Source organism: Pecten maximus, chromosome 14 (assembly GCF_902652985.1).
Source record: "Pecten maximus chromosome 14, xPecMax1.1, whole genome shotgun sequence".
Lineage (NCBI taxonomy): Eukaryota > Metazoa > Mollusca > Bivalvia > Pectinida > Pectinidae > Pecten > Pecten maximus.
The window spans coordinates 28,387,478-28,456,929 of NC_047028.1; the positions used below are offsets into that span (position 1 = coordinate 28,387,478).

A 69,452-nucleotide genomic window follows, 5' to 3' on the forward strand; every position below is an offset into this window, starting at 1 on the left:
ATTCAAAAACTTTTAAATAGAATCTCAATTTATATGTTTTTATTAAGTATAAGTTATTCAGCAGCAATTTAAGAAGTTAAGCTGCCGATCCTCCTTCTATTGAAGGATACACGTGTAATGACCAAAAGTATCTTTTCTCGTTTGAAACGAATGACAAGTCTTTTTATTATTTTACTCTGATGTTCTTGTAAATATTTTTGTATGTTTGTTACAAATAATAGAGCCAGTGTTACCCATACCAGTTCCAAGATTTTTTACTTCTGTCCCCTTGCCTTTCTCTGTACATGTGTCACAAATTTCAAGTTTACAATACATGTAGCAAAATGTGCATTGATTTAGTCTTGTACAGAATGGCAATCGGGACTTATTATTTTAAGGTGTATGGCAAATTATTTTTTGGTAATTATATTTGGTCACCGACTTACATCTTACTTTTTATCATTTTGTTATGTAGTATTCGAAAATTTCCTACACTATACCAGAAAACGATGTTGATTATCTTCTGTGCTCAGAAATGTATTTTAAACAATCCTAGTTTCATTATTGTTTTTATCTTACTCCTGTGTAATGACATAGAAACCAATCCCGGACCTGAACATGAACACAATGAACTGTCGTTTTTTCACCTTAATGCAAGGAGTGTACGCAACAAAATATCTGATATTGAATTATTGGCCCACGAATATTCAATTATTTTATTAACTGAAACACATTTAGATGAACATATTTTAAACTCTGAACTGATGATCGATGGATATTCTGAACCACTCAGACTTGATAGGAACTGTTTTGGGGGTGGTGTCATGGTGTATATATCAAACGATGTTCATTACAAACGCAGGATGGATTTAGAATTTGATGGTGGCGAAGTCATCTGGGTAGAATTAAAGTTTACTAACTGTTCATGTCTTATTTGTGCGGTTTATCGTCCTGAAGAATCAAATATACCATTTTGGGATAATTTCCAATCATGTATTGAGACTGCGCTAGGTATTAGTTCTAACATTATTATACTTGGTGACATTAATATTGATTTGCTTAGAATTCGAAATCATAGACTCAATGAACTAATACTTCTCTTTAATCTAACAAACGTAATACAAGAACCTACTCGTGTCACTGCTCGTTCTAGTACACCTATTGACCCTATACTTGTAAGTGATACTGTTAATATTTTAGAAGCCTCTGTTATCCCTGTCGAAAACGAAGTAAGTGATCACTCTGCCACACATATTGTTGTACAATTACCGGGTAAGATTTTCAAAACATATAAACGAGATGTTTGGATATATAAAAATGCTGATTATGAAAAGTTTAATAGTCTTATTAGAGAGTTTCCATGGCAAGATAGGATGGAAAACTGTACTGTAGACGAAGCATGTGAACTATTTACTAATTCTTTCCTCACCTTTGCTAACATGTGTATACCTAAGAAAACTGTAACTATAAGGAAATCTGACAAACCATGGTTTAATTCAGAACTACGCAAAGAGATCAGGAAAAGGGACAGATTCCATAAAAAAAAGCACGCAAATCTAATCGTCCGGTTGACATACTGAAATTCAAACAGCGAAACAGGGTAAATAACATGAAAAAAACTGCTAAATTATCGTTTTTCGAAAATATAAATGGTATTATAAACAATTTTGCCGTACATGATTCTAAGTCTTATTGGAAACTAATGCATCGTTTAATTGGAAAATCGGGTAAATCGGAATCAATTCCTTCACTATACGACAGTACTAAAGGTGAATTGGTATATGATAATAAGAAGAAATCTGATTTGTTGAACTCTTTCTTTTGCTCCATATCTGAAATTATTGATGAACCAATTGATATTCCTGAATTTACATCAAGAGGTAATAATACTATTGAAAATATTATTTTATCTGTTAGTGAAGTAAAGGATATTCTTTTGAATCTTAAATTAAACAAAGCTACTGGTAAAGATACTATTAGTCATGAAATGTTGAAAAAATACTGCTGAAACTGTATGCATTCCCTTACAGTTATTATTTAATTTATCCTTAACTCAATGTAAGTTTCCTAACCAATGGAAGACTGCTATGGTAATACCTCTATTCAAAAAAGGTGAACGTTTTTTATCCTCTAATTATAGACCCATTTCTCTGCTTAGCACTGTTAGTAAAGTTTTTGAGCGAGTTGTGTATAAACATCTATATAACTTTGTCTTTGATAACAACCTTTTATATAAGTATCAGTCTGGTTTTCTTCCGGGTCATTCTACTGTGTCACAATTAATTGAGATTTATCACAACATTTGCCTATCATTGGAAAATAAACTGCAAACTTGTATGTTTTTTTTCGATATTTCTAAGGCTTTTGATAGGGTTTGGCATCGTGGACTTTTGAAAAAACTTTATTAATATGGGTTCAAAGGTAATATGTATAACTGGTTAAAAGACTATATAACTGACAGAAATCAATTCGTTGTCATTGGTTACTCAAGCTCAGATACCGGATACTTGAAAGCTGGAGTTCCACAAGGGTCGGTGTTAGGGCCATTTCTATTTTTAATATTTATTAACGACATTTCTGAAAATTTATTTTCATTGTCGAGAATGTTTGCTGATGATACTTCTCTCTCATACTCTGGAAATAACAGAATGAATATAGAACGGTATTTGAATGATGATTTAACAGCTATAGATCATTGGTCAAAACTATGGAAAGTTAATTTTAATCCAAGCAAAACTGATGTTATAATCTTCAACGGCTCTCTTGAAAAAATTGATATCAATTTACAATTTAATAACACAACATTGACTTGCAGTAATATACACAAACACTTAGGAGTAACGTTGAACGAAAATGCTAAGTGGGAAACTCATATTTCAAACATCACTAATTCTGCCTCACGTCACTTATCTGTTTTACGTAAGTTGAAATTTACTTTGAAAAAGGAAATTTTGTCTAAATTATATACTGTATTTATAAGACCCTTGCTAGAATATGCGAGTGAATTATCGGATGGGTGTAACAACTCAGATACTGACAAGTTAGAGAAAATTCAGTTAGAAGCAGCTAGAATTGTCACAGGTTTAACCTCATTTACAAGTAGACAGTCGCAATATATAGAAACCGGGTGGGAAACACTATTAGAAAGGCGAAAGCAGAAAAAACTTTTATTATTCTATAAAATGCACTATAATATGGCGCCATCTTATTTGAACGACCTTTTGCCCAACAGAGTTAATGAAAATACTACTTACAACTTGAGAAATAACCAAGATTATGTACCACCTAGATGTCGTCTGTCTCTATATGAAAAATCATTTCTTCCCAGCACAGTAAAAACATGGAATTCTTTAGACATCACTGTAAGATCTTCAGAAACAATAGCAAAATTTAAAAGACAAATAAAACGAAAAATGCCTGTAGCAATAAGACTAGGAGTTGGTGACAGAAAACTTGATGTCATTCACACTAGACTTCGACATGGATGTAGCTCATTAAATTCAGACCTTTTTAAAGTTAATTTAACTCTGAACCCTTCTTGTAATTGTTCATTTCCCTTGGAAAATGCGCTACATTATTTTTTACAATGTCACCAATATAACGATCATCGTGTCATGTTTTTGAGGAAATTGTCTGTATTTAATGTCCATATACAGTAGATCTAAATCTGATACTTAATGGATCAGATAGACTTAGTCAAATTGACAATGACAATATACGGTTGATTGTTCAAGGATATATAAAAAAAATACTAATCGTTTTTATTAATCTGATGTAATTTATGTCATAATTGGTTTTTTGTTTTTTTTTTACTATAATAAGTAAGTCATGAACAATAGACTATACAACTCCTATATCAATTTGTGCAAAATAAATTATATATGATATATATATTATGCAAAATACTGATATATATAACATCGATAGACTATATATATCGAAACTATATTGTTGATAGTACATGTAAACCAACATTTTTATTACCATATTGTACATTTTGTTTTATGTTTACTTATTAATATTATGTCATGATCATTTACTTAATAGCCATAACACTATTGTAATTTTGGTAACTGGTATGGCACACGTCGTTGTTTCAACCAATAAATATTAATGTTGTGTTCTTTTATATCGATATGTGTAAAATATCAGTATATTGTATCGTAAATGCTGCCATTTGTTAATACCATTATATTCATGTTTATGGAAGAGGACAATTATAAGTTGTAAAACTTGTGTCCAATTCCTTTTGAAATGTTTTCAAATAAAATATGTTTAAACTAAGTGGTATAATAGATTTTGTCGGTATTTTACCTTTTTAGTTCTCTTCTCTTAAACATATTCGGTTGACGTTTTGTTGACGATGATCAAATAATGGACACTGACGTTTGTTTTGTTTTTAATCCATTTACATAAAACCATGTCGGCCGGTACTTGTGAGAATATGAGAACTGCAGACAATTACACCCAGAATGGTCTGGATCAGATGTCTTCAACTTAGTATCGACATTTTAAGTATCATAGGTTAATTTCAGTCCATTAATTAAAAAGGTCAAAGATCAAAGAACCTGATAACTTCGAAGTTAAATTGTCCGTTATTTATTAGTTTATGATAGCCGTACTATTTACGATTCTAATCCATTTGTGCTGGAGAGGTCTCTGTCTCAAAAATATCGAAATCAAAATTCAACTTTGCAAAAAACCTTAGGGACTGGTGACTAGTCGTGAGGTCAATATAAAAGTGGAAGTAATAGTAAGAGAAGACTAATTCTCTTGCTGAGTTTGTGGTTTCACAGACAGCCAGACCTGCTTATCTAATTACAAACTTCATCTGCATTTCACCATTCACTAGATCCAGACATGTCCTAGAGACCAGAATCATAAAGGTCAATTTTATATATAATTTTAATGTTCTAGAGACAGGGAGTCTTGTATGAAAGAGCCGTTAGGGTCAGGAAAAACACAAATATGTCATCGATATTAGGATGACCCTCTCAAGAACCTCAGCAACAGTGACTGGTACCCCCAGCCTCAAAGGGGTGACTCTAGAGAAGTGCCAGGAAGGTTCCATTTCAATGCATGATAGACTGGTATTTTTAAGTCATTGTCCGTCGTCGTGCGTAAGACTTTTTATTTCAAAACGCTACTCCTCCTTAATCCTTAGGTGGATAACATCCAAATTTGAAGTGCAACATCATCGGGGGAGGGCAATTATATTTCATATAAATGAGGCTGGTCTGACCCTTGGGGCCTGAGTGACGGGGCCCTAAAAGGGGAACTTTGCTGAACTTTTGCTTTAAAACCCTACTACTCCTTAACCTTTGGGTGGATTACATGTTAAACTTTATTGGGGGAGGGCAGTCATACTTTATATAAATGAGGCTGGTAGGACCCCTTTGGGACGAGGGACGGGCCCAAAAATGGGAACATTGGTGAATTTTAGGATTAAAACCCTATCGTACTCCTCCTAACCTTTGTGTGGATTACAACAAACTAATGTAGAAAATTATTGGAGGAGGACGATAATATTTGATGTAAATGAGGCTAGTATGACCCGTGTGTCCCGAGAGGTGGGGCCCAAAAGGGGGAACTTTGCTGTTAGTATGATTTAAAACCCTACTTCTCCTAATAGCTTTTGAGCGGCTTATAACCAGATTTGGTGTGAAACATCCTTGAGAGAGACCAATCACTTTTATATATATGAGGCTGGTGTGACCCCTGAGGACAGAGGGGTAAGGTCCAAAAATGGTGACTTAGCCAACATTTTGCTCTAAAACACTACTTCTCCTTGATGCCTTAATGAATTACAACCAAAGTATGCTTTAAAACATCATTAAGGGACGGTTATCATAAGTTATACGAATGAGCCTGGTCTGAACCCTGGGGAAAGAGGGGCGGGTCCCCCAAAATGATAACTAAGTTAAAGTATTACTTTAAAATGCTACTCCTCATTAATGTCTTAATTGAACAACAACCGTTTTAAGTATGAAACATCATTGTGGAAGGGTAATCCTAATTTATGTATATGAGATAGGTCCGACGGGGTACAAGGGGTGTACTACAAGTCCATGGCCCCAAAATGGGAACTTAACTGAAATTTTGCTTTAAGATGCTACTTCGCCTTTAAGCTAAAATGGATAAAAACCAAATTTGATATGAAACACAAAGACTACCAGCAGACAAATTATGGTGATGATGCTGGTTTGAGCCCTTCTAATTGAGGGGTTTGTCCCTGCTGTAAGTGTTTGTCAGATGACCGTTTAGGCTCATGGGCCTCTTGTTATATATATTACCTGGTATTTTCAATATAAATGTATTTTTGAAATGCAAATACATGCAATAAAAATGCTTAATAATAAACCGCTTTATCCGTCATACATAATGTAGCAGTGATGAAAGAACACACTTGGAAAGTTAACAAAATATGGTAAATACTGTAGGACTTTGACCAAAGGGAGACAATTCAAGCAAGTAATCAACAATATTTGGTTTGTTTTTGTTTAACGTCCTATTAACAGCCAGGGTCATTTAAGGACGTGCCAGGTTTTGGAGGTGGAGGAAAGCCGGAGTACCCGGAGAAAAACCACCGGCCTACGGTCAGTACCTGGCAACTGCCCCACGTAGGTTTCGAACTCGCAACCCAGTGGTGGAGGGCTTATGTTAATGTGTCGGTACACCTTAACCACTCGGCCACCGCGGCCCCTCTATCAGCTGAACAATAACTGTGGTATTACAGCATTAAACATACATAGATGTACGTCCCTGACACAAGGAATATATTTCGGTACCCAGTTTGATTATAAAGCAACTCGGTGATGGAAATAAAAAAAGAAAATACTTAGATTTATTCTAGATATTTGATAGATAATTCGGTCAGTCTTCGGTCAGTCAGCCAAGGGTCAGGGGATTGATCCATATTAATATTAAATAACATATATGACCCCTGTTAGATACCTCCATAATGCATCACCACATTTTCACTACTTTATGTAACCTCTACTAGGTCGAACTTAAACTTCTACACATATATTATAATTAGCATAATAGAAAGTCTTTCTAATATCAAACCAATTATATTCAAGTTTACAATTCAATACTTCAGATTCAAATCAATTGTTAAATAGAAACAAAAAAACAATTTCTTCAATTAATATCACTTTTTTTTTATTAAAATTAATCATTTTCCTTTACACAACACAAAACAGAATAATCGAAGAGGTATGCAAATTATGGCACTTAAATGATGCAGACAACCATATAATCATTGTGATTACTAACATATCCGAGCAAGATCATAATATTGATATCGCCATTTGTACAATCTTGCACATTTTTTTCTTATGGAGTACATGAAAGTAAATTATTTTTACTTATACACAACCTTGTTAACATGAATTGTATCTGGTAAAATGACTTCTGGTGTTTGCTTCGATATAATTTAACTGCAAACTGGATTCATTGTCCCTTGTCCATATACTTCTCTGATTTTTTTTAATGATGATTTCATTTACAAATTCTTTCATGGTTTTTTTTTCTTGGGACTGTTTTTCTCTGATTTAGCATTGATATCATTTCACTGAAGAATAAAATGATTTTTCCACATAATGCTCAATTTGGATTTCTTTTCCTCTTCCTGATTAATGACGTTGCCATCCACATATTGTTTTTTTTTATTGTTTTGTCCCTGGCGTAGCTTGGATATCATAAATACCACTGCAGACTAGAGTCTTTTTCCACATCAAGTTTTTTTTCTTTCTTCATTCACAAATTCTATGAATTCTGAATTTCTCTCCTTACAGATATTTTTTTATTATTTTTTTTTTTTCTGGTTTGTGACTTTGATATTATATAACTAAATACATACTGTATGAATATCTATAGAGTCCATTTTCGATATTGCTCATTTTAGTTTATCTAATTTTTTTCCCTTTTTGGTCACTGAATCAACACTTTCCTTCACAAATTCTATGAATTCAAGAATTCTTCTCGCTCTGTTTGTTTTCTCCTTTGATTTAGCTTGGATATAATATTCATGTCACTAGAATCACTTCATTTGATTTTTATTCTTTTGACTAGTGTTGACATTTTCATTCCCAAATTTTATGAATTCTTCTCCGGAATCATCATGGTAACCTGTGAATAGACACAAATTATTAAATATTAAACACTGATAACAGACCTACCACATCAAATTATAGAGCTGGATCTTTATCAAAGTTTTCTACACTTTAAAGGAATGTAACAAACAACCACATCAAATTATTAAGCTGGATTTTTATCAAAGTTTTCTACACTTTAAAGGAACGTAACAAACTACCACATCAAATTATAGAGCTGGTACTTTATCAAAGTTTTCTACACTTTAAAGGAACGTAACAAACTATCCACATAAAATAATAGAACTGGTACTTTATCAAAGTTTTCTACACTTTAAAGGAATGTAACAAACTACCACATCAAATTATAGAGCTGGTACTTTATCAAAGTTTTCTACACTTTAAAGGAGCATGTCTTGTCCAAGATTAGTTATTTGGTGATTGCCAGTCTACCGAGATATAGAATAGTACCAGAAACATTTAAAACAACCACACAACTCCAGGGGCTACATTCATTTCCGCTCTCTACATGCTTAGGATATGTCACGACAGAATCGTTGGCACACAATATGCTATTTTATAGGTGTCAGGAAAAAGAGCCTGCATGACTAATTGTCACACTGATGCATTTCCTTTGAAGATCACAGCTAGAGAAATGATAACTATATTCAAAAGCCAGTCAATCTAACGGTATATTGAACCTGGAGGTTCATTTGACGTGCATCAAAAGTGGCAATGACTGAGCCTTAAATTTTCAATAGAAAAGGTGTTCATTGTACAGTTTAGCTCACTCAAATTTAACTCTTTAGTCTTATACATTGAAATCCCACTTAGAATGAACCAATACACAATCCCTTGCCGCATTCCTACATAATCTATGTATCTATTTCCCGGTGACATTATCGTTACAAAGAAGGGAAGTTACTCTGTAAGCCAAACCGTAAACCTGTTATATTGAAACCTGGTTATTATGAACTAATTCTCAGGGCCCCCAGGATTTCATTATATCCAGCTTAGACTGTAATTAGCACAATCATAAGTTATCTCCCATGCTTCCAGCATAAAAACCATCAAAATAAGGTTACCACTAAAATATGAAAATAACAGTAACTAGTAATCGACAACATATATTCTTTTGAAAATGCAGTACACGTAATACAATAGTAAAAAGTCCGGATTCAACGTTGCACAGATTGATAAACTTAAAATTATTCAACTAAGTGTTTTGATTTAATTGGATTTTCACCAAGATTCCCCTCAGCAATAATTAACTTTAAGACTGTTGACAAATCATCATGTAATAGTGGACATTCCTGTGAGGATGTATCACTTTTTTTTTCTTAGAATGTAAGTTTTATAATGCAGCACGAACAACTTATTTCAAAACACAAGGTCGTTAAACAGTGAAACCTGTCTAATCAGACACCTGACATTTCCGACATCCTGTCAAATCCCCGACACTGTACCGTATTACCGTGATGCTAAGTGTAGTCAACAATAAATACCTGACTTTTCGGACACCCTGTCTAATCCAACCAAAACTGTCACTCCCACATGGTGTCCGATTAGACAGGTTTCACTGTACATGTATGTATATCCAGTTAATCTAGATTCTTATTTTTATACGGAAATGAAAATTTGTCCGTAGACATTAATACAGATGTTTTCAGACACATGCAAATTTTCATCTGCAAATCCAGCAACAGGTTTTAAAATGTATTAATTGTATATTATCATTTGTATGCCTTGTTAAATGTTATCATGTAAATATCAATATATGAACTATATTAGAGGAAAAAGCGTTGATAAGTTGAAAAAACTTGTTCCTAATCCTCCGTTCAACTTTGGGGCGATAAATATGTTTAAATCAAAATCAAGCAATAGTCACCTGAACTGCCTGTTAGGTATCAACATTAATGATATGTTAAGTTAAATATATTTTATCGTCATACTCACAGTTTTGACTTCTGTATATTCCTTTAAAGCATATTCTCCTCTGCAATCAATTGGAATAAAAAATATTAATTCACATAAAAAATTATATCTGTATTAATTAATCTATTAACTATAATCATTTAATATATTATGTCATGAGTGATTGAAGTTAGCGATTAATTAGCTAGTTGTTAGATGTTAACTTTTTTTAACAACAGTTAACAATATAAATGTTGTTAAATCTTAATGACTCGCTAACCATGGTTTCACGGCGTTGTTAGCTTAACGATAGTTTTGAACAACCGGGCCCTGATGGTACAAGGCCAGAGATGAAGTAAATGAATCATTTCAAAAGAACAATGCCTTTTATCTATGGAATTTGTTTGGATCAATCAGAATACACCATTCACACCTTGTAGATGTCAATTTCAATAATATTGAAATTTCTAAGAAAAATCTATTTTAAGGCAATATATTCAAACAATACTTATCCTTTTTCCCGGAAAAAAAACTTTTGGGTGTGTGCAATTAACTATAACAATATATTTGAGACATGTGAGATAGGACGATTTGTCCTAGGTAACAGACCTCGAAGACAAGAATATAAGAACAATAATATTTCACGTACAGTTCTCTCCCCTGTCCAGACTGCTTGAAGCCACCAAATGGAGTCTGAGGCGTGATCATGTCATAGCAGTTGATCCTGAAATAGAAAAGACAAACAAATATTTAGCCTATCGGTTCTAAAATAATTATTTAAAGACAAAGAAAACTTTAATTAGGACTAGAGATCAAGAAATGATGATTAAAATACAAAGAAATCTTTAATGAGGCCTAGCTTCTGAAATAATTATTTAAAGACAACCAAATCTTTAATGAGGCCTAGCGAACCAAAAATAATTATCAAAAACAAATAAAACTTAGTGAAAAAATACTGATCCTGAAATAATGATTAAAAGAAAAATCTTTGATGAGGTCCAGACATCCTGATAAAACTTTTAAAGACAAAGATAAATGAAAATGGTCCTGGACAACTGACATTATTAAGGGGTTATGTGACCTACCAGACGCTGCCAGCATCGACATTCTGGGCAAACATCATGGCCTTATTGATGTCTTTTGTAATGACCCCAGCGGCCAGTCCGTAGGGCGTGCTATTGGCCTTCCCTATGGCATCGTCTAGGTCCTTGAACTTAATGATCGTCTGGACTGGTCCGAAAATCTACAACACATACACCACAAAGACTTAATCCTACGGCGTGACCTTCTTTAATATATTACCACCTTTTATTTGAGACATTTTTTTTGGCACTATACGATGAGTGGTGATTATGTCAAACTAGCTAAAACATCAATTTTCTCTTACCATGGGCAGGGATATCTGCAGTTTTACCATTTCGAGATTTTCTTGTCCTGCTCTAGGTTAAGACAAGCTACAAAAATTGGATTCCATCAGGTCAACAATTCCTTGACCCCACGGCAACAATACGTGTACGATGACGTTGACAATTCAATCACGTCATGCAATATTTCCTTGCCTTGATGTAACATCCATATTAGATACATATAAGAGGGTAAACAGGCCTGGGTAAGAGAAAAATAATCATTCACACCCTTGGGAGTAAGGCAGGGGAATTTCACCCTTGGGGTAAGATACTTAAGCTGCCAAACACTCGGCAAGATCGTGTTTGGTAACTTAAGAATCTTCCCCTCGGGATGAGATTCCCCTAGGCGATGAAAAATTCTATTAATCTTCTACCCTCTGGTTGAGATATATCACTACTTACTTGCATACCGTATTTATTTTAATAAACGCCCTGGGGGCGTGAAATTTTTCTGGGGGGGGGGGGGGGGGCGTTTAATGGAGATCAAAATTTCAGAGTTGGTAAGTTGTGAGATCTGTTGTATGTACCCATTTCACACCATGGAACATGTGTATATGTATCCAAAACATTGTAAAACTAAGCGACAAACATTTTGACACCCGGGTATGAAATTGCAATTACATACCACGGTAAGTTCTTTTTCTCGAATTGAGGAATTTTTCTTTCCAAAAAAAGGGGGGGGGGGGGCGTTTTTTAGGGTGGGGGCGTTTATTAGAATAAATATGGTATATATGACAAACAGGTGATAGATTTAGACTGTAAATCTCAAGTACCAAGATAAGACTTTTAAGTAGCCATGCAAACACTTTCAAATTGGCAACTTAATATTAAATAATCTTCCCCCTCCGGTTGAGATCTCTCTGTCTCACCCCAAGGGAAGAGTCTATTTCTGTATCTCTAGTTACGGAATACCTAATAAAAATAACTGACAAAAGATGCTGTGCTGTTACTTCACTAAAGATTAATGCTACTTTTTATGAATCTTAGCAATGCCATTGGCCTATTTGATAAATCATACCTTCTATTTATGTATTGGAATGACCTATGTGGTTCCTCTCACCGTCTTATGCTTGTATAAATACATTAAACTTCCATACTTTACAATTATACTTCATCATCAAAAGAGGGAGCGTAACATCTTTCTGTCAGGTATAACCTGAAGTTTTTCTGGAAGAAGACTTATATAGGCTTGGCCTGTTGTCCGATTCTTTTAACAATGCTGTATTTGCATGCATTAATATCTGTATGTATTTTTTGTATATATTCTTTATAAAATATTTTGAAATTAAAAAAAAAACCTGACAAAACAAATTAAACTGTAAGGATTGTGTAATATATTGCACAAATACAAAAGCTCTATCAATATAATTAGGCCTTAAACAACACCAAACATAGATTTCGGCTAACTGCCAGAAAAAAAGTATTGGGTAGGTTTGTTCGAAAATCTTTTTTCAATATTTAGATAGTTTACTAGTATATGTACTAACTAAAGGTAATATAGACAAGAAATCTAGACTTTACAAGTCCTTCCTTGAAAATATAGGTTTGGTAGGGTTAGTGGAAACACATATTTTTTTTAGGCCTCACTTCTTTATTTCAATAATAGGGGTGATATTATATCCTAAACAAAAATGGAAAGAAACCCACATCTATAGTCATTTTTATATTTTTGTATTTGGAGGTGCAACAGCTCTGTTCTTTCCCTGACACTGAAGGGGAAGCCTCACCTCTTCTCTGGCAATCCTCATTTCATTAGTCACATTAGAAAAGACAGTTGGTTTGACGAAATATCCCTTGTCGCCATGACGTTCACCACCAAACTCCAGTTTAGCACCTTCGACCTTGCCTGCCTCCACGTAAGACAGTATCTTATTGAATTGCTCCTCATCAACCTGAATGTGTTAAATCATTTAAAAGCTTGTTCAAAGAAATAATCTTGAGAGGAAAATTTAGTCAAAATTCTGTAATGTAGCATTTGAAATTAACACAAGGGAGTGTAAGTGTCATATCTACCACAAACGGTGGGTGTTATTAAACTCCCAAGGCATGGAATAAGCATTTAAACTGTTTAATAACATTCAGTTTATACCACACGTGGAATAAACTCTAAAATGATTTGTGATTGGTTGACACGGTGATCTTTGACCGGGACTATTTTTTAATCACATGGTTCAATGCAATTTAATTGGCTAACAGTTGAAGTCCGCTTCACAAAGTCCTGGAAATGATAACGCTCAAGAAGTAGTTCACAGTTGATTTGTTATATTATTGAAAATATATAAAGATTTTTATCAATCTATTGCTTTGAAAGAATAAACCCACTTTTCATTTTGTTATGATTTGTAATGAATTGTAATAATTCCATGAATTTCAGAATTTGTCAGTTTTGCATAGATTAGCGGCATTTAAAATTAGGTTATATCCTTACACCACACCTGATGTTGTTAAAAGAACACACAATTTGTTGTGTAACCTCTATGTATATCAAAACTGGTTTTTTTCTTCTGAAATAAGAGGAATATTATTTCAAATAACTCTCAAGTCTATGTTCTACATTAACTTGTGTTTGCCGATGACCTATAAGATCTATGATGTCCATGTAGAGTGACAGCTTACTTGAGGCCCCTGTTGTGTCGACTCCTCAAATGGATCACCCACCGACCTGAATTCGGCCATCTGTTTCGATTTCTCAACGAACTCATCATATATACTCTCCTCTACTAAGGTACGAGAACCTGCGCAGCAGTTTTGGCCATGGTTGTTCATGATACCAGCGTGAGCCCAGTACACCGCAGCATCAACTGTTAACATCAATATCATCTCATAATATCATTCATAGTTGCTCATAGATGTTTATGGATGCAGCACAATGAATGATACTGATGTCTTCACACATTCTGTGTATGTGTCGGAGCGGAAGGGTGTCTAATCTTCCATCAATTTTGAGTGTATCAAAAATTTTCAAAAAATAAAAAAAATACAAGAAAATTATAATAATAATATCTTTCATTATAAAATTTAATTTGTATGAAAAACTAATAATTTTTAAAGTATATCAATGTATTTTGTTGATGATAAGACCCTTGTGGGATTAAGAAACTATAATACATAATAGTTGTCTTTGCACCTAAAGGACTTAATTATAAATTCTACATTTGTGCATCTACATGAAAAAAAATTGTTTTAAATTTAAATTAAATGTTCCAAGGGCATATTAACAAAGTACTACAAAATCTTATGAATGAGATCAAATATTTTGAAGGAAGTTTACATTACCGACTTACTGTCAGAGTCTGCAAAAATGATGAGCGGGCTTTTGCCTCCGAGCTCAAGACTGACCCTCTTCAGATTACTACGACCAGCTGCCTGCATCACCAGTTTACCGACCTGTAACACAAATTGATCAGTAAATTTTCTTACTGTATTCATCCAGTAATTATTAGCCTGAGGAATGTATTCATATATCAAGCCTGGGGTACTATATCCATCCTGTGATATATCTGTGTGACTGATTTTATCATGCTAATAAGTCTGGGGGATGTATTCATCCAGTGATAAGTCTGAAGACTGTATTCATCCAATAACAAGTCTGGGGACTGTATTCATGCAGTAATAAGTCTGAGGATTGTATTCATCCAGTAATAAGTCTGGGGACTGTATTCATCCAGTAATAAGCCTGGGGACTGTATTCATGCAGTAATAAGCCTGGGGACTGTATTCATCCAGTAATAAGTCTGGGGACTGTATTCATCCAGTGATAAGTCTGAAGACTGTATTCATCCAATAACAAGTCTGGGGACTGTATTCATGCAGTAATAAGTCTGAGGATTGTATTCATTCAGTAATAAGTCTGGGGACTGTATTCATCCAGTAATAAGCCTGGGGACTGTATTCATGCAGTAATAAGCCTGGGGACTGTATTCATCCAGTAATAAGTCTGGGGACTGTATTCATCCAGTGATAAGTCTGAAGACTGTATTCATCCAATAACAAGTCTGGGGACTGTATTCATGCAGTAATAAGTCTGAGGATTGTATTCATCCAGTAATAAGTCTGGGGACTGTATTCATCCAGTAATAAGCCTGGGGACCGTATTCATGCAGTAATAAGCCTGGGGACTGTATTCATCCAGTAATAAGTCTGGGGACTGTATTCATCCAGTGATAAGTCTGGGGACTGTATTGATCAAGTAATAAGTCTGGGGACTGTATTCATCCAGTAATAAGTCTGAAGATTGTATTCATGCAGTAATAAGTCTGGGGGCTGTATTCATGCAGTAATAAGTCTGGGGGCTGTATTCATCCAGTAATAAGTCTGGGGACTGTATTCATCCAGTAATAAGCCTGGGGACTGTATTAATCCAGTAATAAGCCTGGGGACTGTATTCATCCAATAATAAGTCTGGGGACTGTATTAATCCAGTAATAAGTCTGGGGACTGTATTCATCTAGTAATAAGCCTGGGGACTGTATTCATCCAGTGATAAGCCTGGGGACTGTATTCATCTAGTAATAAGCCTGGGGACTGTATTCATCCAGTAATAAGTCTGAGGACTGTATTCATCCAGTAATAAGTCTGGGGACTGTATTCATCCAGTGATAAGCCTGGGGACTGTATTCATCCAGTGATAAGCCTGGGGACTGTATTCATCTAGTAATAAGCCTGGGGACTGTTTTCATCTAGTAATAAGTCTGGGGACTGTATTCATCTAGTAATAAGCCTGAGGACTGTATTCATCCAGTAATAAGTCTGAGGACTGTATTCATCCAGTAATAAGTCTGGGGACTGTATTCATCCAGTGATAAGCCTGGGGACTGTATTCATCCAGTGATAAGCCTGGGGACTGTATTCATCCAGTGATAAGCCTGGGGACTGTATTCATGCAGTGATAAGCCTGAGGACTGTATTCATCTAGTAATAAGTCTGGGGACTGTATTCATCCAGTAATAAGTCTGGGGACTGTATTCATCCAGTAATAAGCCTTGGGACTGTATTCATCCAGTAATAAGTCTGGGGACTGTATTCATCCAGTAATAAGTCTGGGGACTGTATTCATCCAGTAATAAGTCTGGGGACTGTATTCATCCAGTAATAAGTCTGGGGACTGTATTCATCCAGTAATAAGTCTGGGGACTGTATTCGTCTAGTAATAAGCCTGGGGACTGTATTCGTCCAGTAATAAGTCTGGGGACTGTATTCATCCAATAATAAGTCTGGGGACTGTATTCATCCAGTAATCAGTCTGGGGACTGTATTCATCCAGTGATAAGCCTGGGGACTGTATTCATCCAGTGATAAGCCTAGGGACTGTATTCATGCAGTAATAAGCCTGAGGACTGTATTCATCGAGTAATATGCCTGAGGACTGTTTTCATCCAGTAATAAGTCTGGGGACTGTATTAATCCAGTAATAAGCCTGGGGACTGTATTCATCCAGTAATAAGTCTGGGGACTGTATTCATCCAGTAATAAGTCTGGGGACTGTATTCATCCAGTAATAAGCCTGGGGACTGTATTCATCCAGTGATAAGCCTGAGGACAGTATTCATCCAGTGATAAGTCTGGGGACTGTATTCATCCAGTAATAAGCCTGGGGACTGTATTCATCCAGTGATAAGCCTGAGGACTGTATTCATCCAGTGATAAGTCTGGGGACTGTATTCATCCAGTAATAAGCCTAGGGACTGTATTCATCCAGTGATAAGTCTGGGGACTGTATTCATCCAGTAATAAGCCTGGGGACTGTATTCATCCAGTGATAAGCCTGAGGACTGTATTAATCCAGTAATAAGCCTGAGGACTGTATTCATCCAGTGATAAGTCTGGGGACTGTATTCATCCAGTAATAAGTCTGGGGACTGTATTCATCCAGTAATAAGCCTGGGGACTGTATTCATGCAGTAATAAGCCTGGGGACTGTATTCATCCAGTAATAAGTCTGGGGACTGTATTCATCCAGTGATAAGTCTGGGGACTGTATTGATCCAGTAATAAGTCTGGGGACTGTATTCATCCAGTAATAAGTCTGAAGATTGTATTCATGCAGTAATAAGTCTGGGGGCTGTATTCATCCAGTAATAAGTCTGGGGGCTGTATTCATCCAGTAATAAGTCTGGGGACTGTATTCATCCAGTAATAAGCCTGGGGACTGTATTAATCCAGTAATAAGCCTGGGGACTGTATTCATCCAATAATAAGTCTGGGGACAGTATTAATCCAGTAATAAGTCTGGGGACTGTATTCATCTAGTAATAAGCCTGGGGACTGTATTCATCCAGTGATAAGCCTGGGGACTGTATTCATCTAGTAATAAGCCTGGGGACTGTATTCATCCAATAATAAGCCTGGGGACTGTATTCATCCAGTGATAAGCCTGGGGACTGTATTCATCCAGTGATAAGCCTGGGGACTGTATTCATGCAGTGATAAGCCTGGGGACTGTATTCATGCAGTGATAAGCCTGGGGACTGTATTCATCCAGTAATAAGTCTGGGGACTGTATTCATCCAGTAATAAGTCTGGGGACTGTATTCATCCAGTAATAAGCCTGGGGACTGTATTCATCCAGTAATAAGCCTGGGGACTGTATTCATCCAGTAATAAGTCTGGGGACTGTATTCATCCAATAATAAGTCTGGGGACTGTATTCATCCAGTGATAAGTCTGGGGACTGTATTCATCCAGTGATAAGCCTGGGGACTGTATTCATCCAGTGATAAGCCTGGGGACTGTATTCATGCAGTAATAAGCCTGAGGACTGTATTCATCCAGTAATATGCCTGAGGACTGTTTTCATCCAGTAATAAGTCTGGGGACTGTATTAATCCAGTAATAAGCCTGGGGACTGTATTCATCCAGTAATATGTCTGGGGACTGTATTCATCCAGTAATAAGCCTGGGGACTGTATTCATCCAGTGATAAGCCTGAGGACAGTATTCATCCAGTGATAAGTCTGGGGACTGTATTCATCCAGTAATAAGCCTGGGGACTATATTCATCCAGTAATAAGTCTTGGGACTATATTCATCCAGTGATAAGTCTGGGGACTGTATTCATCCAGTAATAAGCCTGGGGACTGTATTAATCCAGTGATAAGCCTGAGGACTGTATTCATCCAGTGATAAGTCTGGGGACTGTATTCATCCAGTAATAAGCCTGGGGACTGTATTCATCCAGTGATAAGTCTGGGGACTGTATTCATCCAGTAATAAGCCTGGGGACTGTATTCATCCAGTGATAAGCCTGAGGACTGTATTAATCCAGTAATAAGCCTGAGGACTGTATTCATCCAGTGATAAGTCTGGGGACTGTATTCATCCAGTAATAAGCCTGGGGACTGTATTCATCTAGTAATAAGCCTGGGGACTGTATTCATGCAGTAATAAGTCTGAAGATTGTATTAATCAAGTAATAAGTCTGAGGACTATATTCATCCAGTAATAAGCCTGGGGACTGTATTCATGCAGTAATAAGCCTGGGGACTGTATTCATCCAGTAATAAGTCTGGGGACTGTATTCATCCAGTGATAAGTCTGGGGACTGTATTGATCCAGTAATAAGTCTGGGGACTGTATTCATCCAGTAATAAGTCTGAAGATTGTATTCATGCAGTAATAAGTCTGGGGGCTGTATTCATCCAGTAATAAGTCTGGGGGCTGTATTCATCCAGTAATAAGTCTGGGGACTGTATTCATCCAGTAATAAGCCTGGGGACTGTATTAATCCAGTAATAAGCCTGGGGACTGTATTCATCCAATAATAAGTCTGGGGACAGTATTAATCCAGTAATAAGTCTGGGGACTGTATTCATCTAGTAATAAGCCTGGGGACTGTATTCATCCAGTGATAAGCCTGGGGACTGTATTCATCTAGTAATAAGCCTGGGGACTGTATTCATCCAATAATAAGCCTGGGGACTGTATTCATCCAGTGATAAGCCTGGGGACTGTATTCATCCAGTGATAAGCCTGGGGACTGTATTCATGCAGTGATAAGCCTGGGGACTGTATTCATGCAGTGATAAGCCTGGGGACTGTATTCATGCAGTGATAAGCCTGGGGACTGTATTCATCCAGTAATAAGTCTGGGGACTGTATTCATCCAGTAATAAGTCTGGGGACTGTATTCATCCAGTAATAAGTCTGGGGACTGTATTCATCCAGTAATAAGCCTGGGGACTGTATTCATCCAGTAATAAGCCTGGGGACTGTATTCATCCAGTAATAAGTCTGGGGACTGTATTCATCCAATAATAAGTCTGGGGACTGTATTCATCCAGTAATAAGTCTGGGGACTGTATTCATCCAGTGATAAGCCTGGGGACTGTATTCATCCAGTGATAAGCCTGGGGACTGTATTCATGCAGTAATAAGCCTGAGGACTGTATTCATCCAGTAATATGCCTGAGGACTGTTTTCATCCAGTAATAAGTCTGGGGACTGTATTAATCCAGTAATAAGCCTGGGGACTGTATTCATCCAGTAATATGTCTGGGGACTGTATTCATCCAGTAATAAGCCTGGGGACTGTATTCATCCAGTGATAAGCCTGAGGACAGTATTCATCCAGTGATAAGTCTGGGGACTGTATTCATCCAGTAATAAGCCTGGGGACTATATTCATCCAGTAATAAGTCTTGGGACTATATTCATCCAGTGATAAGTCTGGGGACTGTATTCATCCAGTAATAAGCCTGGGGACTGTATTAATCCAGTGATAAGCCTGAGGACTGTATTCATCCAGTGATAAGTCTGGGGACTGTATTCATCCAGTAATAAGCCTGGGGACTGTATTCATCCAGTGATAAGTCTGGGGACTGTATTCATCCAGTAATAAGCCTGGGGACTGTATTCATCCAGTGATAAGCCTGAGGACTGTATTAATCCAGTAATAAGCCTGAGGACTGTATTCATCCAGTGATAAGTCTGGGGACTGTATTCATCCAGTAATAAGCCTGGGGACTGTATTCATCTAGTAATAAGCCTGGGGACTGTATTCATGCAGTAATAAGTCTGAAGATTGTATTAATCAAGTAATAAGTCTGAGGACTATATTCATCCAGTAATAAGTCTGGGGACTGTATTCATCTAGTAATAAGCCTGGGGACTGTATTAATCCAGTAATAAGTCTGGGGACTGTATTCATCCAGTAATAAGCCTGGGGACTGTATTCTTCAAGTAATAAGTCTGGGGACTGTATTCATCCAGTAATAAGTCTGGGGACTGTATTCATCCAATAATAAGTCTGAGGACTGTATTAATCCAGTAATAAGCCTGGGGACTATATTCATCCAGTAATAAGTCTGGGGACTATATTCATCCAGTAATAAGTCTGGGGACTGTATTAATCCAGTAATAAGTCTGAGGACTGTATTCATCCAGTAATAAGTCTGGGGACTGTATTCATGCAGTAATAAGTCTTAAGATTGTATTAATCAAGTGATAAGCCTGGGGACTGTATTCATCCAGTAATAAGTCTGAGGATTGTATTCATCCAGTAATAAGTCTGAGGACTGTATTCATCCAGTGATAAGTCTGAGAATTGTATTAATCCAGTAATAGGTCTGGGGACTGTATTCATGCAGTAATAAGTCTGGGGACTGTATTCATCCAATAACAAGTCTGAGAATTGTATTAATCCAGTAATAGGTCTGGGGACTGTATTCATGCAGTAATAAGTCTGGGGACTGCATTCATGCAGTAATAAGTCTTAAGATTGTATTAATCAAGTGATAAGCCTGGGGACTGTATTCATCCAGTAATAAGTCTGAGGATTGTATTAATCCAGTAATAAGCCTGGGGACTGTATTCATCCAGTAATAAGCCTGGGGACTGTATTCATCCAGTAATAAGTCTGGGGACTGTATTAATCCAGTAATAAGTCTGAGGACTGTATTCATCCAGTAATAAGTCTGGGGACTGTATTCATGCAGTAATAAGTCTTAAGATTGTATTAATCAAGTGATAAGCCTGGGGACTGTATTCATCCAGTAATAAGTCTGAGGATTGTATTCATCCAGTAATAAGTCTGAGGACTGTATTCATCCAGTGATAAGTCTGAGAATTGTATTAATCCAGTAATAGGTCTGGGGACTGTATTCATGCAGTAATAAGTCTGGGGACTGTATTCATCCAATAACAAGTCTGAGAATTGTATTAATCCAGTAATAGGTCTGGGGACTGTATTCATGCAGTAATAAGTCTGGGGACTGCATTCATGCAGTAATAAGTCTTAAGATTGTATTAATCAAGTGATAAGCCTGGGGACTGTATTCATCCAGTAATAAGTCTGAGGATTGTATTAATCCAGTAATAAGCCTGGGGACTGTATTCATCCAGTAATAAGCCTGGGGACTGTATTCATCCAGTAATAAGCCTGGGGACTATATTCATCCAGCAATAAGCCTTGGGACTATATTCATCAGGTATTAAGCTTGGGACACTATATTTATCCTATGATAAGTCTGGGGTCTGCATTTATCTTGAATTAAGCATTTGATTACATGTATATGTATATTATGATTTTCCAGCCAATGATTTTTGTTGATTTTACTATTTTTATGTAAACTTACCTCTGTGGAACCAGTAAATGCAACCTTATCTACTTGCATGTGTTCTGCTATTGCCGCCCCAGCTGTTGGACCGTAGCCAGGGACAATGTTCACTACACCTGCCGGGAATCCGGCCTGCAAGATTAGGTAGATCAAATTAGAAATTATCAAAAAAAAAAAAAATAACTAAAATAAAATCATGAAAAATGAAACTATCAAAAAAAAAATTGAAGTATAAAAAAAAATGTTTAAAGTTTAAAAAGAAATTTGGAAGGAAAATATTTTTAAACTGTCACTTTGAATTCATATTTACATGTATGTGATATGTAATCTGTGGGGAAGCTAAATTTTCCGTATAAATTAGAAAATTATTTTACAGGGAATTTCCTGCCTGAAGGTGGGAGGCAGGAAGAATACATCATGTTGACCATTGTAATATATAATTCCTTTAGCAGTTAAGCTAATAAAATTGCTCAGTTTGCAATAAGTTTGGGTATTATCTTAAAACTTAATATGCAGATCGATTTTCAAATAAATATACTAAGTAATTTATCCTGTCATAATTTCATTCCTCTTTTTTTTGTTTGATTCACTATCAAAGCTTTATGGTATTGTTAATATATGTACCTCCTTGAGGAGAGAAGCACAGTACAGAGCAGAAAGAGGTGTCTGTTCAGCAGGTTTCAGGACTACAGAGTTACCACAGGCCAAGGCTGGTCCCAACTTCCACGCCATCATCATAACCGGATAATTCCACTGAATAATACATAGAGGATATATCTAAGTGTCTTCAGTAATACAAAATACATAGAGGATATCTAACAGTGTCTTCAGTAATACAATATATATAGAGGATATCTAACAGTGTCTTCAGTAATACCAAATATATGAGGATATCTAACAGTGTCTTCAGTAATACCAAATATATAGAGGATATCTAACAGTGTCTTCAGTAATGCCAAATATATAGAGGATATCTAACAGTGTCTTCAGCAATACCAAATACATAGAGGATATCTAACAGTGTCTTCAGTAATACCAACTATATAGAGGATATCTAACAGTGTCTTCAGTAATACCAAATACATAGAGGATATCTAACAGTGTCTTCAGTAATACCAAATATATAGAGGATATCTAACAGTGTCTTCAGTAATACCAAATATATGAGGATATCTAACAGTGTCTTCAGTAATACCAAATATATAGAGGATATCTAACTGTGTCTTCAGTAATACCAAATATATAGAGGATATCTAACAGTGTCTTCAGTAATACCAAATACATAGAGGATATCTAACAGTGTCTTCAGTAATACCAAATATATGAGGATATCTAACAGTGTCTTCAGTAATACCAAATACATAGAGGATATCTAACAGTGTCTTCAGTAATACCAAATACATAGAGGATATCTAACAGTGTCTTCAGTAATACCAAATATATAGAGGATATCTAACAGTGTCTTCAGTAATACCAAATACATAGAGGATATCTAACAGTGTCTTCAGTAATACCAAATACATAGAGGATATCTAACAGTGTCTTCAGTAATACAAAATAAATAGAGGATATCTAACAGTGTCTTCAGTAATACCAAATACAAAGAGGATATATCTAACAGTGTCTTCAGTAATACCAAGTACATAGATGATATCTAACAGTGTCTTCAGTAATACCAAATACATAGAAGATATCTAACAGTGTCTTCAGTAATACCAAATACATAGATGATATCTAACAGTGTCTTCAGTAATACCAAGTACATAGATGATATCTAACAGTGTCTTCAGTAATACCAAATACATAGAAGATATCTAACAGTGTCTTCAGTAATACCAAATACATAGAGGATATATCTAACAGTGTCTTCAGTAATACCAAATACATAGAGGATATATCTAACAGTGTCTTCAGTAATACCAAATACATAGAGGATATATCTAACAGCGTCTTCGGTAATACCAAATACATACAGAGGATATCTAACAGTGTCTTCAGTAATACCAAATACATAGAGGATATCTAACAGTGTCTTCAGTAATACCAAATACATAGAGGATATCTAACAGTGTCTTCAGTAATACCAAATATATTTCACGAGTGTGGCTAATATTTTGATATTTTTCACAATGGTGTAATATGAGTGAAATATATCAAAATATTAGCCACACGAGTGAAATATATTTGATATTACTGAAGATACTGTTATATATTCTGTTTATTACATTTTGTAGCAAAATACACCGAGGAAACACAATCTTTCCAATAATTCATTGCTGTCACCTGTCTACTGCTCACAAATGTACGCCAAATTGTGACACTATGTATTCCATCTTGCATTATAACATCATATAACATGAGGGAGAGCTTTATGCAAATCTTATATTTAAAAAATAAAGATATTTTACCGGTATGATCTGTCCGCAAACACCAATTGGTTCATGTCTGGTGAAAGTGAACAAATCTCCATCTGAAATGTAGACAAATCTAAAGTTAAACTTAAAAGTTTTATAAGTTTCTGTCAAAATTACTTTTTTTTAAACAAATATGAAGATTACGTACCTCTAGGAACATATAACATTTTACGCTTTGTCATGTATTGCGTTATAACAAAGGAATCGACTTGACGCAAATAACCAACACAATTACATATACAGTATAAAGGTTGATACACAAATCAATTATGACACAATAACGATAGATATGGGTACAGTCCCTTTGGTTTGGTATATACAGTGCAACTTCTGAAAACCGAACCTTCTAATAACCCGAACACCTCTGAATACCGAACAAATTGTCATTGTATGGAGTTGGTCCTTCTTTATTATAGTATTAAAAACTGAAGTGCAGTTAATGTACAAATAATAATACTGTATAAAACTCTGTTGTAGTCATTTTCATTTCATTTCTTATATAATCTTCAATGTATGCATTGATTTATTTTCATGATGTCATATTCTTCAGACAATCACTAAATTGTCTACGTACAGTAGGCCTAGTGCCGATTTGTATTCAGATACAATCTAACAAAACATTGTCCGACCAATTATATCTGGAATTCAACCGGTCATTTCGATCAACTTCTCTAAACCGAACCCTCTGTAAACCGAACAAATTTAATATCCATGTCTCATGCATGTTCAGTTTATAAAGGTTCCACTGTACTCATTTAGTCTGAATAAGTCTAATCCACTCACCTGAGGGGATAGTCTTGCCGCTGTTTTTGTCTGCCCAGCCGGCATAATACCTCATCACATCGGAACTAGCATGGATATCATCTACTGAGTCCGTGTAGGGTTTACCATTGTCAATTGTCTCCAAGCTCTGTGAAATACCATGACATAATGTTAAGGCAGAACTTTCATGTTTTTGTTGACAAAACACTGACTACAGTTGGTGACACCCATCCTGGCAATGAGTGAAGTCAGGAAAGCAGTAACTATATATACTAAATGTATGGTGGAATGTTAAAGATCCCCACCCCACAGATTGCAATAATATAGTGCAGCAGGACTGTAACTATAAATGTATGGTGGGAATGTTAAAGATCCTCACCCCCAAAGACTGTAATAATAGCGCAGCAATACTGTAACTAAATGCATGGTGGAATGTTAAAGATCCCCACCCCAAAGACTGCAATAATAGCGCAGCAATACTGTAACTAAATGTATGGTGGGAATATTAAAGATCTGCAACCCAAAAACTCTAATTATAGCACAGCAGGGTATGGTGGGAATGTTAAAGATCCCCAACCTACAGACAGTAATAATTTCAGTCATAGATGTAGATCAGGCTAACCTATTTCATATTATAATCCATGATGGTGGCCGATTTTTTTCCCTCTTGCATAGGGTCTTATCCGGGGATAAGCCAACCCACGACTTTTGCCCATTTTTCAGTGCACTAACCCCTTGGCTTATACCCAGTAAAATACAGTAATAGCGCAGCAGGCCTGACAAAAATGCAGGAAATCTATCCCGGACAGGTTTGTTAAAACCAGTAAGAATAATAAATTGCATCCCTGTTAAATGAACAAGCGAAGAAATCATAAATCTTTTTTTTTTTGGTGTACATTTTTTTTTCTTATATATATATGTATATTATTTTGCTTGCTGGAACACTTTACCCTGCACCAATTAATCTTTAGTCTATGATCCAAGTATGTAAAATATAATTTTATTTTTTTAACACAAATTATATCAACTTACATTTGTATATCAATTATGCTTTTTAGCCGGGATTAAAGTGAGGGAGGGGTCTTACTGTGGGGGTAAACCAGAGAACCCAGGGAAAATCCATATGATTAGGCAGGTGACGCCATACCTTTTCATGCCCAAACAGGGAATTGAACCCTGGTTGTCTGAGTATGAAGATTCAGTTACATGTATGAGATAGAGGTCTGACAAGCTTTAGAGTAGAAGGGTGGAAGGACAGACATACACAACACAATTTTTATCCTAATACTACAGCCCCCAACCTCCTCTGAAAAGTGAAGGAGTAAATTCAATTGTGGGAAATGTTCATTGACACCTTACAGCTAGATAGTCCTTATCTCTCTCAAGCAGTTCAGCAAACTTAGAAAGGAGTTTTCCCCTCTTAGATGCATCCATCCTCCTCCAGGGGGAGCCACGTTTGACTGCTGCCTTTGCAGCTTTGACAGCCTTGTCGACATCTGCCTGTAAGTGTATTCAATGGGACAATTTTGTATTTCATATCTAAAATAAAGTTGTCTTAATTTTTTTTTTTTTTTTTAATTTGATCACCTTGCGGTTGTGAAGCATCGGAATTACTAACAAGAATACAAGAATGTTCAAAGATTAATAATTGACAAATATTATATTTGGTGTTGAACATAAACCTCAAATCATCTTGAGATAAATCGATGAACTGGTGGGTATTAAATGTTTTAACAACATCACATACGAATGACAATCACAGAAGAATTTTATTGTGAAAGGGGAGGTAATCCAAATCCTCCTGAAAAGATAAAATGCTTCAACATAATTAACATGAAAGGTTTTTCCTTAAATCTTATATATACATACCATGTAGATGTAAAATATTTAAATTTCTCCCCAAAAGATGAAGGCATTCTAAAATTCTGACTGACAAAACATTTCTGTACCTTATCTCCCTCCTGGACATCAGAAATCTTGTCCCCTGTGCATGGGTTGATAGTTGGGAACACCTTCCCACTCACAGAATCACAAAATTCATTGTTGATAAATATCTGTAACACAAAACAAACAGCAGTTGCAATATAGAAAATAAACAGAATGATGACATCTTTAAGTAGTCAACATTGATCAAATAAGAAGACCATTAATTATTTATATATTTTATGGATAATAAATACATGTAATGGTGTAAATAATGTATTTATATATGCATTTTATAGATGATAAACAGTTATATCAACATTTTCACCAGTCAATATGCTTAGGAGCACTTATTTGCCATTGTTACCTGTCTATAGTGACCCATTCTTTAATGTAACCTGTCTATAGTGACCCATTCTTTAATGTCACCTGTCTATAGTGACTACCTTTATCATTGTTACCTGTCTATAGTGACCCATTCTTTAACGTCACCTGTCTATAGTGACCCATTCTTTAATGTAACCTGTCTATAGTGACCACCTTTATCATTGTCACATGTCTATAGTGACCCATTCTTTATCATTGTCGCCTGTCTATAGTGACCCATTCTTTATCATTGTCACTTGTCTATAGTGACCCTTTTTTTTTTATCATAGTCACCTGTCTATAGTGACCACCTTTATCATTGTCACCTGTCTATAGTGACCCATTCTTTTTTCACTGTCAGCTGTCTATAGTGACCCATTCTTTATCATTGACACCTGTCTATAGTGACCACCTTTATTGTCACCTGTCTATATTGAGCCATTCTTTATCATTGTCACCTGTCTATAGTGACCACCTTTATCATTGTCACCTGTCTATATTGAGCCATTCTTTATCATTGTCACCTGTCTATAGTGACCACCTTTATCATTGTCACATGTGTATAGTGACCCCTTCTTTATCATTGTCATCTGTCTATAGTGAATCATTCTTTATCATTGACACCTGTCTATAGTGACCCATTCTTTATCATTGTCACATGTCTATAGTGACCCATTCTTTATCATTGACACCTGTCTATAGTGACCCATTCTTTATCATTGTCACATGTCTATAGTGACCCATTCTTTATCATTGACACCTGTCTATAGTGACCCATTCTTTATCATTGACACCTGTCTATAGTGACCACCTTTATCATTGACACCTGTCTATAGTGACCACCTTTATCATTCTCACCTGTCTATAGTGACCCATTCTTTATCATTGTCACCTGTCCATAGTGACCCATTCTTTATCATTGTCACCTGTCCATAGTGACCCATTCTTTATTATTGTCACCTGTCTATAATGACCACCTTTATCATTGTTGCCTGTCTATAGTGACCACCTTTATCATTGTCACCTGTCTATAGTGACCCATTCTTTATCATTGTCACCTGTCTATAGTGACCACCTTTATCATTGTCACCTGTGTATAGTAACCCTTATTTATCATCGTCACCTGCCTATACTCTTCAAATGTTTAACATTGAAATCAGTTTTAAAACAGACTACATGGTTATCATTGTCAACTCTCCATAGTGACCACCTAGTTATCATTGTCAACTCTCCATAGTGACCACCTAGTTATCATTGCCACCTGTCTATAGTGACCACCTAGTTATCTTTGTCAACTCTCCATAGTGAGCACCTAGTTATCATTGTCAACTCTCCATAGTGAGCACCTAGTTATCATTGTCAACTCTCCATAGTGACCACCTTATCATTGTCAACTCTCCATAGTGACCACCTAGTTATCATTGTCAACTCTCCATAGTGACCACCTAGTTATCATTGTCACCTGTCTATAGTGACCACCTAGTTATCATTGTCAACTCTCCATAGTGACCACCTAGTTATTATTGTCAACTCTCCATTGTGACCACCTAGTTATCATTGTCAACTCTCCATAGTGACCACCTAGTTATCGTTGACACCTGTATAATGATCACCTCATAGTAACCATCTAAGTACACATGTACTTTTGTTTTCCATCATAACAATCAGTCTCTGCAAACTATTGTCTCTCCCCTACCCTAACCCCTCCTCATCAGATATTGCACTCAACCCTGACCTATAATATGATTGGAGGCAGAGCTACAAACACACATATTACATGCCATGATGCCAGTTTGTTTTATCTTAAAGTTTAGAAAAACAAAAAACAAATGTCAAGCGTTTATCTTCATGAACTTCTCAACAGTCTGCTTATGCATAATCTCTCAGGTACAATGAAGGACACTTAGTATACAGATAGTTGTCCGCATCTTGTTACAGGTACATGTACTTATAGATTTGTATACAGTGTACTTACATTCAGTTAATGCTTAATATAATTCATACATGTTCTCGGCGTATAGTATAGTCTAATAAAACTGAACTGATGGAATAGTCAAATTGGTTACAAAATAACTATCTTGATAACAGTGAATATCGTTAAATGAATGTAGATTCCACAAAATACAATAACACATGAATTGAAAATTCTGTTAATTACACATAACATACATTTGTTTACATATACAAGAGGCCCATATGGCCTGTATTGCGCACCTGATTTATTTGAGCAAACATCAAAATAATGTTTATGTTCCCTTTGCTAACAGCTTTATTTGTTGATGTATGATTATGTTGTGGAGATCTCAACTACTTAATTCAAAGATAAAACCCAGAAATGAAGTCAAGATTCAAGATGATTGTATTTAAAGAAACTATAAGTCCCTTGTGGTGGAGAAAGACCCCTGGGTCTATTTTTACATGAGGATTATGTTCATCTCTTGATGCCCAGCAAGGCTATATATGGTCATTGAGTGAGGATCTGAATGGTTTCAAAGATAAAACAAAAGAAATAACTCCTCAGGGGTGGGGAAAGATCCCAGACCCAACGAAGAGGCTGGGGGTAGGGTAGGGGGTGAAGGGGGTGTCAGCCCCATTATTTGTACAAATTTGAATCCCAGCCTTCTGGGGATATTACCCCTGAAATATCAATGTCATACATTGCTTATATAAGTTTCAGAGAAGAAGTCATTAATATCAATATTTCCATATGGACCCCTTTTGGCCATTTGTACAATTTTGAATCCGTTCCCCATCATACCAATCAAATATGAATGATTTACATAACTTAGTTTCAGAGAAGTCTTTTATATATCTTTAGCCAACTGACCCCTTTTAGACCCACCCCTCAGCCCCTTGGGGGTCTGCTGGATCATTTATAGGTTTTTGAATCCCCACCCCCTCGGGATGCTACCAGTCAAATATGATTGATATTCATTATTAATTGCTTACTTTCAGACAATTCATTCACTCCTAGTGCACAAGGGTGTAAAGGTTAAATTTGGTGTAAAATTGCTCAAATCCCCCTATACAGGTAATGGACAGTGCCACTGGACACCTGTGTTAGATACCTGTAGTTACATATTCAGACCTGTGTAAATTGACTGCCTTATATTTGTCATCTTTACCAGGTATATTTAAATGTTGATAAAATTTTATCTAATATTAACTTAAAATAAAATTGGCTGCGGTTCTTATATGACATATTGCACAAGAGGAATTAAAACTCTATCAATACCTAAATATACTAAATAGGTCTCTGATCAATATTGGATTTGTAGTGGGTTTTTTTATCATGAATTTTTTTTAAAAAGATTTCATTATAGTGTAAAATTAAGGTTTATCTTCCTGAATTCAAAATTTTGATGCTTTTCATTTAATCATTAATATACATTTTATATTAATGATTAGTTCTACTTTAGGCCTGTATATGTACATATATTTTAATATTAATCATTTTATCAGACAAAAATATTTTTTTAAATTCAATGTATTGTTACTTCACTAATATCTGTTAATTCAACCATGAAATCATTTCATAGTACATAATCAAGAATCAGAAGTTTCATATATTCTCATTTATGTTCTGTAAGAAACATATGATATCTACACAACAAGTTATGTACATTTACCTGTATGTATAATTGGTATTCTCAGGAGTCATGGCCACCTGGGCCCCAGGGCCCAAACCCCACCTTACCACCACCTTATGGACCTCCATAACACCTTACCTACATTTGTATATATATGTATCAGATGAGGATCAAGTTATACCACCTAGCCTTAGTTTTGTCAGAGACCTATATAGGTCTCTGGTTTTGTCAAGTCCCCAATTACCCCCACAGGGGTCCATTTATAGCATGCTGTGCCAGGCTCCTCTGCCTTACCTACCTGTAATTAGCATCTAACACTACCCATATATAATATCTAGCTGTGGATGTTTTTCAAAAAATTATAGTTTTTTGGGTTTTTTCTTTGCGAATCATCAAAAAATAATTAATGTTTACATACATTTTTCTTCACATTAAAGATATTCAATAAATATAGTTTATATGTTGGTTTTCTTTAATTACAAGAAGAGGTAAAAATCCCCATCAGTTATAAATTTTAAGGTAAAGAACAAATAATTATTTTCTTATGCAAAAGGGAAACACTTAAATGCTGATCAAAATGTATCCCAAAATTTTATTTTTAAACAATATTACAAAAAAAACATGTTACCGTGAACTGTAAAAAACATGTTGGCTTAAGGTCCACATGATCCACATGTGTATATAATATTATTTGTTTGCAGGTAACTTTATAGAGGAAAATTATGAAATTACAAATACAAGTGTTGTATAATTCAAGTGTTGTATGTGTGTTATATATCCGAGGACCAAGGTGAGCTAATAATGTAGTTGCTTAAGCCTATTCAATGATATTGCAGAAATTGATTATCTGTTGAAAAGGATCGATGATGTCATTATAAATGTGATGCATATTATTCATATTTACACAAAACAACAGATATGAAAATACATGTAGGATTACGATTGTCGGCCATCAGCATACCAGTACGTGACACGTACAAGTAAGCACGCTACACCGGTTAGCCTATAGCTACATGTAGCTACATTACAAGTATGAATAATAGGCTAACTTCTTCATGTAGGCTGCAGTAGCCTAGCTAGCTAGGCCGTCGGTGCTGGAGAGACTGCGGCCTGCTGAAAGATCAACATAGGCGAATGTAACAACCTTTACCTGTGTGAATTTGATTTCTGGATTTCGTTTGGTGTCGGTCATCTTTGCGATCGTTGCGAATAAAAAAGAATCTAGCTAAGATATTGGGCCAAGGCCATTGGATAATGGAATGCTTCCATTTATAGCGGTTAAAGCGAAAGCAATATTTTTTCGAGATAAAACAATATTATGTCCATAATATAATAATGTCCATAGCTATCGTACAAAATAATAACGTGAGTGTTATTGCAACTTCAAACTGAATAATATATGTTAGTATATATATTCGTGAGGGAACGTGCAGTGTACCTGATCTATCATAAACGATTTACATAAAATGGAATAGATTTTCTTAAAGGACGATGAAGTTGCATTGACCTATTAATGGTAAGGAGTCACTATACGACCCCCTACCTACTTTCGTTTCAGAGAAATGTGTGAATTTGCTATATTGAATCCTGCTGCAACACGAGTTTATTATATTATTAGTGACTATTGCCAAATCGAATCTAATAGCTCATCAAATACTATTTTTCTCTTCTCCATTGTTTAAAACTATTTTTTTTCATAATCTTTGGCAGAGTACTCTCCCTTTGTACAATCACCATACTAGTTAACTAACCTGCGTGAATTTTATCTCCGGCTCACGTGTGGGTTTCGGTGGAGCCATATCTTCCTCTTTCGAGTCTGTCTTTGATTCGATGTGCAAAACTGACAATTAATGTCGTTATATCCTGATTTCGTGTATCCCTATGACAGTTCCAATTGTCAAACAAGGCCTTTTATACCTTAGACCAGCTGTAATACTTAAAAATAGAGTTGTCATATCTATATTAGAGCTCTAGATAGTACAACCAAATTAATGTTAAGAACATTCTAGAATAAAATCTCGGGAATACCATCTAAATTTGTGTTTATTTTAGAAAATGACGATGACAAGATATCCGACTTTTAAAAATACATTTTGCAGATATGCAATATTCATATTTAAAGCGAGGCAATGGATTCTTTAAAAACAAAAGATCCATTGGATATAAGTTTTTTATGGTGTTCCGTCAGGGCCAAATTTCCAATATATCGCTCCTTCGCTCCTTCGACCTAATCGCAAAGGAGCGAAGGAGCGAAAAAAAGATGGCGAAGGAGCGAAGTTCCATCGTTCATTCGCCATCGTCTTAGTACACTGTACTAGTGTTTTCGCTCCGGTCCTTTGCCATCGTGTTTTCGCTCCTTTGCGTTTACGTCGAAGGAGCGATATTTGAAATTTGGCTCTACCAGAACACCATAACTACTTTAATTGTATCGTAGAGGGACGGAAATTACAAGTCTAATGTTTATTACATTTGATTAGTACAAGCATGTAGTTATCCGAGAATGCACGGGAATCCGTAGCGTAATCGGTTGCTCAACGTAATTTATATGTTTTCTGCTCTGTTGTCAAATGGGTATGTTTCAAAACCGCTACGCATAGCGCATGATCTCTAATAGTCTACTGAACCATCACTTCGGATCTGAACCGAAAAATCGACGGGTTTCCTTACCTTAAATAGATATTAAACTTACGTTCCAATTGGCCAAAAGCAAGAGTTATAGATAATCTAAGCAGTGATAATATGGAGAGGATATCTAACAATGTCTTCAGTAATACCAAGCATATTTCACGAATGGAGCTAATACATGTATTCTGATATATTGAGTCCGCACTTTGATTTGGTTTGGTTTATTTTGTTCAATGTCCTATTAACAGCCTGAGTCATTTAAGGACGTGCCAGGTTTTGGAGGTGGAGAAAGCCGGAGTACCCGGAGAAAAACCACCGGCCTACGATCAGTACCTGGCAACTGCCTCACGTAGGTTTCGAACTCGCAACCCAGAGGTGGAGGGCTAGTGATAAAGTGCAGGGACACCTCAACCACTCGCCACCGCGGATAAATATTAAAATATTTGCCCTCGCGATTGAAATATATATGGTATTACTGAAGATACTGTTAGATATTCTGTTTATTTTACATCTTTATAGCAAAATCCACGGCAGCTGTTCTCCCGTAATTGTCGTTTGTAAGTAGTGTTCTGATTGGTCAAATCAGAAGAAGTGATATTTTTCACTAGATAGTGAGAAAAAATATCAAAACAATCGCTAGTGTTAAATATCACTTTTATAGAATGTATAATTTTCGATATTTCACTTATAAAATGTTTTTATCAAATTGACAATTTATTCTATTTCACTGGTAATAAGTTATAAGATGCTATAAGTCCTATAAGAGACTTTTTCACGTTAACCAACAGAAGAAATCAGCTATAAGACGAATAATCGAAAAATCCTAACCCGATATTCTTTCCCCTGGAGAATAGCCCTCTGTACTTTTCTTTGTGCGAGTCTTTTGTAAAGTTTTCCCGTAGTTTTGTTACTATTCGCATGATTCCGTAATTAGGCACAGACTTTGTATTAATCGCATATGTCTTCATCACATCGTCAGGATTGTATACATACACACGTTGTTGCATTGATTTTTAAGCGAAGTCGTGCTGCCTGTCAAAATTCCATTCATCTCGACAGATTTATATTCGTTCAACACTTTCTGCCAAATAGATGAACATGATGACTGTCAATAAATTAAGTTACAAACATAAATAATTCGATAATTATATATATTGTTGTTCACAGGTATATGTTAAAATATCATTCGTTTAACGCAACAAAAACACAAATTCATTAAGAATTATTTGCTATATTTTTTTTATTTAAAGTAAAATTTATCCTGCAGTGGGGTATTCTACATGTATATATTGTTGACAACTACATGTATAATGTGCATAACTCAATTTTTTCAGCTACATCAACTACACACGCGCCATTGTGAATTTCTTTGTCATCTTTATAAATACGAAGTGATGCAAACTTTTAAATCCTTGTATGGTAGCAGATAGAGTATAAATCGCTTCATAGACGTCCCTAGCTTGTGTTTCTTGAAATATATCATACTTCACCATTTTGTACAAAGATGAACTTTCTATTTTCAATAACACCAATCTCATAAGTGATCACAAATATAATGGGTCACGTGTAAATTAATCAGTTGATTATTAGCAGATTTAAGAAATGTGACAGTTTGACCACAGCGTTTCGTTACAGATTATATGATATGATATACACAACATGTCTGACTATGTCGCGACACCTAATACATACCGGAAGTAAAGAGTTATCGTTCTTTTATTTTCATCCGGGTAACTTGTATCCAAAGCAATACTATACACATTCTTCCGGCGGTTCATTTTGTTGATGTTGATATTGTGATTCTGATAATTTAGCTTCAAAATGAGTCGCGGGAGCAACAGCATCCTCAGCGAGATAGAATGGGACGAAGGTCTAAGCATGCCCGTCGCCAACGCGGATAATAAAAAGCTTGAAGATCAGGTATGGGACGTTTATGACCTGTCAGTCATCAGTTGCGATATCGATCGTCGCTTCATTGTTTTGGCTCAACTTTAATAAATCTACCGTACGACATCGCTTACCCATGGCCATGTGGGTTGATTCCTTAATAAATCCAAGTTTGCTATCGACCTGCACATACATGTAATGTCTGCAGAAACAATAATGAATAGATACAGTAAATGTGTAAAGCCAGCAGTTTGTGTATGTTAAACAGAAAAAAATATGGCCGATCAAAACCGTCATGTGCATTGTGAAAATTAAAGAATTTTGTGCATTTTCAATCTATAAGCTGGCTAATATACGAGAAGACAATGTTTTAATCCGGTTTACTTTGGGGCGTTAAGTTATTACTGCAATCTTTAGATGCCAGGCCCACCTATCACCCCATCCGCACACAGACGGATGAAAAGTTAATGCTCTGCTTGCTGCAGCTACATATACGATACATTATTTCATATATTACCGTGTAGCATAATCCGTGAAAGTAAATGATCCCCATTGAATACAGTAATGTAGCTGAACATTTACAAGACAAGTTACAGTGTTGCTTTAATTTTATAGTATTATGTATTTTAACGGTAATATGCACGGGCATTAATTACAACTTAATTCATTAGACAAATTCATGAGGTAGATCTAGTAGACAGAATAATTTTCATTTTAAATATGTAAAAAAAAAATTTGCAAAGCACATGTTTTACGTATGTCCAATTCAGTATTTGTGTGTACAAGTAACAATTAGATTACTCATTGTACAATCTATAAGAGATTTATTAATTAAAATGAGAATAAACTTGATCATTTGAAATTGATGTGATTGACAACAGGTTCAGCTGAAGCAGAAAAGAATTGTTTCAAACAAAAACAATGTTGAAGAGATTGAAGATCGTCTTCATGCCATGTCAGAGCACTTGAAAAATGTCAGACAGGAGCTTGGTCATACTCAGGTGAGTTCTCATAATCATACTCTGAGATGAGTTCTCATAATCATAATCTCAGGTGAGTTCTCTCAGGTGAGTTCTCTCAGGTGAGTTCTCATAATCATATAATGCACTTGCTACATAAGAACAAGGAACATTTTTTGCAGCATTTTGAAACTCTATCAGCATATGTCATGTGGCAGCATGTATCTAGTGGACATGTTTTTTTTTTTTTTTTTTTTTTTTAATCATAATGTTTCAACATTCAACATTGCCATGCAAGTGCCAAACACTTCAATATAATTTCTTTCTGGGATTCATCTTATTTCTGCATTAATTTAAGCTTAATGATACATCATCTCACTGATGGAATAATAATCACAGGTTGATATTTATCAATTTCAAAATTGAAGATTCCAACATATGTCAACTATAGCCATTATTTAATGTCCATGCAGTCATATGTCAAAAAGTTTGGTACTCAATTAAGCATTTAGTTTGTTTTGTTAAGATATTTTTTACTTCTCTTTACATTATTATGTAATCATGTTTTATCTGAAGAATTTGTTGACATTATCATACTGTGACACAGGGTCTGGTCAGCGCGAGAACTAAGGAGATCGAAACAGAAAATCACATGTTGCAAATTGCTGAGCGTGAGGAAGGAAGGCTTCAACAAGAAATCAGTAAGCTGGAGAAGGATTTGGAGGAGATTAAGGAAAAGAAGAATATGTTTGAGGTAAAAATAGAAGAGATTGTTAAAAACATATTTTTGTAATGAGGAGAGTTAATCTTCAAGTATTCAGGCTAACAACATAAAGGCCAGTGTCTGATTTGAAACAAATTTACATTGATGGTAATGAAATCTTACCATGAAAAATAATCTATTTGCGGCTGTTTTAAAAAAAATAATTATGCTGATTTACCTGTACATAATGTGCTGTTTTTGATATTCATAGAACAACATCTTCAAGCAAACTCAGAAGCTTGAAGAGATGAAGTCACAGATGAACTGGGACCAGCAAGCTCTGGAAGCTTGGCTTGAGGAGTCAGCAAGGAAAGATGAAGATGCAATGGCTATACAGAAATACACACGTCATGATGAAAGTAAAATCAAGGTAGGTCTACAAAGTAATCCAATTCGTCAGGGATTAAGCTCAACCATGTGCGTATATTGTTGATCAATTAAATGATTTAACTCCCATTTTTTTTTGTCGTACTATAAACCATATTTGCCCTCAAATAAGCCCCTTCCCATAGTGTACAAGTCTAATACTGTATCATGTCCTCAATTAAGCCCCTTCCAAGTTCCCATAGTGTAAAAGTTAGTGCCATGTTTTGTCCTCGAATAAGCCCCTTCTCATATATGAAAGTTCAGTACTGTATTTTGTCCTCAAATAAGCCCCTCCCCTATTGTATCAAGTTTAAATTTTGAGGAGGACTTATTTGTAAAACACTTTGATCTTAGTATTAAAAAAATGATGTGTACAAACAAAATATGAAAGGGGCTTATTTGTGGGCAAGAGGGTTTTTTTTAATGAATAGAGTTTGTTAGCCCCCTGGTGTTGATTAATGTTAGGTGTTTAAAATCCTATCAATATCCTGAGTAATACTATGATTGATAGTTGTTGAATAAATGTTATGTTTTTGAATAACTTATAATTTTTCATAACATATTAATCTTGTTAGCTGTGAGAAAGAATTTAGTAGGGGTTCGTAAATTTTCATTGTGGGAGGAAATGAGACTTTGGGAGTGACTAATATATATTTAAATGTGTTTCATATAGGAACTGTCCCTGAGGATGGTCAGACTTACAGAGGAAAGCCAAAAGAAGAGAAGGGTTCTTGACCATGAAACTACAGATACTTTGACCGCCCAGATTGAGCTAGACAAGACAGCTGAGGATTTCAGACAGGCCCATCAAGAACGTCAGGAACTTATTGAGCAATGGGAACACACCATCGAACAGATGCAGAGACGAGATCACGAAATGGACATTTTGGCTGCTGTAGGTGTTCAATGTTTTACTCTGAGGTGTACATGTACTGGCATTTCTTAGATAACTTTATAGCTGCTGATAGGAAATTAAAATTAAAAAAAAAAAAAAAATCATACAAACAATTATTTATGCCAAACAGTAGGGCTGTTTGGCAATGCAATATGAACCATTAAGTAAAATTTAAATCATGATTCAGGAATTGCAGGAAGTGGTTGTTTTGGTTTCAATGTTGCAGCATGATATGCATCATTTTAAAGAAATTTGTCTGGAAAAAGATTATGTTGGGAATTGTTGTGTTGATTTTCTTTTTTTCTCCTTTTTTAATTCTGGGGTTGCTATTTAGAAGTTTATTGAAAAATCTGTTCTTTGATTAAAATCTTCACCTTCCAGGAAAGAGAGTATTGAGCAATTCTTTATATTTTCTTTCATTTTTTAGCAACTTGCACGTGTTAAGGCAGAAGTGAGAAAGCGTGAGGAGGCTATTAAAGAGAAGATGCAGTTTCTGGAGGGTGAAGTAGACAACAATAAAGAACAGGAAAAGAAGATTTCTATAGCCGAGCGTGTGGCCGCCAGGACACGTATAGAGCACCAGGAGGCCGAGACCAACAGGGTCCAATTCTCTGATGAGGTAAGAAATATAACAGTGACTTTCCTCTTTGTCCTCAGAAAAAAGGAGTTGTCTCCCCTAAATTTGTCTGCCTAATATTAGTAATAATGTAATTGACTCCCCTATATCCATCCATTATGTCATTTTGATTAATTTTTCCATTTTCATTTTAATTCAAAATAAATATTTTCTTATTGATTTAATTTTGATTTGATTTAAACATATTTTATTTGCAAATCTGACACAAGTATAAAATTATTATCCATCTTTTCTTGTAAATGATTAAACAGATGACTACATTTTAAGAAACAATGATGATGAAACAATTTCAAAATTTACTGTACCCGCAGGCCTGTATAAAATGTATGTTCCTATGTCACAATGTTATAATAAGATAATTAAAATGAATTCAATTCATAATGTAGGGAGTATAAGAAATGTACATTATTCATTCATAACATATTATGACTGTATATATCGATCTAAGTTAGCATCATGATAAGTAGCTGTCACAGTAGACCACATACCGCATGCCACAAACTGAAACTCTCTAAACAAATAGCACCGTACCATGTTTTGTTCGGTTAAGAAAAATACCACTGTTCCTGATTCTGTTATTTCGAGCACTGGGCTCCCTGCTTTTACAGCTGCAGTTTTCTGATTTCTAGTTTTCTAATTCCTAAGTATCATTTCATGGCCTGATAAAATATCATGTAAGTTTATTTAAAAGCATCTTTGAAACCTGTATTTTTTTGATACGTGATGCTTATATATTGTGATTATTATTTTGATTATAAAACAGCAATAAACATTTTGGTGTTTAAATGACTGTTGCTATCTTGTTTAGAACTACAAAAAACAAGCTAGAGGAATGTTGGGTAGTGCTTTTATTTTAGAAAAAGATGGTAATTTTGATTTCGCCTTAGACAGGATTTCCTGTCAACAGGTTGATGCTAAGATTGATACAGAAAAGATCCCATGCTAGCAACAGGCAGTGTTTGATACGTTGATACATAAACATGTATTGCTATTTTAACTGAGATTTTTAGCTCAATTTTTTATGATTATTTTCAGTTGGATGCTCTCAAAAGAACGGTTGATCGTACGGCCAATGACCTTGAAGCCACAAGGTCCCAGGTCACACATTTGAAGAAAGATGTTCAGGACAAAACTAACAGGTATTTAACTTTTAATCCATTTCTTTTGTTTTAATCATATACAAATGATTAAAATTGTATTTAGCAATATGTATTAAGGATAAATATGTGAATCTAAAAAAAATTTCAACAAATAAACTCGGTTATTTTTGGTGTATCATTTTTTCATAAATCATTTGAATGAAACAGTTTTTTTACCAAATATAATTTAACTTTTTGCTTGGGTGTAAAATAAATTGTGATTCATATTCGCAGAAAAACAGTTTTTTTACCAAATATAATTTAACTTTTGGTTTGGGTGTAAAATTGTGATTCATATTTGAAGGACTGAACTAAACTTAACTCGTTTATGTGCATTGAAATAATTGGAAATGCGCATGAAGATTTTACTACTCCTAGAGATACACATTCCAGCTGTCTCACTCAGACGTCTATTTTATATAAATATTTATGATTTATGTAAGTCATAATTACGTAGAAAGGCTAATATGCTGTATGTGTTAACATAGATTACAACAAGCTAAGGAGCTGAGAGAGACACTTGTAGACAAGTTGAAGATAGCAACTGAATCAACCCTGAGTGCAGAAGAGCGCGCAGCACGATTTGATGAGATGTTGCAGGATGAGGATCGAACGCAGCACGAGATCGATCAGCAGCTGAAACATTTACGTGACCTTCAGTTCCACAAAACTCAGGAACTACAAGATTGTAAGATCAAGGAAAGGAATAGAGAGGCAGAGATACAGGTATTTAATATGTTCAATCATGGAGAATTTTCAGATAAAAATCTGATTTCAGACTTATTTCTCATGTTGGCTGTAATTAATTTTAATATTTCATCATAGAAAAAACACTACAAATTGGGATTTCAGACTTTTTAACATTCAGCTACTCTCATCCCTGAGTCAAGGTGGGGGTTGCATTATAATTTGCCAACCGCTGTACCAAATAGAAAAACACAAACTAATTTTTCCAAGAAACTATAATATCAAATTATTAATCCAGTGATATTGATCCAAAGAAAAATAGAAGTGTTTTAATATCAACCAAGGTTAAGATTAATTAATGAAATAAATGTGTTAAGTATCTCCACAAATCTGATAATTTTTAATTTTGAAGGTGACAATACATACATCTCACAAACCAGGTCTACAAATTAGTAGGTACATGTATTAATTAGTGTAGGTACATGTATTAATTAGTGTAGGTACATGTATTAATTAGTGTAGGTACATGTATTAATTAGTGTAGGTACATGTATTAATTAGTGTAGGTACATGTATTAATTAGTGTCCTAACTGTTGTCAAATTGATGAAAAAATGAATTGTTGTAATATTTAACAATACCATGTTTCAGGGAAGCCAAGCTGCTATCAGGAACTTGAACAGCAAGATAACCAAATTAGACACAGATTCTCTCAAACAGCAAGAAATTATCTACAATCAGGTAACTGTTTCAAATAATGTCGCCTCATTAGGGGTATATCTCCAGCCTGTTTATCTATATATTGTATATGTTTCATACATTTTAAATAATTTTTATATAATTATTTTTGAGAGGCAATGATTGCATGACTGCAAGCTTGGGCTTTAACATACTCTAAATCTTTGGTTTCATATATTTTTGTAATGTTATCGAACCAGAAAGTAGTATGATATTTTATTGATATATTCGTTGGTCGTTTTCAAGAGATTTAGGAGATTTAAATATATTAATAATTGTTAAATGCTTTGTTTGTGTTCAGTATTAAAAATATCGATAACAAAGGCTAAGACATGTAATAAATATACTTGAGATGTACATGAAATTTCTACAAATGGTCAATTCTGTGCTAAATACAGAAAACCGATTATAATCAATAATAGATTTATTTGGAGTTTCTGATTATGAATTCTGAACATGAAACTGATTCCCATCACGAGTAATAATGTAATACTATTAGAATACTACATACCTGAACTATTTGGGGGACACATAATTTGCCTGGTTATCCTGGTCCTAATTCCTCCAATGTTTCTTGAGGAAATCCATCAACATACAATTTTCCATAGGATAGCATTATTGGGTTAAGGAAAGATCTTAGATCTGCTTTTCTGAACAATACTTTGTGGGGACATTTTACAGGATTTCGCTGTCCAACAAGTGGAAAGAAGGATCAACCGAATCCAGGGAGAGCGCAGCAATGAGGAAAAGGTCCATCTGGAAATGAAAATCAAGGACCTCACGGATGATCTGGAGCAAAAGAATAACACCCACACTCTCCTAACCCTACAACTTAAACGACTTCAGGTAAGGTATATGCTCATAGCTAGCCAAGATAACATTAACCGAGGAAGAAAATGTCTCCAAATTCAACAACAGATTTACATCTTGATATTTGCTGTAATGAAAATTTCAAAATCAACTTGAAGATGTAAGATATTTATTTATTTATTTATCTATCTATTTATTTATTTATTTATTTATTTATTTATTTATAGGATGATATACGTCGTGTCAGGAGGGAGCTGGAGAAGAGCGGGGCGGAGAAAAATGATTTTACCAGTAAGATTGAGGAGCTGAACTTATACAATGACAGCTCAGAGCGCGAGTTGCGCAACATCATTTCATCCAAGCAGAATTTGATGGTGGACCAAAATATCCTTAAACTGGAGATCAAACGATTACGTGACATGCTGCATGGCCGTGCTGACGATGTTCTAAACATGGAGAAACGACGATTACAGCTGGACACGGTAAGAGTTTTAGATTTTGATTTGTCAGTCAATACATTTGTCCAGTGAGCACCTCATATACATTTTGTACTCTGTAAATCACCATATTCTGTGTTTAGGTCTACCATTAATTTTGTAATTCACAGAATATATATAACACAGTATTCAGTGTATTTTTTGTTTTTGTCTTTTGTACGCATGTCAACGACGGTTCGTATTATGGTATACCCTGCGCTGTCCGTTCATTTGTTATCTTTTCCTTGTTAGCTCTCTCTAGCCTTTATTTATCAACAGATTTTGATGAAACTTGCTATAAATATTCTGTGGCACAATAGCTCGAGTTCGTGTTACGGAATTTCATGATAATTTTTAGTAGAGTTATGCTCCTTTTATTGCCAAATATGGGCATTGTGTAGAAAATGCAAGAATTTTTCTAGTTCCTCTAAGATTTTGTTCACTGCAACTAGAAGCAATTATATTTAACATATATTAGGGTTTTTATAAGCCTGTCAATGACGCTACATTTTCCTGTCGTACCTTTCTCCAGTGACGGGCATATCATGCTCCTGCTTGCAGAGCTCTTGTTTTCATTTGCAATGAGTTACCTGTACTAAACAAGCCTGGTTACCGTAAACATACTTAATTTGATGCACTCAAATTTTAGCGCAGTTCAAATTAAAACAGATTGGCGAAATGATGAATTTAAGCGCCAAGAAGGATTGCCATAAAAAAAACAATGTAAATAAGCTACAATTAGTGCTATCATATTTTAAAGGAATGACTCTAGTGCTAAAAACACTAAAATAAGATTACCACTAAAATAAGATTACCACTAAAATAAGAGTAACTGATTATAGTTTTCTGCTATCATTTTCAAATTATTTCAAAAACAATATCATTCAATTTCCAGTAATATACTTTGAATGTTTTCTGTAAATATAAAAAGTATCAGTTTTGTATAATTTTCTTGTAAACCTTTTTCTTTTTGATATTGTCAAGTACTTCACTGACACAGCTGAGCTGGCACCATGATATTCCGTGCTGAAAGTTAATATATTTGGTGTGAAAGAAGTTAATATGCGTGTATGTATATCCTAACAGTTTGTTGTTTTTCTATACCCAGGCTATGAAGGAACGTAGACATGAGATTAGCATCCACAGTGAGATGCTTCAAGCTCAGATTAGAGTCGCAAATGAGGAAAGAAGCCAGATAAGTGCTGAGCTCCATGAACGTATCTCTAAGATTGACAAACTCCGTAAAAGGTGAGTCATTGCAAACAATTTAGTTCACTTAAAGGTTATTTAATATATAAGTAACTCAAATGTTTTTTTATAATGATGATTTTTTCATTTTATAAAACAATTTTCAAAATGATAACGAAATATAGATGAAAACAACTGCAACTGTATGACAATGATATAGCATGCAGATTTGGTTATCGTCAATTTAATTTTTCCAGTTATGGCCATTTTACTTTAAGAATTTAAATAAAATGTTCACACAAAAAAAATGTTTGACTGACATTGCAGACCCTTGTCTAACTCCAATAGGCATTTAAAAAAAAGGAAAAATTTTATTAATATTAAATTTAGTTGACCAAAATATAGTCTCCTGTTTAGAATACCTTTATGTATTAAGGTAGTCCTTTTGTGTCAGTCTGTATTTGTTTTGAAAAGTCACCAGTACATCTCTTAAAGCGACTGTAATGTTACAGTAATGTTAAAAATCACTAGGAGAAAAAATATATAAAACGTGATATTTTCTAAGAGTTTGTTACAAGACTAACGCTTTTTATTTATAACTGAATTTTAAAGTGACTGCAACACTTCTTGGTTGATATCTAAGAATTGAAAATTGTTAACAGAGCGTTGTTGATCTAATTGATATAATTCCAATCGTAACCCTAATCCTAAATCGGAAAACCACTCGGGGCTTTCCATCATATCTTTGGGGAAAAAATGTTTTCTTTTCAACAAAAGTAAATGACCTTGTTATGTGACAAACCATATGACCAATTTGGCTTTCTTTGTAATAAATTGAGCATGATCATGTTTACAAGTAACAGTCAAAGTGAACAATGTTTAAACCTCTGAAAATATGTACAAAATCAGCAGAGTTGACGGTATAGGCTGCTGCATCGCTTTAATATGGGTCATATTTAATTATTCATAGGCCGAACTCTGCTTTCTGAGGGCGAAATCTAAGATGATAGTCACTTTAACCATTACTACCCATTGTTTCACTCTCTCAGATGATATATATTGTATATCAATGAGGACCAAAAGCTGACCTTTGATGAAGCAAATGACACAGTACAACATTAAGTGTGACACTTAATGTTTCCAAATTTCTTCTTGGTTACCAGTTACTCCAATAATGTTAGAGGTTTTACACTGCAGATACTTTTGACAGGCGCCGTGTAACCCAGTCGGCAAAATCATATCCGATAGAAAAAGGGCCGACCAGCGGTCTCTTATGTTATAGGAGTAGGTTACCAGTGTGGGCATTTATGTTGCTGTAATACATCTAGTTACAAGATAATATGATAATTTTTTCAGGTATGAAATTCTGATGGTTTCCATGGCACCCCCAGAAGGTGAGGAAGAGAGATCTCAAGCTTATTACGTCATTAAGGTAAGATGAAATCATTAATCTCAAATACTTTCGTTTTCCATGCTGCATTTTATTTACTTAAGCATTGATGTCAATTTTTTTTAGTTTTATCGGGGGTATAAAAACAATTTTGCTTGCAAACTTTTTTTCATACCCCCATGAAACTAAAAAATAATTGACATCAACGCTTATGATTAATTTTTGAAATTGGTTTTCAAAGTTAAAACGTGTTTTATGTACAATTTAACTGATCGTATAAGGGATTTTTTTTTCACAAATGAATACACAACGTCAATGGCCGTATTGTGACGTCCCATTTTTCGTGCCATTTTCGGATTTTTTTTTCATACAGGTATGAAAAAAAAATCTCAACCAATCAGAAAGCTGCATTCTGCGTACAAACAATGGAAAATAATTATTACAATTTTAGTGCAATGTATCCTGTTTTAGATTTAAATTGACAGAATTCATGATTTCTTCTTGGATAGATCAAACATATTAAGTATGGCAATATCTTGATGCGTTTACGCTTCTTAGATAAATTATCTCCCCTTTTTTTGCTCAAGGCTGCACAAGAAAAGGAGGAGCTCCAGCGTGAAGGTGATGACCTTGATGCTCGAATCAGAAAAGCAGAGAAGGAAATTCGTGCCCTAGAGAATACGCTAAAACTGATGAATAACAGAAACGAAACATACAGGAAGAGTTTCAACAAAGTCACCGACCAGAGTATGTTTATCTTTTATATAGGTTTTAGGAAAGGAAAAATCAGGCAGTGGTTTTAATGTTCCAAATCACCTGTTTGGAATGATATATGTTTGTATTTAGGTTAATTTTGTCTTATTGATCAATGATCAGATGTTTGTGGGAATCAGATTAATTAATGTTTATTCTGACTATCGATACACCATTATGTAATAGAAGTTTTGCAGTAAAACACAGTTGAAAATGTAAATCCTGTGGTCCAAACACCAAACATTAAGTGGTTAGATGTTGGACATATTATAATTCTGTCCATAAAAATGTTTAATGTGTGGTGTTAGGGTTTGAGAAAATTCAGGCTACATTAGTTTAAAGCCTATATGTAAGGTTGATTTGTGAAATAGTTTGGGCATATCATTTATATCAACAAGATACTGGTATAATCTACATGTACAGATATGTGCACCTGTCTGGATGGTTAGTGTTGAGCGATGTATACTGCAAAGTTTTCTTTCTGACATTATGCAGAGTTATGGCCCTTGGTCTACCAGCTGGCAGCATCACATTGTCAAGCTTAAGGATGCATTTCACACACTGTCATTGACAATTACCATATTTTTTACAGTAAATGTTGAGTGTTAACCCTTTCAACCCTAATAAGCTTTAGTGGACTCTACCATTCATTCATCATTTGAAGTCCAATATGGTCAGTAGGGGTGAAAGGGTTAAGTACTGAAATTTAGTTTTGTTTCCTATTGCATGTATACAAATCAGTTAAAGGAAAAGGATATACCCTGACGACAACAACAACAACAATAACAACAAATGTTTCTTTTGCTTCTTTTTTTAATGTCCTGAGTATTTTTCTGGAGGTATAAGACTACAGCTTGCTTGCTGTATTATAGCCATGTTGATGAACTTTTGCACATGCCACACATTATATTATAGGCGATGACATGGAGGAGAAACAACAGCTGGAGGAACAAATGAGAGCCGTAATGGATAAATACAAGTACAAACGTCGCCAGATCAGAGAGCTTCAGGAAGACTTGCAGGTACTATTTACTTAAATATGTGCAGCCTGAAAATGTTGTAATTCTGGAAAAGTACAGTTTGTAGTTAATTCTTTGGTTTATCAGTGAAAATCTCAGGAAATTATCGCACTTTCATACATTTTAACAGCATTGCTTATTTCTTTCTTCTTTTCTCAGTCTGTCTTCCCATATTTAATGTTTAAAAAGAATATTTTTTTAAATGTTTTTGGATAATAATGCCATGTTTGAAAAATGTATTAAAGAAATTTTGCTAAATTTTCTTTTATTAGCTTTCATGCATTCATTCAGTCTACTATATTTGTTTTAAACTTTGGTTGAATTTTGCATTTAACTTTCTTTCTCCCCAAAAAAGTATCTGGCTTAAAAAAAAAAAAAATCACAGAGCTGTCAAATGTTCTACTCGGTTAGAAATAAATTTGTGGAACTAACAACTCGGTTAGAAATAAATTCGTAGGAACTTACAACCTTTTGTGTGTTATGTTACAGTAAAGTGTTTAAAGTGAGAATTTTACGAATGTTCTGTGTGATTTAAATTGTTGTGACTTGTATTTGTTTATAGACAATGAGTAGCACTCTGGACAACCTTGTGAGAGACTCTGGAGCCTATGAGGAAATGATTGACGAAAAGAAGGTAATGAGATGTAGCACTTCGTCTTGACATACCAGTAACTACAATATTATCATTGTAATAACACCAGAATTTGTGTTTATGAAAAAAAAAAAATTTAAATTAAAAAAAGATTATATAAAAAAAAAAATTTAAAAAAAATTGTGTGTTTATGACATCGTTATAGCTTTAATTCAACATGACTTATTTTCAGCTTTTTATAGATTATTCTAAAAATTTCAGTGACCCTGCAAACAAAACATAAGAAAATTCCACCGAGTAATCACATAGCTTTGTTTCTTAATCACAGTCAGAAAAGTTTTACAATTTACAGTAAAAATAAAATCTCGCAGGAACAGCTAGATATATAATAAATCTGAAGATAAACTGGAAATAAATAGTGCTGGTATATAAGTCATAAATACATATTACTTGAACTTTATTAATATTTAATACACTGTTGTAACCTTTTTGTATATCATCTACATACAATTGTTTCTTTGGAAACAGAACAAGGTCTTACAACTGTCAAAAGAAATTGAAGACCAGAGAGCAAAACTGGAGCGAGCTATGAAAAGTGTAGGTTGAATTTGATTTTTTCCTTGTTTTTCTTGCCTTTGAAAATCCTATGAATGACTAAACAAGACTGTTATGAAGACAGGTTATTTATAAAATTCTGAATATATAGAGGCTATTGAATGGTTTCCGTTTGATATAACATATATTTCACGAGTATGACAGAATATCGTTATTTTCACAAGTGCGAATAATCTGTGCTTGAATAGCCGACGCCAAGTGAGTAATTTGTCAAAAACTAGTCTGAATATTTCAGAAATATAGCAAAATAAACCAATTTATCTATCTTCACTTCGATTGGAAAAATCGGCATGTTTCAATGAGGTGAATAAAAAGGTTTCCTCTGATAGGTCAAAAAACGAAAAACTTATGTTTTCACTGTAAAATCTTATATTTTTACTGCATGCTCATTGCTGTAGTGAAAATATAAGTTTTATTAGTTTTGTAAATGACTATATTTCACTTGCAAAAATGTAATTAATATAATATTATTCTTTGTATTGATTACATTTTGTAATAAAGGTTTTATCTTAAATCATAATATGCAAGAAATCTATATTTTTTTTCTTCTTTTTTTTCTTAAAGAATTCCAAGTATGCTCGAGAGCTGAGATCTGCCAAAAAGGCGAAAGGAGAAACTCCAGAGGAGGTTGGTAACCATTCCTTATAATATACTCCCCCAAAGTAGATCGGTAGCTAGATAGACGGTTATATAATTGCATTGATTTTTGCTTTATATCTACATTTTTGTTTACAGTAAAAAGCTTGTTCAGTATACAAATACCCTAATAAACCCCTCTGAAACAGATTATGGTTTTATTTCTACCATATAATATCAAACAAGTTCTACATCTCGTATTTAAATTTTGTTTGTCATGTGACAAGGTAAGTTTAAGGGTCAAAGATGAAACCTGACCACTTTTGAAATTCTGAAAGAGTAATTTAAAGTAATCACATTATAACATTTCTTAATATTTAACGGGGTAGAAGTTTATCTGTGTCTGAGTTCTAGATATCCTGCTTAACTCTGGTAGATACGTTTCTGAAACTTTGTAAGTTGGGAGTACAATGTATATGTACTTATAAAATTTTTTGGTAATTTAGATAAATATTCATATTTAAATACAAAATTAATCAACACAGAACTTTATCCATTTGAAAGGAAAGTGAACGTTTACACATGATAATTATGCAGTAATTATATACTTTAAGTTTTTTTCATGAGAGTGTTCAAGGATGGTTCTTTAAACCACCTCATTCTCAATGTTAAATATTTCATTTTTTTTTTTTTTCAAAAATGCCTTAAAAATGTAATGTTCAAACACAACAATTTTCACTTCTAAAAATGTCTTGTGTACATGATGGAAATTTATTTTCTGTTTTCAGCGTGACTTCCATGTTAGAGAACTTCGTGAGTTCAATAAGACGATCATGTCCCAAATCGGAGACATTCTCCAAACGCACCCGGACATCGGGGAGACTGTCCATATATACTTCTCACAGGTAAGGCTTAAAAGTGTCTTAATTTTTTTCGGAGAATATATTGAAAAGATAAAGCTTCAGGAATTCTTATACATAATTATAATTAATTTTGTCTTTGTTTTCATGGTAAATACTCAAATGTGATTGGTCGAAAAATTCTTTTCATTCTTCTATGAAAGAAATTCCGAGAATGGCGCGAAAAAAATGTGACGTCAGAATACGACAATTGACGTTGCGTATTGATTTGAGAAAAAGAATCCCATTTAAAACCAGTAAAATTGTACATAAAACATGTTTTAAATTAGAAAATCATTTTCAAAAATTAATTATAAGCGTTGATGTCAATTTTTTTTTAGTTTCATCCGCAAGATTCTAATACTACATTGGCCTTTTTGTTTGTTATTATATTACGGTAATATCCAATACACCCATAAATGATGAATGTTGTACGAGATATGAAATATTATGCTGTTAAAAATCATAAAAAAATTTAATATCATGTGAATTTCTTTCTGATTGACATTGTTCAATTTTGTAGGCTAACTTACCACCGCCAACACCACGAGCTGGAGGACGCCAGCCAGGTAGTGCTCGCTCCAGTCTGACATCTGGTCGCAGTAGTGTTGGGAGTCTGAAGTCGCCCCCTAGTGGCAGTGGCCGACCTACTCCGGTACAGATAGGGGCAGACCTAGGTATGTGACTAAATATTATGACAGAAATCTTGGTGTATAATGTATTATCAATTTCTTCTTTTTTGTAATAAACGTAAAAAAAATTAAACTTAAATTTATTCAGATTTATTGTATGCAAAATATTCCTTGATCATTCAAAATCACATTTCTTAAAGATAACTTAATCTTGTTATTTTTAAAAAAATTTAAAAATAAAAAATGCATCTTCAAAGTCCAAAGGTTATATTCTCAATTAGTTTTCTCGTCTTCAGCAAAAATTGTACATGAACGCAACTCCCTGGAATTTCAAGAATTTTAAGAATGTCATCTAGATTTATCCTGAAGGGGAAAACTTTTGATTAATATCTGGGTACTATTGAAACAAACCTTTGTATGGTTTGAGGATATTTATGACAAAGGCTACCACAGATGTAATTTTTTTTGGTGATCTCGAATTTTATCATATAACTGAATTCAACGGAATATTGATTTGATGACGTGAAACGCCCTCAATATTTCAATACTGTAGAAAACAATACACCTCAGCTGTATTTAGCTCAATCATAATTAGTGGAATACTTTCATCGCAAAAAGCAATAAATAAATTACCTCTAAAATATTACTGTTTACAGAAAAAAAGTTTAAAAAATAATGATAGCATCAATAATTCTTGTATGTTGTTTTTCCAGGAGCAATGCGTTCCCCGGCTAGTTCTCGGAGTTCCAGCTCGATGTCCAGTGTTCGGAGTGGACACAGCCGGACAGGGGCCAGTTCGAGACACTAGTACCACATGTTAACTGTCACCGAGTGTCCCCTTGTCCACGTGGACACGACAATTTTATAAAATCTGACTGTGATATGTTTGATGTTTACATTACTGACAAAGCTCTACTGATTCCTCACCAAATATCTTCCTTTACATAAAATGTAGTCTGTCGCCAACATCCAATCTCTGATTTGAAGATTATAGATTTACAATTCCATGCTGCACCAAGACACTGATGAAAATGAGCTTTCTAGCTGGGATGAATGGAAGTGATTTTTTAAAATTATTTTTAAATATACTCTTTTCTGTTCTATATCATAATGAAAGGTTCAACACAGTTATGCATATTAATATGGAACATTGGTACATGTAGTTATTTTATTTGTTACAAGTTTCCTAAGATTGGATCCAGTCGAAAAAGTCACTTATTTTTTAACAAGAATATTTTATTTTCTTGTAGTACCTTTTTCCTGCATTTGTTAAAATTGAGTTAATTTAAATACGTAACTGTATGTATGATTATAAAATCTTAAATTCTTAATTATACAATATTCATAATCCACATCTCAGAATTTCCTGATTTCATTTGTAGGTTTCTTCCTTTTATCAATAATATAATGCTTTAATGTGCACTGTATTATATATCAATATGATTTCCAAAAGACTATTGAAATGTTTATTTCAATACATCATTTACCATGATGCTTAAGCTTGCATTGTTTCTGGATGTACTTTTGAAATGTATTCGAGATGATTTCAAAACATTCCGTCAATTGAATGACAAATTATTAGTATACAATGTGTGTTTATATACAGGTAAGATGATTTCAAAGCATTCCGTCCATGAAATGACAAACTAGAAAAATTATACGAGATGATTTTAAAACATTCCATCCATCAGTTTACAAACTATTATAAGTGTATTTGCAAAACATTCCGTCCATAAATTAACAAACTGTAATGACTTTTGTCTATTTGCAAATTAAGAGTTGTATTTCACAATATGAATTTGTTCTATTGTCAAAATCTTCAGATCGCCTTCACGAAAAAAATAAACATTATGAAGTTGAGGTATAATTATCTATAGATATATTGTAAGTTGTTTAAATATATTAAAATGTATTCTATGAGAAAGCTAATGATAATAAACTCATTGTGTCTGTAATTAATGTTTTATTTTTATTATATACCAGGCCCATGGTTTCACCAGCATTCCTTAAACTTTTAAAAACTTAAATTCATTAAATTAAAATTTTCCCTCAGAAAACAGTAATGCCTAAATCTCTTAATGCTTACATGTGGAATTTTTCACGGTAAAAAATGTCCTCATGGTGAGGAATGTTGTGGAAACTACGGCCAGAAATGCTTCTACAGTGTACCATGGCCTGTCACCTGTTACTTTGTTTGTGTGACTAAATAGGACATTCACATTTGTTAATGTATACATGTACAGTCGTCCTTCAACAATAGAATTAACCACATCAATGACGAGATCCATTTGTTTGAAATGCAAATGTCTTTTTTTTTTGAGTGTACTGTACTTGTTACTCTTTCTCTGATAGGACTGTTATTTAGAGAATATACATCAGTTAGGGAGTAGAGCATGGCATATTGGTGACCCAAAAGACAATTTGGTCTCAAAATGCAGCACAGTATTACTAATGGCCTTTGGCTTTAATTTGCTGCATGCAAAACTACACAGTGTGAGATATGAAAATGGCCAGCACACTTTCTGGCACAAAAACTGTTACATGTATATATATATATTTTTTAAGCTAGAATTCTTTGTAAACAAGCATGCTGTGAGTATTGCTAAACCAATAAATGTCCCCTAACAGCGACCTCAAGTTAAAACTTTAGCCAAATTTGAGTAAAAAAGTTTAACCAAAACTGAAACATGACCATTTTATGAAATAAGTTCATTCCAAACTTTTGGGTTGAATAAACAATGTTTCCTGCCCCTAAAATATATCCAGGTATTATTTTGGTATGTCTACTGTACAGAGAAAAAGAATCTAAAGTGGTTTTAATGCGAAATGTAATAACAGCCTTGGATTGAAATATAAACATGATTCTAAATAGCACAGCATAGTAGTACACTGATTTTATTCCAAAAGAATCTCATATCAGTGAACCCTTCAAATTATTTAAATGTTAATAAAATGAAATTGATGTACGCTCTTCTTGAAGAGATAAGTATTAAACTTAATTACAGTACCTGATAACAGTTTTTGATTCTGAAGTCTAAATATATAACTTGTAATAGGTAAGGCAAAATATGAAGATGCCAGTAGGTTACATGTATATATTGATTCATTAATACTCGCAATTAAAAAGCAGCATCCTAATACGTTATTAAGTGAATGGAGAGCCATTACAAAATGTTAACCTCAAGAATACAGGGAAAACAGTAAAGTCCATAATATGGAAAAATATTTTTAAAATTAATTTTTTTTTTCATTTTAACTGCACAAAAGTAATGCCACACATCCAAAGAACCTCTATGCAAAGCATTGGCATCCTAATACCATTATCAAATGAATGGTGTGCCATTATAAAACTTAAACCAAAACTTTAACCTGAAGAATACAGAGAAAAAAGTTAATTTCATAATATGCCAAAATTTTCAAAAAATGAAAAATATTTTTTTCAGTTTTAATCGTACAAAGTAATGCCACACAACCAAAGAACCTCTATGCAAAGAATCAGCATCCTAATACCATTAATAAATGAATGGCTTGCCATTATAAAACTTAAACCAAAACTTTAACCTGAAGAATACAGAGAAAAAAGTTAATTTCATAATATGCCAAAATTTTCAAAAATAAAAAAAAAAAAAAAAATGAAAATATTTTTTTTTTAATTTTTAACTATAAAAATGTAATGCCACACACCCAAAGAACCTCTATGCAAAGAATTAGCATCCTAATACCATTATTAAGTAAATGTTGTGCCATTATAAAACTTAACCAAAACTTTAACCGGACGGACGGACGCAGGCAAAACCTAGAGTTCCCCCGTTTCACCGGTGGGGGACTAATAAACAAATAAGCTTAAAAGCTACACAAAACGTATATATCTCAGTGTCTTTAATTAAAAGGTTAATATTGAGTACCACATTGATTGAATTGGGATCTGTTATATCCATTTAATGGGGCTATTTTGCGGAAATAAGAAACAATGATAGGGATTGAACGGTTCTTTTATTGCGTTTACGGTGGTATGAGCGCAATGGGATACAGACATATTCTATAGCGCGTGCGCGTTAGCGCTATATATTGAATATGACTGTATCCCATTGCGTTCATACCACCAATGGGATACAGACATTCTTTATATAATCAGTTGTTTTCTAATTTTAAAATTATAATAGGCCCTCGGCGAATTAATTTCGGGGTTCGTTTTCACAACATAACGATATTTATTGTTGTTTATACCCACTATATTTGTGTGACTGTTCCATGTTCTATGTCTATATGTGATCCTATGTAATTTACCTGTGTCTTGATAAAGGGGCAGATTGCCTCGAAAATTTGACAATTTACCGTCTTTACTGTCGTTATTACTACTTGACAAATTATGTATGACCTCGTGTTACACACGTTAGTGTGTCGGAGTGATACAAATAAAACCTTGAGTACCAATTACAATAGAAACCGAATAATGATATCGAACATCATTCTTTCTTTTCTTTTCTTCTTCCGTAGGGCTTATCAGTGATGCCAGAATCGAAACGAAAAGAACCATAATGTTCTAGACCAAACTTGTGTAACACAATTGCTCTCTCTAGGTATGAAGCTTATTAGATTGATCTCAGTTTTCCCCGACTGTACCATGTCCCTCTGTCCTTAAGAGGACCAATACGTATGACCAGGGACGTGGTATGTATGTCCCTGCTATGACAAGCCAAGTTTCCGTTTTTTATGGAGAAGTGTGGGTCCTGTACTTAACCAAATTTTATACAATATTTTATATACTTAACATAACTTATATACTTTTATCATCAAATATATATCTTATATCAGATATCTCATCAAAATAAACTTATTGTATCCAGCATTACGCTTGCTTTCTCTTGAAGAATTATTATCAGGCAACAAGTGATATTTTTTATATTTGTGATCAGATATCACTTTGTCACGGGATAATTCAAGATAAAACGCTTACTCTAAATACAAAGAATCGAAATATGGTTAGTTTTAACAGTATATTTATTCAAGGAAATGGAACATGTACATGCGTAATAATGCATACAAGGGATGACATGGAAACAAGTACACAGAACATATTTATGCCAGTCTTTCTCATCAAATGACCAAACTGCTGAAATTATACATACATTTACATAGACAACTTATGGGTAAACAAAATAGATTTATTTTAATTGTTTTGTATAAGTTTGAATATTCAATCTTCCCTATGCTGACTGCTGCATAAGAAAAGGTTATCCTCTCATGGATCTCTCTCTCTCTCTCTCTCTCTCTCTCTCTAAAAAAAATAAATAATAATAATAATAATAATAAAATGAATATGCCATTTTGTAAAAAGGGCTCAGTATAAGTTGGATAACTTGTGCCTAATTCCCTTTTACAACAAAAATATATGTTTAAATCAATCAGTAAATATATTGAAAGGAATATGCAATGAAAACATATACACGTGTATTCTTTTTGCGAACGAAATAGGAAATAAGAATGAAAGAGAATACGGAAATAGAGGGGAAAACGTAATAATTAGTTGAGTAGGAGTTTACCCAGTTACATGAGTAAATGCCAATTATATGTTGTTTTTTTCGGGGGGGGGGGGGGGGGGGGGGGGGGGGGGAGGGGGATTTTATGAATTTTTGAGTGGCTATAAAAATTCCACATTTTCGTCATAAGTTAAAGATACACCACCAAACCATAACAAATGAACACGGACTTGGCAAGTCAGGGGAGATAAGTTCCTGTGTTGAAAAATGATTCTAAAGAATGTTTTGGTAGTTCTATCAAACAGAAGTTTTCATACTATTTATTCAATCTTGATAAGTCAAGTCTTATTGGGAATCACTGGAGACTACAGCCGATATGTTTGCTTTCTGTCCTTCCTTTGATTTACGTTTGTTCTTCTGAACAATCTTTCGTTTGCTTTTGTCATTTTTAATAACATGATCGTTTCCGTTTTTAACAAATATTTCTGTTGATTGCTTAGGGTATTGATCATGGTTTTCATTTTTTATCATTGCAACTTTCGTTTCTTCATTATTTTCGTCTTCGTCGTCACCCTGAAAGACGAGAACAACAATCTGCATTTAACCTTATTTAAGAAATCTCATCAATTTCAATATCTATGAAATATTTGTCCATTTTCAACATGTCCTCATATATATTTATGTATATATAATATTTTCGTATTTCTGAAAATGAAAATATGGTCAGTGTTGTTATTACAACTGCAAATATATCGCCGAAATGCTACTTCAATATATATATATTTTTTATTTTTGATAAAAGCAACATGCAACTATACTATTGATACAATTATGGAAGCTCAATATACCATGTGTTCAAGAATTTGAACCAAAACCTGTAACTTGTATGTAGTTTTTTTCTCTTTCTTGACATATTTTCCCTATAGTCTCCCTTGGCACCGCCCAGTTTTGGCCTATGATAAAGTATTCGCCTCCGTGGTGAAGGTTATATGTTCTGCCCTCAAGTCGAGACAAATCAATGTTTCGGCTTGACTCTTAGTTTCAAAGTTGAGAGTAATGGCTTCCTTGTCCATCGACAGTATAATGTGACCAAGTTCAGTTTTACCCTACCTTGTTCATTTGTGGCATTTCAGTGTGATAACGCTACAAAAGCGTACATCAGTGGCTACATCAGTATAGGACAACTTCCTTAAATGACCTTCTTTTTTTATCTTTTTTTTATGTTGTTTTGTTTTAAATACGACGTAAAACGATATTAAAGTAAAATATAACCCCAATCCTACATGTAGCCGACATTATAGAAATACTTTTAAAGATTTGACTTGTGTCTCATACCTCGTCTCCAACGCAGCACATTCGACAGAATTTGCAACATCTACAACAGAAGCAACAATAATCCCTGCAGGTACAAAGTGGTCCCCTTGGATACACGTGCTTGGCTCCAAATGACATCACAGGACCCGAGTAGCATCTATAACATTGAATTATGGGTAAATAGAAATTCGAATATACTGTATTATCAATAGATAGCACAGTTCTGTAGAATTTGCTGGATTTCAGTTTGGTTTTTTTGTTTTATTTTTTTTACTTATATTTTTTTTTTACCTTTTTTATACTGCCAATAATCATACTTTTCTAAAACGGACTGTATATTTTCAAATGAAAATTGTCTAAAGAACATATGTATCCGTTTGCATAAAATAAAATAAAATGTTTTACCCAAGCATATGTAAACAGCACATCAGCATGGCGACAATGGCGGAGAGACCCCCAAGACCCAAACATCCGAGAATTACCATCAGAAACCAGTCCGGAACTGAAATATAAAATAAACTGTAACAGAAATTCTAGTAAATCTATTGACAGCTAAATGAACTTCCCTAAAATGTATCTGATAGTGTGCATGATATTAGTGGTAAAACAAATATATTTCTTTCATTATTTGTGCTGGAGGTATTGTGCTAAAATATCGTTGAGCTAGTTACAGGTCTTTGAATATAAACTTTATTCATTTTACAACGATTGCGAAACAAGTTATATCAACCATGCTGTGAAAGGAAAACGCAGTACCCGAAGAAAACCCCTGTGCCCGGGCAGGCGACCTCATACCTTTTCACGTTCGGTCGGAGAATCGAACCCCGGCCGCCTAGTTGAAAGGCAAGTGTGTTACCACTGTGCCATCCGACAACCCTTATACATGTAGTTCTTTAAACTATAGCAAGTAATTACAGTGATGTTTATATCTTACCATGCACCAAAAATACCAATACACTTTATTAAAAGAATAAAGTATTTCGTTGTAATGATTTGTGAGATTAGTATAGTTACTGAAACCTAAAATCTAAAATTCATAACTATGGTAGGCCTATCTAAAGTTAGTATGAAACTTAGTGAAGGGACATAACTCATACTCCTATTATTTATTGGAACTCCCGATCTAAAAGTTTTATAAAGTTGTTATGTGAAATAGATTCCCATGCGTAATGAGTGTGAAATAGCAGTAAAAAAGAAAGACAAATGTCAAGTCTTGCATTAGGGACAGCAGATCTTTTTACCGTCTCAAATACCCCAAGGCAGAAGACACGGACAAAAGGATGTACTCCATATATGGTAATATTCGTGGGAGATTTAATTTCGCTATATTCGCGGTTAGCGGAAAGAAACACCCAACGAAAATATGGATTGTATACAAGGAGGTGTCTCACAAAAATTAACTAATTTCGACTTGGACAACGGTGAAATATTATTCCCGTGTAACAACTATACATTTGTTTCGAGAAAATTCTGAAACAGGCTATACTGGATTATAAGTCGTTGTTTATTTTTCTTTATTTCAATTGATCCCCGAAAATACTGGCTTGAACCTCTTGGAAACAACAAATTCGAAAGTGCCAAACATGAAATCCATGGCATACAAGTAAACATGTTTTCATGTAAGAACACATTGACCATCCGTCTTAATCAAATAAGAGGGACGCTGTGGTTAGCACGGGTTCTTAAGATGCCATGTCTCGGCCCATTATGCTGAAACCAGAATGAATCAATAATCAATAATACACCCTTTGCACCCTTTTCAGTGCAATACGCCCCAGCGTCAATCTAGATTTCCTGACAAGGGTGAAAACTCCACTCAAATACCAAAGGGAGACAGTGTAAAGCCAGATATATGAAAGAAAGATATTTGATAATATTTGAAAGAAGAGATAAGATTTTTTTATTGTGGTATCAGAAACATTAAGTACGCCCTATATACGACTTCAATAAATATGATTGATATGCATTGTTTTTATAGCTTTTGTTTTCTGATATTGCCCAGCTATCAAAACGACAGGTACGGGATAATTTGTTGCAGTCTACGTGAATTTCTACCTTCCCAAATACCCAGATCCATGTGATCAAAATTTGAACATTGGAAGTTTTTTCTTTTGCTTAATGACCAAGTCACCAATATAGGCTTGTTTCGATAGAATAGTAGAAGTTACTATAGCAATGCCGAGTCGTGATTATCACCGGTAGTGTGGTATTGAAATTTCGAAATGATGATATTAATGTTGATAATTCCATAGTATTATGTAGCTTTTTTACCGGAAGAAATATTTCAATAATTGAGAGGAGCACTTATGACAGCAAATATGGCATTTTTGGTAAATCTTACTATTGGGGTCTCGGACGTCCCCAAAATAGAAGGCACTGAGTGACCCAAATAGGACACTAACAATGGGATAAAGCTGACGAATCATTTAAAGGCTTTTGTACGAGTTATCAAACCTAAAACATTAATGTTTTAAACTTTTTCCATAAAAATGGATTTTTTTTAAAGATTTTGATTTACTTCGATTATTAACTTTATTCTTAGGTTTAAATCCTTTTGTGAAGTAATGCTGAAAACTAGGACGGACCCGAATCGATTGTGGATTTATTATAAATTGATATATTGTTCAAGATAACAATGCTTTAAAAACAAAAGATACAAACATGTAGGGGAGTCACGAAATATCGAACACAATTATATAAATTAAAAGGTCGCGGTATACACGACTATGAAAAGGCACGATTGTACTGAATACATACTTTGATCTACTTTAACATCTATTGTAATTGCATTGTTATTTATCCATTATGTGCCTAGTGTGGTATATATCAGTACAGTTGTCCGTAACAGTTCAACATGTAGGTAGTCGATTGTCTTGTTTTAAATGGGGGATAAAACGTATTGTTTAAATTATCACGCAGATCCCGTAAAGATAAGGGTTTTATGGGGATCCGTGTGTGATTTCGAATATCGACACAATCTATTAATAAAAATATAAGATCATGTATACATTTACCTTGAGTGAGTTGTGTATGTTTGAAATTTAGTCGGTCAAACTTTTAAACCCCTGGCACATGGCGAGGTTATGAGTTTGAGGTTGAAATAAAATTTAAACAAATGATTCCTTTACCGTAAAGAACATTGCGATATTGTTTTTTAATACATGTATCATGCATATTGCATGATTTGAACGTATTTTATTGTTTAGACACAATTGGATCGGGCACAAGTTTTTAATAACTTATAAAAGCCCTTTCCACAAATATATATTACAAAGATTGTGATAGCGACACAGTATACTTATAATGATTATAAAGAAAGAAAAGCAAAGAAGAATGACTGGAAGAAAGACAGATCTAGAGATCTAAGAGTAGGATGAATGTTGCTACATTAGGATAAAGTACAAGTTAGGGTTCAGAAACGATGTACACAATTTATATATCTTTAAATACGCTTAATTAAAACTAAGTAAAAACTTATATATGGCACATTCTAGCTACACATCCCATACACATCACTTATCCATTGTCCACAAAAAACATTCACTAAATCCTTCATCGTATTGTGGATACAAACGTTAAAGGGTTAGTTATTTTGTTGTAAATACTTTTGCTGATATTTACGTCTTCGTAGCCATGATAAGTGTGATATATATTTACTGATCCATTATATTGTTCCAAAGTTGATACGCCCCAGGCAAAGAGTTATTATGATAGATTTAAAGGAAGATTAGGTTGTTGTATATTTTATACAATACCAAAAGTGTTATAAACTTTATATCGGTGCATTTTGCTTGTTGATCATCTTTTTAAATAAACAAATCTGTTTTATCTGTCCACCTTTATTTTATGAAGTGACCGCTCCATCTTAGAAATAGCTAAACCGACTGGCCCTAAATGACCATAGTTGTCGATGGGCCGTTAAACTCAAACAAACAAACAATTATATCGGTGGGCCCCTTTTATCGTTTAAAAGATTGGAAATATCTATTGAATCCAGAAGATTTTTGTTTTGTTTTTGTTTGATTGTTTGTTTGCTTATGTTGTGTGTTTTTTTTGTGTGTGTTTTTTTGCCCCCCTTTGTTATTTTCTATAAATTATCAAGGATGCCATTTTTTAAGCATGTTTGTAACAAGCACTAGCTGTAGCATCTTTGATGTCGCTTTTTCTTGGTTACATGCGTGTCTAAAAATAATTTAATATGCAAACGTGATCATGGAAATTGGGTCACGTGATGACGCGTTATAGTGCCATCCCGCTGAAATATCACGCCTGGACAAAGTGGCCTAATACTCCACACGTTGACATTATAATGTGATAACCAATCATACAAAAATCCTGAAAGTTGGAAGCAGCAAGCACCCGAAAGGGTAGAAAACCCATGATCATTAAAGCCAAAAAACAGGTTGTGTCAAATGACGTATTAGGAGAAAAATAATACTTATAGGGAATGCTGCGACTAGATAAATGTATCCTAGAGGGACATATTTATTTATTCTTGGTAAGTTTGATAATTTCTCATGTTATTAATCAGTTGTTTTATTAACAGACATATAATTTTACTTTTGCTTTTTACTAATTCCAATTTTGAAATGCGTAACTAGACAAAATGTAAAACATTGACAAAAGTGGCGAAAGACAAGCCGAGAAGTTCAATTTACAAAGCGAAAAATGGCAACCTTTCGGTAATTTTGTTTTTCCTTCGATTAGTTTTCATCTTAGAGTAGTTATATATGAAATTCGTTAAGGGCGTGTGCAGTATGTCCTTAGAGATAGCGATAGAAAGCTGATCTAATTCCAAGATGGCGTCGTGTAAGCACTTTTGTTTTGCACAAAGGACCGAAGTATTGTTTCGTTTGGTTAAGTATTGTTTAACGTCCCGTCAACAGCTAAGGTCATTTAAAGGCGGCGGACAAACGGAATCTGATAATGAAATATGAACAAAATTGATATAAGTAGCAATTTTTGCGAAATGGCGATACCAAACTTCAACTATCAAAATCAAAGATGGCGCCTATATTAGCCAGTTTTTTATTTGCATCATTTTCAAAATTCAGCATTCACAACAAGGAGATTAAGGAAACGCTAAACATGATATTTGACAAAAATAATAAAATAAGTTTTTGAAAAAGAGAGATTAAAAGAACTTCAACAATTAAACCCAATCCGTCTAGGCTATTTTGTTCACCCGGTTGGTCTCAAAAGCGAACACGATCAAAACGTGGACATGGCGGACCTACAAAATGTATATGAAATCTACGTGTGGAATTTAAGGTAAATCCTTCCAATAATTGTCAAAAGAAAGCGATAACGAGAATTCCTTACGGTTGGACTACGGATGAAGGTAAATTTGTAAAAACAAAGGAGATTGATGACTAATCTCATACAATGTCGGTAAGTTAAAACAGAATTCCTAGTTGTAAGTTTCAGCATCGAATTCGGCGAACTTGATTCATATTACACAAGAAAAATGGTAATCTTCCCTCAAGACGATAATCACAACCTAATATTCTATACTATTGCTGTTGTTGTTGTTTTTTGTTTTTTGTTGTTTTTTTTTTGTTTTTTTTTTGTCTGATATAAAAGAGTTGGATGCATGTATATTATTGATTTAAAGAAATAAGATAAAAAGATGGTTAATTTAAAGTATTTTCATGTCAATAGACATGACGAGAAACGCTAGATACTCTACTTTTTCATTAAGATGCCAAATACATTCATTTTGTCAATAATATTTCTCATTATTTAGATTTAAGTTTGAAATAAATAAATCCTTTGAAACTCACGTGGTTCAGCTTGTTTTATTTGCCTGTTGACTTTGATGACGGTGTCGACATCTGGGTTGGCATACTTTGGGACACATTGCGGAATCGGTCCTGCCCATTTGTTGTTTATACAGTAGATGTAATTAAAGCCCTGCATTGAGTAATCTCGGGCACACCAGTATCTGAATGTCGTGGAATTGAGAAGCCTTCCCCCTCCCGAGGCCAGGGAGGGAGGATCGTGACATCCAGGAGTATATATACTCCCAGGTGTTGTTGCCGGCGACACAATTGCTATCGTTAATGAAAGAACAAAACACAAAATTGCAATCATAACTCCGATTGATCGTGTAATTGTTAAATAATCCCGTATCTTAAAATCAACATTGTTTCCGAAAGCTGTTTGTAGTAAACATTCATGTTGCCAAAGCACTGAGAGGGTCAAACGCCCTTACGGTGGTTTCCCTTTTGATAGCAGGTAATCGATCTCGATGGAAAATATAAGATCCGGCCTGAACTTACATGGTGTCGGAGTTTTAAAAATCCACCGGTACACCAACAAACTCCGTTCGCTGTTATCGTAGTATCTTAATTTGGAACCACAAGCACGTTAGTTGTCGAGGTATGCCCCAATGATTTTTAGATTTTTTTCTCTCTCAGTTTCCTTTCCGAATTCGTGATTCGCTAATTTTGTTCAAATTTCCACTTCAGAGATATATACTACAATACAACGCGGAGCTGTCTGTGATTGGAGGACGATCACCATGAAAACTTCATAGAACCTGTCCGTTTTTAGCCCGAGTGTTTGGTTATGAGAGGGATGATGACATAACGCTAAGAATTCTAAAGGGATTGTCTTTTGCTGGTTGAAAAAAACCCAACGTTGAGTGGCTTTTGATCGAAATTTAAATATTATGCAATTTCGTTGAAATTTTGTATGTACATGTAGGTGTATTTTGACAATACGAACATGCTAGCTTGAAAGAGTATCATTTACCACTGAGAGTGTAGTTTGGTTGGGGTACCTGTAAAGTGCGAAACGAAAGCAAAATGAAACGAAACGAAATGTTACGAAACGAAATGAAATCAAACGAAACGAAACGAAATCAAACGAAACGAAAAATGAAAACATTGAAAAATTAAATATATATATATATATATATATATTAGATTTTACAAAGCCCTAAGTGTCCCATTCTCATTTGGTTTGGTTGACATGTATAATTTTCATGTAACGATCCCCGTTACATTTGCTTGTTACTATGCATTGTCGTCTGATCATCAGACTACAGACGAACCTCGTTAGCTCGAAGTGAATGGAATCGTGACAAAAACTTCGAGATATCTAGAGTATTTGAGACAACAAAGATAATATTTATGATATGAATTTTGTTTATGAAATAGATAGAACTGAATGGATAAATGAAGGAGGTATAGAATGAATGAGTGATGAATGTAGTATAGGATGAGTATGATATATATAATGAATGAATGGATTACTGAATGGATTACTGAATGGATTACTGAATGGATGGATTACTGAATGAATGGATTACTGAATGAGTGGATCACTGAATGAATGGATCACTGAATGAATGGATTACTGAATGAATGGATTACGGAATGAATGGATTACTGAATGAATGGATTACTGAATGAATGGATTACGTGAATTACAAAATGAATAAACGATTTCAAAATAAATGAATGAATTGATGAAGAATGAATGGATGGATGGATGGATGAATGAACGAACGAATGAATGAATGGAACATTGTACACTATTGTATGTAGAATGAGAGCCCTCTTGCATGAGGACACATTTGTTCGGACACTGATCCCAGGGTCCCAACCCTGGTAGTGGTCTTTATACATAAATGTCTGGGCAATAAAAGTATTTTTTACCCTAAAAAAAGGCAATATTATACGACTATATATGGAATTTTACTATTGGAACTGAACTGGATTATTACATCGAGTTAAGCAGCCTATGTGTATAGAATTCGAGATAACCAAACTTGACGGTAATTGCATTCCCGGTAGGTGTCTTCTTTTATTAGGTCACACTAAGGGTCATTTATAGTGTTGTTCACTGAAATGCTACGTCGACATAGGCCCAATGGCATGATTTATCGCCGGGTGTTTTATCCACACAGATACGTTCCCTTGTCTATCCCTTCTAATGCTGAACGTCATTATAATCCCCCACCCCCCCCCCCCCCCCATAACGAGGCTTTTTCAACTCTCTGAGGAGCATATACAACCGGAGCTGCCATTCAGAGCAATTTGAAGCTGAGGTTAACAGTGTCCGTGCCAAGATTCGAACTAGCGACCCTTCTCGTGACTCTGCTACTAGCCCGAGTTTCCTCTGGCCCGGACACCCTGTCGGGTGTAGGACCATATATGGTGTCAGGGCCAGAGGAAACTCGGGGTAGGAATATACATGTACATATGACCCAGAACGAGAATGTATTATTTAATTACAGGGTCCGACCGCCATATCATTTTAGGGGTCGGACCAAAGGGTTAAACATTTCGTAAAAGGAACGTGTATGGTAAGCCAAGTTGTCATTTATTCACGGAGCAACGTTGATCCAGGGATTACCCAAATTATATAAGATATCTTATATACTTTATAAGATATCTTATATCTTTTATGAGATATCTTATATATATTTTTTTTTTATAAGATATATTATATACCATTATATACTATATAAGATATCTCATAAAAGATATAAGATATCTTAATAAGACAATTAAATGAGATATCTTATATCTTATATCTTTTATGATATATCTTATATAATTTGGTAAAATACTGGATTAACATTGCTACGCGAATAAATGACAACTTGGCTTGCCATTAACGTGTCAAGCCCCTGTGGTCTTACCACGTGACAATCATGCCTCTAATTTGATTCTCCTGATTTGTCTGTTATGTACTTAAATCTTTTTAATAAATACTTTAACAAAACAAAACAAAAACCCGATATAATGTATTGGATGAGATATCCATTATAGATAGATATCATGTAGAGCAAATACGAAATGTCGAGCAAGATGTCGTAATATCCCTGATAAGATTGATGTGGTAGAGTTAAATTACCCACAACACCCCCGTGCAGTGTGAATGAATTGTCTATGGTCTCGTTCAAATCGATAATGACTTATTGAAAATTGGGCTAACTGGTCGGAATGGAAATCCCGATCCTTAGACATACTTGTAAGATACGAAATGTCGAGCATAATTTAGTAATGTACTCTGTATATCATTGAACCCGCTCGACTATTTAATCTGGACACTTTGATCTGAAATATATAACAATAGTAATTACTATGTAGATCAAGTAGTACCGAGTATTGTTATAATGTGACATATCCTTTGTATATAGTCCGTGTTCTATGTATGCTAGTACAGCTGTCCTTAAAGTATAGGTACCGGTTATACTATGTAATGAATGACAGGGACTTACACGTCCTGGTAAATTGAAACAAAAGTTTATTATTTCAACTCGTTAATTTATTTATATATATATATATATAAATAAATTGTTCACACTGTTTGAATTACTTCTTTGCCCTATATATATATATATATATATAGAGTCGACATGACGCGACGAAAGCGCTAACGGAGAGTTGTTTTTTTTATTTTACTTATATATATATATATGGGGCAAAGAAGTAATTCAAACAGTGTAAACAATAATTATAAGGTTTGTTAAATTTTCGAGGCAATCCGCCCCTTTATCAAAACACAAAAAATTACAAATACAATCACATAATATATATAAGAGAAGTACTGGATATACAATAAAATACAATAAGAATAATGTTTTAGTAACTGGAGAAACCACAATGAACCCTTCGGCAAACGTGGGCCGAAGGCGGTTACTAGCGTGACTGCATCATGTTCAACACTAGAACGCTATGCGACAAACGGCAGAGATATTTTGAATTCCCCCGCACGTGAAAGTATATCGAAGCGTTCAAAGACGATTCGTCCCTAAATACTGCTAGTGGACGACATTGCATTGATATCAGATTTCAGAATAAACAATGTTGCATTATCGTCTCTACAGTGATTGATTAAATATCGTGTACAAAGTCTGAAAAACTTTAGAAAACTATGTTTTAGATCAATAGAATTATAGTGAGTGGTGTGAAAAAACTACTACAAATATTTATCAAGACTGAAAATATCAGAAATACGAATGCCGAAGTGTCCCTACAGGACGCTACGGGAAACAGACGATTCGGGCCAACTCGGACCAAGATGCTGTTGCATGATGGCGGGAGGCGACTAAATGTGAGCCTCAAAGAGCAACAATGAATAGATGCCCCAAAAAGTACAGCAATTATGAAAATTTTAACAAATTGAATAATTAACTACATGAATAGTCAAATATAATGGTCAGATGGAGAGTACATCCAGAAGACGTCTTTAACGTTCGTTCATACCCCGAGGGTAGCAGGTTTGGAGATTGGTAATCCAGTATCTTTCTCTTTTTCATTCCAGGTAGGCGACCACCTGCATATCCTTCCAACTGTGACTAGGTAAATTGAAATGCCTTGCCACAGGAATTATTATATATATATATATATATATATAGGGCAAAGAAGTAATTCAAACAGTGTGAACAATGAGGCTTGTTAAATTTTCGAGGCCACAATGAACCCTTCGGCAAGCGTGGGCCGAAGACGGATACTAGCGTGACTGTATATATATATATATATCAGTAAATGTACTCGTCTGTATCTTTTTAGTGGGATATTGTGTAGTAGGGTATCGAATTTAATCATCATCCTGGTAGTTCTTATTTGATATTTGTGTGACGGATGTCGTCGATGAAGAGAAAGACGCTATCCCTTCCTGGACGCCTGATCTTATTCACTTTGTACCCTTCTAAGGGCCTCCATGCAAACCTATATATACCTGGTTTGCCAGTCAATATATTTTTTGACAAAAGTCACGTGTGAGGTTTTTGTCCAATGACAGCAGGCATAAAAACACATTTTATATTTAAGATGAATCTTGTGTCAGTTTCTTTTTTTAAATATTAAAATGATCCCCTATATTTGCTCTAATGTGCCATTTATAAAAACCTTTGTCTCTCTCTGTTTTCTTATTATTGCGGAAATAAAAACTCTGTCGATACAAATAACAAGGATGTCCTGCCTGTGACAGACTTACAAATTACTTAATGATGTAGAGTTATAGATATTGGTAAATACATAAATGCTAAATAGTTAACCTCTATGTCAACCTATATCTAATCAGTCATGATTTTATTTTATTCTTTTTGCACTGTATGCATCTAAAATCATAATTTTCTACTTTGATTATTTTACAAAATTTTAATTCTTATAAGGATATAAGAGTTTTCGGTTAAGCATATCTGTTTGAGATATATATTTTTCTCAATCAGTTTTGCAGCATACATTATTTTCGTTGAAGAATATAATCATTTTTTTTTTGCTTTCAATTAAATTTAAAATGTTGGAACAATACTGACAGTATGTAAGCATATGGGTTTTGGACAAATAACTCTTGTAGATAATTTATATACAATGTAGAATGTTCTTAATAATCAAACAAAGGTATAACTAAGAACGAGTTACCTCCCTTTAAATATTGCAATTCAAAACTAATGTATCAATCAATTAAATATATATCTTGATTTCTTGATTGAGCCACCTTCGGAGATAATTTATATACAAATAGGTTTTGCCTGTTATTAGATCTAATTGATTTGTAAAATGAAAAAAATTGTTGAAATGAACTGAAATGAAAGGTCTGCAGCACCATTGCACGTCGGAAATAGGATATTGTACAATTTCATTGTCTTTACATGGAGGATAGCGGACGGGCGAAGTGGAAGAAGACAAAATTGGGATATAATATTGAGATATTTTTAATATAGTTTCCTTTGAATAAACTTTGGAACCAGAAACTGATTAAGCAGAGTGCTGACAGCTATTCATGATAATGAGAGGCGCATCTCAAAATCTAAATTGAAAGTACAATAATATATTTTGTTATTCTTATCTAAACATAACTTTTAGGTAGGGGATTCTATTTTGTCTCATTTTGAAATTTATTGAGAACTCGTAAACAAGTTGCGTATGTCCCGAATGAAATCCACTCATGATTACACTTTTAGAGTACATGAGATCTATCATCATGCTTTGCATGACCGTTCCTTTGGCTACATTCGGGAATACTCTCGTAAATCTGTTAACGACCG

At 34.4% G+C, this 69,452-nt stretch overlaps 2 protein-coding genes across 3 annotated transcripts; one reads left to right on the forward strand and one right to left on the reverse strand.

Moving 5' to 3' along the window:
- Nucleotides 1-7,613: 7,613 nt before the first annotated feature.
- On the reverse strand, nucleotides 7,614-32,886 carry LOC117342292 (aldehyde dehydrogenase X, mitochondrial-like). 2 transcript variants are annotated; one of them, XM_033904392.1, is made up of 14 exons: nucleotides 32,755-32,886; nucleotides 27,074-27,178; nucleotides 26,484-26,624; nucleotides 25,146-25,272; nucleotides 24,357-24,418; nucleotides 22,573-22,701; nucleotides 21,967-22,080; nucleotides 14,680-14,782; nucleotides 14,012-14,196; nucleotides 13,123-13,287; nucleotides 11,075-11,232; nucleotides 10,639-10,713; nucleotides 10,032-10,071; nucleotides 7,614-8,112 (listed from the first exon to the last, which is right to left on the reverse strand). In XM_033904392.1, exons 1-14 carry the CDS (start codon nucleotides 32,800-32,802, stop codon nucleotides 8,080-8,082), a joined length of 1,485 nt encoding a protein of 494 aa, XP_033760283.1. In that variant the 5' UTR covers nucleotides 32,803-32,886; the 3' UTR covers nucleotides 7,614-8,079. The 2 variants fall into 2 exon arrangements, with proteins under 2 accessions (XP_033760283.1, XP_033760284.1); XM_033904393.1 differs by lacking the exon at nucleotides 32,755-32,886 and adding an exon at nucleotides 32,154-32,275.
- Nucleotides 32,887-35,362: 2,476 nt separating this feature from the next.
- LOC117342370 (coiled-coil domain-containing protein 39-like) lies at nucleotides 35,363-52,603 on the forward strand. Its single transcript, XM_033904521.1, has 21 exons — nucleotides 35,363-35,548; nucleotides 36,397-36,516; nucleotides 37,082-37,228; nucleotides 37,449-37,607; nucleotides 38,277-38,498; nucleotides 38,926-39,117; nucleotides 40,171-40,274; nucleotides 40,763-41,000; nucleotides 41,612-41,701; nucleotides 42,380-42,544; nucleotides 42,736-42,990; nucleotides 44,093-44,232; nucleotides 45,529-45,604; nucleotides 46,150-46,309; nucleotides 47,231-47,337; nucleotides 47,897-47,968; nucleotides 48,455-48,523; nucleotides 49,106-49,168; nucleotides 49,906-50,022; nucleotides 50,540-50,693; nucleotides 51,362-52,603. Exons 1-21 carry the CDS (start codon nucleotides 35,450-35,452, stop codon nucleotides 51,454-51,456), a joined length of 2,844 nt encoding a protein of 947 aa, XP_033760412.1. The 5' UTR covers nucleotides 35,363-35,449; the 3' UTR covers nucleotides 51,457-52,603.
- Nucleotides 52,604-69,452: the final 16,849 nt, after the last annotated feature.

What these genes read in the sequence shown, in the direction of transcription:
- LOC117342292 (XM_033904392.1), bottom strand. Translation starts at nt 32,802, where the DNA reads ATGGCTCCACCGAAACCCACACGTGAGCCGGAGATAAAATTCACGCAG. An exon ending in GTGCTTCTCTCCTCAAGGAG is followed by an intron (nt 22,081 to 22,572) that starts GTACATATATTA and finishes CTAATCTTGCAG; the next exon opens with GCCGGATTCCCGGCAGGTGT. An exon ending in CGACACAACAGGGGCCTCAA is followed by an intron (nt 13,288 to 14,011) that starts GTAAGCTGTCAC and finishes TAACACATTCAG; the next exon opens with GTTGATGAGGAGCAATTCAA.
- LOC117342370 (XM_033904521.1), top strand. Translation starts at nt 35,450, where the DNA reads ATGAGTCGCGGGAGCAACAGCATCCTCAGCGAGATAGAATGGGACGAA. An exon ending in AAATGGACATTTTGGCTGCT is followed by an intron (nt 38,499 to 38,925) that starts GTAGGTGTTCAA and finishes TTCATTTTTTAG; the next exon opens with CAACTTGCACGTGTTAAGGC. An exon ending in AAATGATTGACGAAAAGAAG is followed by an intron (nt 47,969 to 48,454) that starts GTAATGAGATGT and finishes CTTTGGAAACAG; the next exon opens with AACAAGGTCTTACAACTGTC.